This window comes from Pleurodeles waltl, chromosome 6 (assembly GCF_031143425.1).
Source record: "Pleurodeles waltl isolate 20211129_DDA chromosome 6, aPleWal1.hap1.20221129, whole genome shotgun sequence".
Taxonomy (NCBI): domain Eukaryota; kingdom Metazoa; phylum Chordata; class Amphibia; order Caudata; family Salamandridae; genus Pleurodeles; species Pleurodeles waltl.
The window spans coordinates 1,151,158,588-1,151,230,676 of record NC_090445.1 but is presented as its reverse complement, the minus strand read 5'-3'; positions in this window follow the sequence as shown (position 1 = coordinate 1,151,230,676).

The window sequence follows — 72,089 nt, the reverse complement described above, 5'->3', positions numbered from 1 at the left end:
CTTGCCACACTGGCTGCCCTGCTGCCTGGCGCACTCCAGAAGCCGGTTACTACTAGCACCACTGGTCCCGCAGATGTTGAGGCAGAGATGCTGGTTTGGGACCTGGAGAGTCGGGCCCTAGGAGACTGAAGGGGTGGGAGAGGTGATAGAAAGAGGTCAAGGTTGGACAGGAAAAGTTTCTTAGGAACACTGGGACGGGTAGATGGAGGGGGTTTGGGAGTGGAGGAAGAGGTAGTGGTTGTAGGAGGTGTACGTTTGGTGACTTTGGGTGAAGGTGCATGGGCTGGAGGCTGACGTGAGGTGGATGGCTGTTGGGTGGGTGTGTGGTTGCGTTTGTGTACTTTGGGAGGTGGCCTCACAGACACACTGGAAGAGGACACAGGGGACGTGTAAATGGTAGTGGGGGTGGTGACTGCACGTGAGCGGGGTGTGGTGGTGGGTGTGCTGGTGATGGACGTAGTGGCTGAGGATGCAGTGCATGCAGGTGTGAGTGGAGACGAGACAGGGAGGGAGGAGGGAGACGAGGAGGAGGGGGACACAGTGGAGGCAGTGGATGTTGGTGTGTCTGCATGTGTGTGATGCTTGAGTGAGTGCCTGTGTGATGTGTGGTGCTTATGTTTGCCAGAGCTTCCCTTGTGTGTTGACGTGTGTGCATGCTGGTCTGATGGTGTGCTTGGAATAGGCTGAGGTACAGGGGTTTGGGTCTGGGTGGAGGAAGTTGGAGGGGGGATGCTAGAGACAGGGACAATGGCTGCCATCAGTGCTGAGGCCAGAGTTTGAAAACTTGCTGATGGGCTGCCTGACCAGAGTGAATGCCCTCCAGGTATGCATTGGTTTGTTGCAACTGCCTCTCTACACCCTGGATGGCATTCAAAATGGTAGACTGCCCAACAGTGAGGGACCTGAGGAGGTCAATGGCCTCCTCACTGAGGGCAGCAGGGGTGACAGGGGCAGGGGCTGAGGTGCCTGGGGCGAAGGACATGCCCACCCTCCTGGGTGAGCGGGCATGGGGCAAACGCTGAGGGGCTGCTGGGAGGGCAGTGCTGGTAGGGAGGGTGGCGGCTGTACCTGTAGATGCGGTGGGCACAGAGGGGCCCACCACCGCAAGGGAGCTCCCATCAGAGGAGGAGTCTGTATCGCTGGTGTGAGCTCCTGTCCCCGCCGTGGAGCTCCCCTCGCCCTCCATCCCACTGGTAAATTCAGACTCTGTAGTGTCACCCTCCAGGGACATGTGGGATGCAGCTCCCTCCTGCTCCGGTGCCACTGCTCCTTCGCCTGATGATGCTAATGCACACAAGAACAGGGAGACCACAAAAAGGGGGGGAAGACAGAAGAAAGACATGTTGAGTGCATGCAATACCGCTACCGTTGGCGGACACTACAGACACAGAAGCCCCCTGCACTATGCTGCGCACTTGGAGTTCCCTATTCAAACCCAGGGACATGGGTTACAAGGCTATGCCCGATTGCTGCACACATGGATGTCACAGGAGCCTGACTAGGTGTAGTTGGCACTGTACACAGGTGGGGTGGTGTGCCACAGGGCCTGCCTTAAGAAGGGTCCTTGCCTACTAAACTCGCCCTGGCCTAGGGGAACCCACAGCCCACCTCCCCCACCCAGACACCTCCAATGCACGCTGAATCAGCAGAATGAGAGTGTACTCACCCCCTTGTGGCTGCTGTGATGCCCTCAGGCGCCCATCCAACTCCAGATACGCCACCGCAGGATCCTGAACATCAGGGGGGGTCATGGTGCGACGGGCACCCCTCCCACGTTGGGAGGCCATCCCCAGCTGGGCCTCCGCCGTCTTCTTGCTCCAGCGGCGAATGTCCTCCCATCTTTTCCGGCAGTGGGTTCTCCGTCTGTGGTAGACCCCCAGGGTCCGGACTTCCTTGGCGATGGCACACCAAATGTCCTTCTTCTGGTGGGCGCTGACCTACATGAATAGTACATGGGAAAAAGATAAGCTATTACCGTCCGCACCGTCACAGTCATTGGCCCGCATCCTTACCCTTGCCATGACGCACATGCACTCACCGTCGTTTCATGCATGCCTCATTCTCACCCGCCCCTATCTTTCATCCACACCACTCCACACAGGCATTGCCCATACAGCATGCTCACAGTGTACTTACCTGTTTGTCTGGAGGACCGTAGAGCAGCGTGTACTGGGGGAGGACCCAATCCACGAGTTTCTCCAACTCCTCCATGCTGAAGGCAGGGGCCCTTTTCCCAGACACATGAGCCATTGTCTCTTCCAGACTGAGGTCACAGCAGCACTTGCAGTGTAGGTCCTCTCCTGTCGAAGATCAGGTATCAAGTGATTGAACAGAGAGAAAATAGCGGTCACGTCCGCGGCGTACATCGTCATTGGCTCCTGGGACCCATAGGGTCCAATCTTAACCAATGCAGGATTGCGCCGCGGTCTTCGACCACCCACCACGACGGTGTACAATGCCAGCGCAGTTACCTCATATCCCATTGTCCCACTTTACAGGTCAGGCAGCCGCCATTTCATGGGCCCACATGGCATTTTTTTGGACTGCGTCACACATATCTAGGCCTTGCCTAAACACTAATACAGGCATATGTCGATTTGCTAATATTTCTGAGTATGCTGTGTTTACGTACCTCAGAGTTGGTTGACTCTCTGCTCGCTGTTCTCCTCCATAGGCACTGTCTGCTGGGGCATGTGAGGAGATGGCTACATCCTCTGGTGTACAGACCGCTGGTGGACCTGTCGACAATGGAGGAGTGACATGTGATCATCACCTACAGACTTGATTGTGCCACAATCCAGGAACTGTGTGCCCAGTTGGAGCCAGACCTGATGTCAGCCATCCGCCATCCCACAGGGATCGCCCCTCAAGTGCAAGTGCTGTCAGTACTCCATTTCCTAGCAAGTGGGTCATTTCAAACTACAGTGGCCATTGCATCAGGGATGTACCAGCCTATGTTTTCCAACGTGTTGTCCAGAGTGTTGTCTGCCCTGCTGAAACACACGCGGAGATACATTGTTTTTCTTCAGGTGGAGGATTTGCCTACAGTGAAAGGTGATTTCTATGCCCTGGGACATATCCCCAACATCATAGGTGCCATTGATGGGACACATGTGGCCTTGGTCCCCCCCACAGGAGTGAACAGGTGTACAGAAACCGGAAGAGTTACCATTCGATGAATGTGCAGATGGTGTGTTTGGCGGACCATTACATCTCCCATGTGAATGCCAAATTCCCAGGCTCAGTGCATGACGCTTACATTTTGAGATATAGCAGCATCCCTTATGAGATGGGGCAACTCCAGAGACACCTTGTGTGGCTATTAGGTGAGGACATGGACCCTATACAGTGTGACTAGGTGTCTGGGGTTGTCCCAAAGGGTTAGTGTGTGTCTAACAGTTGTCCCTCGACATTTGCAGGTGACTCTGGCTACCCCAACCTGTCATGGCTACTGACCCCAGTGAGGAATCCCAGGACAAGGGCAGAGGAACGCTACAATGAGGCCCATGGACGAACTAGGAGGGTTATAGAGAGGACCTTCGGCCTCCTGAATGCCAGGTTCAGGTGCCTCCATATGACAGGTGGTTCCCTATTCTACTCACCAAAGAAGGTGTGCCAGATCATCGTGGCCTGCTGTATGCTTCACAACTTGGCTTTGCGACGACAGGTGCCTTTTCTGCAGGAGGATGGTCCAGATGGAGGTGCTGTGACAGCTGTGGAGCCTGTGGACAGTGAAGACGAGGAAGCTGAAGAAGAGGACATAGACAACAGGAACACGTGATCCTGCAATACTTCCAGTGAGACACAGGTAAGAAGACAACACAGCCTGCTACATCTGATTTAATTCTACTACCTCTCATCTGTCTATCATTTTCACCCAGTGTATGGTCACTGAGTTGTCACTTTCCCTTATGATTTCACAGATGTGGGTCCCACTGTGTGACATCTGCTTTGTTTCCGTATGGACTAGTGCTGTGTGAAATAGGTATGTTGACATTACATTTGATATAGCATTTTGCCACTGTTATTGCAAATACACATTTTCGAAAGCACAGACTGACTCCAGAATGTATTTGGTCAGGGGTGATGGTGGAGGAATGTCCATGGCAGAGTCCAGTCTATTAGTCTCACAGGTGCATTGTCCAAATGGGCATAGGAAGTGGAGCTGGGGCAGTTTAAGTATGAACAGGGTGACAAAGTGGGACAGAAGGATGACAATCAGGGTGGTCTCATTTCTTGGCGGGAGTCTTGGCATTGTTCTCTGTCTTTGTCCTGGATCTCAGGGACCGTTTGCGGGGTGGTTCTCTATCTGCAGGGGGTGGGGTGCAGGTGTGGTGGTCCTGTGGCAGTGCCTCCTGTCCACTAGCGCCGGCAGGGGTGGTGGGCAGTTCATCGTCCAGGCTAGTGTCAGGGGCCCCATTGTTGTGCCACAGTGTCCCTCCTGGCGTTGACGAGTTCCTTCAGCACCACTACAATGGTGCCCAGGGTTGAATTGATGGATTTGAGTTCCTCCCTGAAGCCCAAATACTGTTCCTCCTGCAGCCGCTGGGTCTCCTGAAACTTGCCCAGTACCGTTGCCATCGTCTCCTGGGAATGGTGGTAGGCTCCCATGATGTTGGAGAGGGCCTCGTGGAGAGTGGGTTCCCTGGGCCTGTCCTCGCCCTGTCGCACAGCAGCCCTCCCAGTTCCCCTGTGTTCCTGTGCCTCTGTCCCCTGAACCGTGTGCCCACTACCACTGCCCCCAGGGCCCTGGTGTTGTTGGGGTGGTGGGTTAGCCTGGGTTCACTGTAGTGGTGGACACACTGCTGATTGACCTGTCCTGGGGACAGAGGTATGGGCCCGCTGGGTGGGTGCTGCGCTGGTGTTCCAGAGGGGGCAAGCTCTGTAGTGGCCTGTGCCAGTGTGAGGGGAACCGACTGTCCCGAGGTCCCAGATGGGCCGGGCTGGTCATCTAGATCCAGTTGGACAGAGCTGCTGTCATCACTGTGGGCCTCTTCTGTGGGTGGAGTGGACATATCTGGACCCTCCTGCCTGGTGACATTGGGTAGGGGTCCTGCAGGGGTGTAAAGGCATGATTATTGCATCTGTGTGTGCCATGGTGTGCAATGGGTGGGTGAACGTGTACCCCAGTGCTTGCATTCCTGTGTAGGACCTTGTGTGGGAATGGTTTAGGGGGGTGTATGGGTATGTGTAGTGGCCATACATTGGTGATGGGTGTCCATGCTTTGGTGTTACATGCATGGCTTGAGTTTGGGATGTGTGGTTTGTGATATTGGGACATACGTGAGGAGTTGGAGTAATGGGGGTGCGGGCGAGGGTGGGGGTATGTGATAGCATGCAGGTGGTGGGGAATGTAATGGTTAAGATTTGACTTACCAGAGTCCATGCCTCCAGCTACTCCTGCAAGGCCCTCAGGATGCAGTATAGCCAAGACCTGCTCCTCCCATGTTGTTAGTTTTGGGGGAGGAGGTGGGGTTCCGCCTCCAGTCCTCTGTACCGCGATGTGGTGTCTTGAGACCACGGAACGCACCTTCCCCCGTAGGTCGTTCCACCTCTTCCTGATGTCATCCTGTGTTCTTGGGTGCTGTCCTACTGCGTTGACCCTGTGCACAATTCTTCGCCATAGCTCCATCTTCCTAGCTATGGTGGTGTGCTGCACCTGTGATCCGAATAGCTGTGGTTCTACCCAGATGATTTCCTCCACCATGACCCTGAGCTCCTCCTCAGAGATCCTGCGGTGTCATTGCGGTGCCATGGGGTGATGTGGGTGATGTGTGGGGTGGTGTGTGTTGTGATGTGTGGGGTGATATTTAGAGGTGTGTTGTGTGAGGTGCGAGGATGTTGTGTGAGTGATGGTGTTGAGTGCCTGTGGATGCTAGTTTGTAGATAGTGGTGTCTCTCTCTGGCCCTCAGTTGCAATTGTGGTCATAAGGGTTTGTGGGTGATGTGGGTGTGTGTTTTATATTGTATTGGATGTGTGGGAGTAGTGTGTGTATGTGTATCAGGTGTGTGTATTTGGAATTGTCCAATGTGGTAGTGTTTTGTATATGTGTGTGTATTTTGAGCGCGGCGGTGTGTACTGCCAATGGAATACCGCGGCTGAAAGACAGCCGCGTGGATTCGTGGGTCGTGATAGTGTGGGTGTATTCCTGTTGGCGTGACAGTGGAGGTTTTGTTATCGCCAGTTTATCACTGACCGTTGGTGCGGCGGACTTGTGTGGGTGTCTGGCTTTTGGCAGATTCCGAGCTGTAGGTCATAATGACTGTGGCAGAATTCCGCGGCGGTGTGTTGGCGGGCTTCTGCACGGCGGTAAGCGGCTTTTACCGCCAATGTTGTAATGACCCCCCTAAGTTACTTGCAGACAAACAATGGAGGTCTTCTGTTCCTTCAAATAATTTATTTTTAAATTGCCAAGTCCAACCAAATTCCAGGAGACCAAATATAATGTATTGCCAAATATGATGCTGTGGTTGTGCAAGGCCCTTACTATTTAAAGGCCCCAGAAACATACAACCATAAATAGTCTGCTTTTAAATGTTCAGGGGCCCAGATTTGAATCATGAGTTTTCCTTGATCCACCAAGCTCTGAAACTTCCACACTAACTGTGCAGGCTAAATTCTGTAATACATGCAATTTCTCAGTGGGGTTTTTGGATTCCAAAGCCAGTATTTCTAAACCATCAGCTACACCTTCACTTGCCTCCTCCTCTACATAGTGATCTTTTACTAAAAATATATTTTTCCTAAAAAAAGTCTTTGAGCTAGCTGTACGAAATGTTTGGGAATCACAAATTGGTTGCAAATGGCTTTGCAACTTCAAAAGAAGCTATTTGTGATGTACGAAAGTCATTCGTAATTGGCTTGACACGTTTGCGAATCGCTATTTTTAGTAACCCAATTTTGAGATTCTCCTTTATAGAATCTATAATTGTGACTCACTGCCCATTTGTCACAATTAGCGAATAGTCGTAAAAATACCATCAATCGATTTCAGGTGGTAACTATGTGCAAACTATGGAAGCTGACCCAGAATGCATCAGGGTTTTCCACAATGGCTGCATTATATGTGATTGAGAGGAGAATGTGAATATTGGCTGCTCTGCAGAGAAGGAGGCTGAGACTGGAGAGGATTTTTAGAGTCAGGATGATTATTTTCCAGCATACTGAGAATGAGACTTTTGACAAATACAGGCTTAATAGCGTTGTAATATTAGAGATTATTGCACTTTTGAAGTTACACCTAGAAAGCAGTACTCTGCGCAGCTATTCTATCCCCACCCTCCTTCAGGCTTTGTGCTCTTTACACCGTTTGGCCTCTGGCAGTTAACAGGGTGTAATTGCTGTTGCTGGTGGGGTTTCTTAAAGTGCACTTTTGCTTTTTTGTGGTGATTTCTAGATGCCATGCTGCTCTTTATCTACCGCTACATATACTTACCCAGAAAATGCACAGCAAATTAAATCCACAAAATTAAGTTTTTACAAGCGTGTTACAGTTTCCCATGTCATTGGGTGCATAGATGGAACCATTTGTCCTCCATCTCATCTAGCATCATTTTTTTAGAAACAGGGAAAACACACATTATTTCAACATTCAAGTCGTGTGTGATGCAAACAGTTTAATAACTGATAATGTGTCACAATAACAGGAAGCACCCATGACTCCTTCATGTTTAGGCACAGTGGAATATACAGACAGCTGAAAAGAGGGGAGTTTGAAGATGACTATTTGCTAGGTTATAATATTGAATATAATGACATATATGTTTTCGCTTATCAAATGTTAAATGAAAGAAAGCTCACAATTATTATTTTGTTCTAGGTTATAGTGCATATACCCAACATCCACCGATTCTGACACCATACCTTTCCCCCACAACCCAAAATGAAAGGCGATATAACACTACACATCTTCGCACCGGGAGTGTGATTGAGAGGACATTTGGTTCGCTAAAAACATGTTTCCGGTGCAATCATAAAAGTGGTGGTGCCTTACAATATGCTCCAGAAACTGCATGCAAAATAGTGGCAACATGTGATATTCAACATATCATTGCAACAGGAGAGCCCTACATATGATAGTGTCAGACTTGGATTCGGAAGATGAAGATCCTGAACCACCTCTTCCGCAGCCAGCAGAGGAGAGTAGAACAGTACAGGGGAAACAGTGATGGGACCACATTGCCAACAATTGCGTTTCAAGGTAAGTCATATGTGAAAGCACAAATAAAATAAGATTTACAAAGCTTGTTTGATGCTACAAAGTAAAGCACCCTAAATTGTCAGGTTTTCTAAAATGTTTTATCAAATTGTTAATTTTAACAGGTAAATGAGAAATAATGCCCACATCCAATGTTGAATAAGTCACCGAAAACACAAATATAAATCATTATTGGTACTTCCCGTACCATGACATTTGCTGCTTTTTGTGGCTGCCTCCTGAATGCGTTTGGCCACATGTTGTGCAGAAGGAGTATGGCTGCTGCTGTGTCACAGTGAGCATACATCTGTAGCAGAAATGTTGCTGACACTGGTGAGTTCTTCACTCTTTTGAGGTTAAGCAAATATCCCACTAGCTATTAAGGCAGCTTGTGGTACCTGAACTGCAGAGGTAATCGGCCCTAAGCTCCTTGAGATATCCCCACCAAAGTGTTCATTTCCATTTGGAAAATGACTGCCTCAAAAAGGTTGAAGTGGCATACACCAATCTCTCAATGGAACAAGGTAACCCATCCATCCCTGCTGCAGTAATTCTCTCTCTATGCTTTTGATTGGTGTTCCCCTCTGCCAGTTGTAGATATAGGAGCAGATTTATAATTATTTCATGCAGTGCAGCAAGACACCTTGCTGCGCTGTGCAGTGAGAAAGGGAAAGGGTAGGAATATGCTGTATTTAACATGATACAGTGCATTCTTGTCCTTTCCTTTGCACTATGCATAATGTGCTGCTGTGGCCGACGCAGGCACCGTTGCACCATGGTGCAAGGGTGCCTGCGTTGCAGGCAACATTATTTTTTCTCAGGAAGGGAGACCTTCATGTACAAAAACAATCCTTAGAGGCATTTCTTCTTTCTAAGTGTGCTGCAGAATACAGCACACTTAGAAAGAGGAAACAATGAAGAGACATAAAGATATTTCTCATTATTGCACCTCCCATAGGAAGGCATAGAATTTTGACACATTCCCAGGTTTACCAGTGTTGGTAAATCTGGGAATATGCCAAAATCCATAGGTGGATAAGTGGGAACACACATGCTCCACCAATGGAACACCTCCCTTGGACAGAGTAACGCAAGACAGCGATTTGTTAAGTTACTGCAGATTTATTAAGTCACTCAGCATCAGTCAAGGTGGCCTTGTTTGGTTTGATAAATCTGACTTAGATTTTGTATTGCCCTTGCACTCCCTTGCATAGTGAAGGGCGATGCAAAACCATGATAAATATATCCCATAATGTCTCAAGTGCATTGGTGAGGCTGTCCATTTCAGAGCCCAATTGTTTCTTTATTTTGCACCAGTTGTCTGGCCACAGTATTGAAACCTAATGAAATGCACTGGTGCATGTTTTGCATTTTCTTGTTCACTATTTTTAACTGCTGATGTTGCAGATGCTAAATTTGCAGCATGGAACACTCAAGCCCACTAAACAACTGGGTAAATGCAGCTGTATTGTTTGCCAGCAATGCATGGCTGCCATGAGACGTCTTGCTGCGTTGAGTGTGAGTAAGCACTGTAACACTCTGGTGTAGTGACCTTACAACTGGCTGCAAGATTGTACTACGAGGCTGTTGTACATCATCCTCATGCAATGATGCTTGCTGTGGGGAGTAAGAAGCACACCTACAGTGGGCATGAGGTGGGGTTTCCTTACTGTCTATTTCAATGGGATGTTCCTCCACCTTTTGTGTGACATCCTGTCCCTCCACAGTTGAGTCTTCATTGTCTTCCTTAGGTTGATCTGTTTAAAGAATGAATTAAAATTAAAATTAATTTCTCTGTGAGATGAAAAGCACTTCTTACTATTTGTTATCATTTGCTACATAAATTTCTATGACTGAATTTTTTGTCTACATGTCCCATGATGCAATATAATGGTTGTGTAAAGATGCCTTACTAAAAAACTCAGTATTATGATAAATGATAAATGCACGTAGAAGACAGTTTTAGGGAAACAGATGTATAAATAAAAAACTACATTTACTTTGAGGTGTTGCAGGTGCAGATCTATCAATCATAGCTAAACCCACAACTGCTCGTGCTCCAAGGTAGTCTCGACCCTCAAGTCCAGTGTAGTGATTGGGGAAAGAGTAGAGGGTCCACCTCCTGTTGCCCAGGATTCACCTAGCCGAGTCACAACCTTTTCCTTTGTGCTCAGCCTGAGGTTGTACTACCTCTTCCTAATTTCCTCAATGGATTGCTGCATTACTCAAATAGCATTTTTATTTGCTGCTTCTCCTATCATAATTCTTTTCTGCACCTCCAGAACTGTATGGCAGATCTTACAAACAGGAGATCATGGTTGTTGCAGCACTCCTCTGTTAATATCTCAAGTTCTTTTTCAGAGAACTTGAAGTTTTATTTCTCGTCCTGACTCCTTCTTTAATTCTTGCTTACCATCCTTGATGTAGAAAGCTAGGCTTGCTGCTCCAATTTACAAAGTGCACTGGAAGGGCACCACCTCCTAGCTGACTGCTTTCCAGGATTGAAATGAGAAGCACTTCCTGATTTTGAAGTCATTACCCAGAAACAGGAAGTGTTTACTGTATTTGCGTTCATAATTTGCGACAGAGATCACAATTTTGGTAATCGCAAAATGCGATTAATAAAATAAAGAAGTGACTACAACTTGTAATTACATTGTTTTGTGATTACTTAGTTCGGGTTCACAAAAATTTGCAATTAGGAAATCGCAAATCAGAATTTTCGTATATCTAGCCCTTGATTCTCTATTAGGATGGCTGTGATTAATCATGATCAGAAATGCACTCTGCTGACAGAACAATTTTGTTTGTCTAGAAAAGAGACTCTCAGTATTCCCGCTGAGGCTAATGATTCTAATTGTGGTAACAGGTGAGGCAAATTCAGTATGATTGTTCTGTTTAGAGGGCCAATTTTTCTAGAAACAGGGAACAAAAATCAATAATATTACAAGTATTGAGGCCCCCAAAATCAATAATATTACAAGTATTGCGGCCCCCTTCTACAGCAGAAAGCATAGATGTGCTCTAACAGTAATGCCTGCTTGAAGAAAATAAACAGTTTTAAAGGTCCTGAGAATTTGCCCCTTCCTCAACAAGGATTGATGATATAAAGGTATCTGCTAAAGGGTTTAATGTTGATTCAGTTGGGGAATGGTGTGGGAACATTGTTTGTAGACGCTTTTCTTTCAAGAGGGACTTCTTTCTATTGAACATTATCTGCTTTCTCTATTCATGCGGCATCTGAATTAGATGTCTCATTAAAATCTTCATTGTTTCTTTGCTAAAATCTGATCTCCCTTACTCCTTTTTTACAAACCTCCTTCTTTTTCACCTTCTCTTTTTCTTTTGTTGATTTTTATCCAATGTCTGAAGAGTACTTGTTCACAGGACAGGCTCCAACTTCACAAAGCCTTCTGTTTTTGCAAACAGCCATGTTTTGAGACCATTTCGTTTTTTAATTAAGTATCAGGAATAGTGGGATAGGTGATGTTGTTGTTGGCCCAGGCTCAAGGAGATCTTGTGGTTCTCACATGAGATATTTGAGTCAAGTGAAAAAAGCTTCCACAATGAGAAAGTGCCTTTATATTTTCATTGTTTCTTCCTTTTGAAGTTCTTGATCTTGTGCAGGTTATCCATTTGTGTAGCAATATTATTCCTTTTTTCCCCCATCTCCATATCTGAGAGATTACATTCTGTTGTAAAAGAGAAACTGGAGGGAAAGAGGGACTTGTTATGATTACCAGCTATTACACTGCCTTTTGTTAATGGAAGAAAATTGCAGCTAAGGCTTCGAGCATATTACAAGAATTAAAAGTAATTATTTTTTCCAGTAATTTTAAAATGGAATCTTTAATCCATTGCAAAACATGCAAAGCTTCTGATACTTGAACATAGTCCCCTAGTGGGTGTGCACTATAATTTCAGCTCATATCCAATGTCTTTGAGAGGTCCTCCTCAGGAAGAGGGCTACTTTATGACCCATAAGTGAATGTACTTACCACAGAATTTGGAATAGCATCTATGGGCACTAGACTAGATAGAAAGAAAATGGGACCTGATTTGTAAGGTCCTGATGAAAGCTAACAGACATAAGAAGGCACCCATGGCTGAAGCGTGAAGACTGCATCATTAGATGTTAAGGACTAATAGTGCGTCCAACAAGTATCTCTCTGCTGCTAACCTTACCCCTATCCTAATTCACATTAAAGTCACTGGTATCGGAGGTAACTTTAACTCAGTTCATAGGTCTCACCATCAAGCTTTATCCAGACACTCACCCTCCTGGTGGAGGAGCCCATACGTGCATTTCCTCATGCCCAGGTAGGAGACCCAAATATGAAACTGTCACTCTACTACCCAGTGGAGATTATATACACTACTAGCTGGAACTAGTGATTGAGAGTTTCCAAACCACTCCTTGTGAGACTCAGGTATTAAGCATGATGAGGTTCACACTCTTTTGATTTACTCTACTCATGAAAGGGGACAATGTTTCTCTTGATGCCAGGGAATTTTCCTTGGAACATTTCATACCTACATTTACCCTATTTTGATGTAATTGGAAATCTGGATCAATATCTGCCAATGTATAGTCAAACTGGGATTCCACTTGGCATGTCTTAGATACCATCTCTTCAAGTTCCCCTTCAGAATTATTCATGGCATCATTACGAGAGTGGCTGTCTGAGGACCTCCATAATCGCGCTGACAGTCAGACAGCTGCACTCCAGGCGTTCTGACCGCCCAATTACAACATTGGTGGGTGGACCAACCAGGGGATTGCTGTCCCTGCCAGGAGCATGGTTCCTGATGGCATGGCGGGGTCAGAGTTGTACTCAGCCAGGGCAGCGCTGAACTCAGTTCTGCCTGGCTGATTACAACTCCCCTCTCTGCCAGTCTTTACATGGTGGTCTGACCAGCATGGAAACACTGGCGGTGAGGGTGTGCTGGTGGCCACAGGGGGGGGGGCCTGCTCAGCCCATGCTCACAGCATGGGCAGTGCAGGAGCCACCTTGCCCAGCAACATTGGAATGCGTACTGCCTGAGTTGCAGACAGTGCGCATTCTGAGGGTGCTGATCGGCCCCCTCTGTGCTATGAGATAGCACTTTTTCTGCCGATCTGACCAATGGGAACACACTATTGCAATGTTCCCACTGGCCAGACTGGTGTTGAACATTGGAATAGGGTGGCGGGGATGCTACCACCATGACAGTGGCATCCTTCCCACAAGTTTGGAAGTCCCTTGGTGGGACTGTAAAACTCCTAATGAGGCACTCAGACTCTTGGTTGCTACTGATTTTAACATAGACATTGGGTCAGTAACCGCAAGTTCCTGGATGCCTTGAAGTTGTAGGGCAGTCCCTGGGACTGCTAGCTCTAATAAAATTGATACTTGTTTCTCTTTGCTTATTGGTGGAAAAAACGGAGGAATCTGAGATACATCTTCAGTGCCTCAATGTGCCTTTTTTGGATAGTTTTGGGCATTTAGGGCCAATTACTGACCCACTAGGCTTCATAACTTTATTACCGCTTCTCAATTTTTTAATGGTCATGAGTAAATATTTGAATGTAATAAAAATCCCAAGGGGCCACCTTCTCATTGAATCCAGTCCCTTACAATTACCCTCAAAGCTCCCCATCATTTCAAGGCCTCCCTGCTTACCACCAAGACACCACACTGGAACTAACCACTGAGTCTCCACCTGCGAGAAAGCAGCCGGATACGGGTCCATTTGGCAGGATGGAATGGGTCACTGAGGTACAGATCTGGAGGCACAAGGAACCTCTAGGAGTGTGTTTGTGCTAACTGCTTTGACTTTATCTAAGGTGCCTTTCCAAATGACAGCAAACTTCAGATATGGGAGCTTAGATGGCATAAAAAGGCAATTCTCTTTTTTCTAAAAAAAAATATTATTGCTTTTTATTCATTGTGACAAACATTGCCCCAACTGGTGCTCAACATAACATCTGACAATCAGCGGATGAGTATTCGTATTACCAAATGATTTACACTTCCTTATGCATACTAACGATATATGTTCTCTCCACATAATCAAGGGGGGATAATGAGGGTGTGAGATCCCATCTAGTTAGTCAGACATTTCAATCATTGTCATCTACCTCTGCCGATTCTTGTGTGCCTAAGCCGTAATAATCTATCCAAGCCCCCCATATTTTTCTAAATTTACATGAGCAGCCCCTACACTTGTAGGTAGCCTTCTCTGTCGCCTTGTAGAAATCCATACCTGACTCCCATTCACGCATTGTAGGTGTCTCAGGAGAGCCTCAATATTTCGCTATATCCCTTTTTGCCAGCACCAGACCCAGATTGCAAAAGACCAGCTTATGCCAAGGGAGATCTATGTTGTGGGTATTCACAACAGAATATACTTGGGGTCTTCTGGTATCTTCCCCTACTACGGCACTCAATTAAAAAATAATCTCTTCCCAATACACATGCAGTTCTGGGCACCCCCAGAGTGTATGGAAGAAATCACCTCTCTGCATCTCAAACATTCCTTCGAGGGTGCTCTACCCATTTTATGCAGTCATGCTCTATCAAAGCATGTTCGGTGTAAAATGTGTACGCAGAATAAGTCTCAAACGTGATTTGACTGCTACCTCTTGTGGGACCATCAGGGTTGACTCCTAGTCTAAGGCTGTCATTATGAACACGGCGGTAAACACCGCACCGCGGTAAAAACTGCCAACAGAGGAGTGGTCCGGACCGCCAAATAATGAAGCAACTGAAACACGGACATCCTGAAAACCACCCACCGCCAGCAGAGGAGTGCCGACAACGAAGGCAGAGGCCGCCCACAGGCCGATGGAAAGGCCCAACCTGCCCTTCAAATAATGAACCACTAGACCGCCATCAGTTCCGGGGCGGGAACCACAGCCACGCAAAGCCAGGCAGAAACGAACCAAATATAAGGAAACACTCACAGGAGGCTCACACAACACGCCGAAGCAGACATGGATAGAGAGCTGCAGATCATGCCAGCCCTGCTCCTTGCCATATACCTCCACGACTGAGACCGCCGAAGAAGACGACAATGGTAAGTACCGCAACCTACGAAACAGAGGAAGAAAGGGCACAGTTGCATACCCACCCACTCCACCCATCACGCAACGCTCCCCCAACTCTTCACAGCAGCACAAGCCATACACCACACAGCAAGAGGTACTTACCCGGCACCAGGCAAATCCAACCTGACCATAGTATATACAAATGCCCCACGCCCACAAACAATGAAACGAGAGACCAGGGATCCAGAGTGTGCCACCAAAACACAGGCCACACACAAACGTTTAATGCAGCTCTCTGAGCAAACGATTCTCAAGTAAGGCCAATGGCCAGTCCATAGTGTCATGAGTCCCATGGGCTAGAATGGCCCCAACCTGACTCCCACAAGTGCTACGGTACTCCACCTTATAGGGGCAACAATGGGGCATCCAGGCACCTCAGGGGACAGGGGTGGTGGGGGTTGGGATTTACGACAGGGGTGGGCCTTGGATTTGCATTTAGAAGGTGGAGGAGGTTTGGGTTTGGCCTTGGTAGGTGGGGGAGTGTGATTGGACGGGGTGGAGCCAGATGGAATTGGCTCAGCACGGGACTTCTTCCTCTCTGGGGAAGGGGCATGGGAATGTGAAGGGCAGACAGGGGCGGGCTGTAAAGTGGAAGGAGTGGAAAGGGCAAGGAGGTGTGCATGTTTAGGGACGAGACGGGGTGGGCCAGTGGGTTGGAAGAGGTCAGCATGGGAGAGGAAAAGTTTTTGGGGAGCAATTGGGTTGGACCTGGAGGAGGGTGTGGGAGTGGAGGCAGAGGGTGTGGACGTAAGTGATGTAGGGGTGCGTATTGTGGGTGCAGGTGACTGGACAGCATGCTGAGGTGTGGTGGATGTGTGATGGGTGGGTATTTTGGTGCGTTTGTGTGTTTTTGGAGGAGGGGGTGGACACAGTGGGAGAAGACAGGCTGCCAATGTGAATGTATGTTGTGTGGGTGTCTGCAAGTCTGGTGAGTGTGCTGTATGTGTCAACTAAAGTAGTTGTGGTGAGTGCAAGTGTGGTGTCTGAGGGGCATGTACAGATGTGTGTTATTGTGGTGAGTGCAGGAACAGGCTCAGCAACAGTGAATCAAGGTGCAGTGCCTGGAGGCGTGCATGTAGAGGATACAGCCTGGGAGGCGTAAGAGGTGGGCACACTGAGGGAAGTGGATGTTGCTGTGTGTGCATGTGTATGTTGGCTGTGTGAATGCTTGTGGTGGGAGGTGCGGTGCTTGTGCTTAGAAGTGTGCTTCTTGTGTGTTGAGGTGTGTGCCTGCATGTCAGAATGTGTGCTTTGGACAGGTGAAGGGAGTGGGGTGTTGGAAGAGGTAGAGGAGGTTGGAGGGGGGAACGGAATGACCAGGGACACTGGCTGCCGTCAAAGATGAGGCCAGAGCCTGATTAGATCTCTGTAGGCCAGACACAGCACCGTGAATGCCATCCAGATAGGCATTGGTCTGCTGCATCTCTGATGCTAGCCCCTGGATGGCATTGACAATGGTTGTCTGCCCTACAAGGATGGTCCTCAGGAGGTCAATAGCCTCCTCTGTGAGGGCAGCAGGGCTGACTGGGGCAGGGGAAGAGGTGCCTGGGGCGAAGAAGACGACCACCCTTCTGGGTGAGCGGGCAAGGGCAACTCGTGGGGAGCAAATGAGAGGGCGGTGATGGCATGGGGGTGGCGGAAGATGATACAGTAGGTGTGGGTCTAGGGTCAGCCACTGCCAGGGAGCCCCCATCGAAGGAGGTATCGGAGTCACTACCTCCAGTGGTACTTGCCTCACCGTGGTACTTCCCTCGCCCTCCAACCCAATGGTCCCCTTGGCGTCGGATGACTCTGCCACAGAGGATCCGTGGGCCGCTGCATCCCCACTCACTGGTGCCTCAGCTCCCTCGCCAGATGATGCTGATGTACACAGACAACACAAGAGAACAGGGATGAGGAAACAAAACAGGAGAGACACTTGTAAATTGCTGAAAGGAGTGAACATAGTGGTTCAAATATACACCCACCCAGAAGACCCTCCAACAGGCAGCAACTTCCACTATACCCATGGCCATGCCCCTGACTAGAGTCCAGAACCCTGCTCTATACCCATTCCCTAAACAACTGAAGGACCCGACGTGTAGGATACTCCCTATGGGGGCCATCATGTAGATGGGCATCAGTCAGAGTCCCTGCAACTAAGCAGCACAAACCTGAATGGACACACAGACATCCATCAAGGGTCAGAAATATGGTATGTGTACTCATCCCCTTGTGACTGCTATGCAGCCTTCAAGCGACCAGCCAGGTCTGGGTACGCCACTGCCAGGATGCATAGCATAAGCGGGCTCAGTGCCCGACGAGCACCCCTTCCCCGTTGGGAGGACTTCCCCAGCTGGGCCTCGCAGATTTTTCGCGCCCAGCGCCACAGGTCCTCCCACCTCTTCCTGCAGTGGATGCACCGCCGGTTGTAGACCCCCAAGGTCCGCACCTCCTTGGTAATGGCTGACCTAAAAGGGACACACAGAAATATAACACAGAGGTCAGGCACTTGGCAAGCATATACAGCTGGCTATACGTCCACTATGGGACGGATAGTACAAACAGACTAACAGCACATACACACGCAGCATGTCAGGAACCATGACCTTGGCGTACAGGGGCAGGACCCCGTCCACGAGCCTCTCCAATTCCTCTTGGTTAAAGGCCGAGGCCCTTTCCCCGTAACACGAGCCACTTCCATGACCAGAGGAAGGACACAGCAGTACACTCAGTGAAGTACCTGCTTGCACGAGATCAGGGAGTCAAGTGAAGTTGGGGTGACGACTTCGCGTACGCACCGCGGTGGTGTGCACCATCAATGCCGGCGGAGATCATGATACCCTAGGATTCCCCATTGACATCCATGTTAACCAATGACTTTGCGCACAGCGGTAAACGCTACCTTACACTGTTACGTCAACCCCTAGCGGTATGAGGTCACTTCCACCACAACAGTTCTGGATCACAGGGGGCAGACATTTTGCCAATACTGCTATGTGCACAATGCAGGCCCTAATGTTCACCAAACACACATATGCATGTGACCATTTACATTACCACACCTGACAAGCCCTGATCAATAATTGTGGTCTAGTTGATGTTATATCAAACACATTATGCATTTGTGTCCCTACAATCAAGTCAGCAGTGCTCAATGACTGACAATGTTTGCCAATGTATGTGTTTTCCTCACAAGTGTTTCCAACTCCTCCTACGTACCGACCCTTGTGGCGAGGAAGGGCCCCATCGGTGTACAGACCACTTGTGGATTTGCGGACCATGGTGGTGCATCACATCATTATCAATTACAGACTCACCTGTGCAACAATTCTTGAACTATGTGCATTACTGGATCCTGCCCTGACTCCGGCAAATCGTAATCAGCATGCCATCCCTACTGAAGTGCAGGTGCTCTCTGCACTCCGTTTCTTGGCCACGGGGTTATTACAAGTGACAGTGGGCATGGGTGCTGGATTTTCACAGCCAATGTTTAGCATAATACTGACAAGATTCCTGAATGCATTTGTACGACACCTGCAGTCCTATGTGAGGTTTCCCCAAAGTAAAGCAGGAAGAACTTTCACTCCATGAACATTCAATTGGTATGTACTGCAGACCAGTACATCTCACATGTGAATGCCATGTTCCCTGGTTCAGTCCATGATTCCTTTGTGCTGAGGAACAGTAGTGTGCCACACAAGATGGAACAACTACAAGAGGAAAGAGGGTGGATCATAGGTAGGTGTTTCTGTCACTAACTGCCACCTAGCAGACAGCCAGGCTGTCTGCCTCTGAGGCTTGTCAATGACAGTTCTGTGTTTGCACTTTTTTCTAGGTGATTCTGGCTATCCCAACTTGTATTGGCTCCTGACTCCTGGGACAGATGCAGAGATGAATTACAATGAGGCACATGGATGTACTAGGAGGGTGATGAAGTGCACAATAGGTCTCCTGAAGGCTACATTGTGTTGCCTACATATCTCTGGCGGATCCCTGGCCTATGGGCCTGAAAAGGTGTGTGGAATAGTGGTGGCCTGCTGCATGCTGCACAACGTGGCTGTGAGAAATTCTATCCCCCTCTTGGAGGTGGAGGGTGCTGTATATCCAGACCAGCTTTCTCAGAGAGGGGACGAGAGTGATGGTGATGATGAGGAAGGGGAAGATGTAAATTCCAGGACCCAACTGATACAACTCTACTTCCAGTAAATATGTGGGACTGGTGTCTGTGAATAATACTGTCAGTGTGCCTTATCATCTAGGGGGGTTGGAATGTACTAATTGCCACTGTGTCCAGGTCTGCATAGGACAGAATACAATTCAGTGTTTCTTTTTCTAAACATATTTAGGCACAACAACATGGAAGGCGAGTGCATCATTTCATGCTACGCAGGTACAAATAAAATAGTTATCACCCAGCTGCATCCATACTTCACTTTGTTCACACATTATGACAGGGGACAATGTTACAGGTGTGATATGTGTTTTATTTTGTGCAGGGATTGAATCGTGCAAATTACAGTGATGGCAGTGGGTCAAGGGTGGTTATCCTAAATGCCAACATGATGGCAGCATTGTTGTAAGTATTGGTGGGTCCATCAACGCTTACATGAGTTCTTAATTATTGTTAGCACTGTTTGGTGGTTGTTTGTGTGGGATAGTTGGTGGACAGATTATTGCAGAGCCACTTCTTTGGGGGGGCCTTGTTCTTGGCAGGTGTTCCAGTCCCATATCTTGGCTTGTGGGTCCATTTGGGCATCTGTTGTTGGCTTGTAGGGGATGAGATGGATGTCCCCTGTGTTTCCTCAGAGGGTGGTTCGTGTGAGGTTGCTGCTGATGCTTTCATTGTCCGTCTGTCTCTTGTGCTGTAGTGGGGGCTTCCTGTAGTGTGTGTGGGCCTCAGGCTGGGTTTGTACAAGCTGCAGTAGCGCACCTGCTATGCTGGCCATTGTGGCGTTGTGCATTTTCCACTGCTCCATGGCCTCTTGGTGCTGTGCTTGCTGCATCCTCTGACTGCTCCAGGGTGGATATTATCTGGGCAAATCTGTCATGGGTATGCTGATAGGCCCCCAGGACCTCAGAGATCACATCATGGGCTGCAGCATCCATCCTGTGGCCTCCCCCCTGGACCAGTGATGCCCTCCCACTGGGCCTAGCCTCCTGTGCCTGTGTCCCCTGCACAGGTCTGGCGCTGCCACTTGTACTGGGGCCATCATCTTCCTGCCTTTTGGTTGGTGGTGACTGTGTCCTCTGTACCTGTGTTCCACCAGTCTGTGGCCTGGATACACAGGTGTGTGGGCGGTTGCCCTTGGCTGAAGTTCTTGCCTGGGTGGTAGGGGTGTCAGTGGTATCCTGGGTGGGGCTGCTGGATGGTGACTGTCCAGGACTGTGTGACCCTGCTCATCAGTGTCCAGGGTTCCATCCCCAGTGTCCTGTGAGGTGCTTCTGTCTCCCTGATGAGCACTGGCACTCCTTGTCCTGTCCGTCAGGGTGGCATGGGTGGTGCCTGTTGGGGGAAATGGACATGTCTGTTACATTCGCATGGTCGGATGGGGTGCAGAGGCCTGGGTGGGTTTGTGCAGCTTACACACTTTGGGACCATGCAGGATGCTTTAGTGGGGTTAGCATTGCTTTTGGCTTTGTATGTGGAGCTGCATTGTGGGTGTTATAGGCCATTGTGTTTCCTTGCAGGGGTGGGTGGCTGTGCACAGGGGGAGGGATGTGGGACTGTTAGTGGGTTTGTGAACATGCAGGGGTGGTGTTCCTGGTGGGAGTTGGAGTGGTGGAGCATGCATTCCAGGTTTAATAGATATGGGGTAAATGTAGACGACTTACCCGAGTCCATTCCTCCAGTGAGTCCAGTGAGTCCCTCAGGATGCAGGATGGCCAGTACCTTTTCCTTCCAGTCAGTGTAGTTGGGTGGTGTTGGTGGAGGTCCTCCCCCAGTCTTCTGGACTGCAATGTGGTACCTGGATGCCATAGCCTGACCTTCCCCCGCAGGTCGTTCCATCTCTTGCAGATTTTGTCCCTGGTGCGTGGGTGGTGTCCCACTGCATTGACCCTGTTGACAATGGTCTGCCATAGGTCCATCTTCCTGGCGACGGGCTCCGAATAGCTGTGGCTCCACCTTCAGGATTTCATCCACCATGGTCCTTAGCTCCCTTTCTGTGAAGCGTGGATGTTTGGGGTGTGACATGGTGAGTGTGGTGAATGGTGTCTGGGCTGGAATCTCAGTGAGGGTGCTCTTCTGTGGTTAGGTGTGAGTCTTGTGGATTGTGGCGTTCTGTGTCTGCTTCTGGTGGTCTCTGTCTTTCTTGGCCTACTTTCGTCGCAAAGGATTGTGGGGTGTGTCTGTGGGTGTTTTTATGGTGTTGTGGATGTGTGCCAGGTGTGTGGGTTTCTAACTTATCCAATGTGTGCACTTCTTACTGTTGGGTCCACTTGCCGCCCGTGGCGGTCTGCACCGCCAATGGTCGTTCGGCTTCCACTGACCACCAAGGTGATTTGTGCATCATTATTTGGTGGGTGGGATGTGGGTGTGCTCGGCGGTGGCGGGGTGGGAGGTCCAGCATTTCTGCCGACAGGGTCCTGGCGGGGACTGGTGATTTTTGTCGGAATCTGATTTTTGGTGGATTATATGGTGGGTTTCTGTTGACCGCCAATAGCGGTCTTCTGTTCACCGTCACCACAGCGGTCAGTGATGTTTACTGTTGTGTTCATAACGAGGGCCTAAATCTTCTAGCTCCCCTACTTCATTCTCCCACTTATTTCTGAGTTTCTGGAGGGTGTCAGGCATATTAATATTGATAGTTTTGTAGACAGTGGACACTGCCTTGCTTGGTATTGTTTCCTGTAGCAGGCTGTCCTCTAAAGGAGTATATTCGGGAAGATCTAAAGGTATGTTCTCTACTTTCCATGCATGGCTGAGCTGAAAATACTTATAAGACTGTGTGTTACTAAGCTGGAATTCTGCTAGGAGAGTGGGGAAGGGCATCAAGGTTTCATCCCTCCGGAGGTCCCCTAGCTGTGAAATGCCTATGCGATCCCAGGCTGCAAAATCTTTCAATTTAATAATTTCTCTAAAACTGTTCCAAACCCACAACAGTGTTTCACATGTCAGAATTTATGCCCAGCCCAGGCATTTGGCGCCTTTTTCCATGCCTGTAGTGCAATCGGAGAGATAGTGGTGATAGGAGTGTGGGTGGAACTGCCACCTTTCTAGGGCATAAATTGGAATATTTCCCTTGACATGTCCCAATTCATTTATAACTAACAGATGGGAGGCTGAGTAGTATGCACGGACATCTGGAAGGGCTAAACCCCCATTGTACTCACCTCTATGATCAGCATCTCTACATTTCTGCACCTTTTCTTGGGTGAGCTTCAGCTGTCCTCAGTAATCGCCTCCTGTTTTCCAGATCCTAGCTTGTACCTTCGTGGCTTGTGCCTTTTGTCTCTCCTGCAGTGCCATATTGGCAGACGCTTTGGTTGTTTTGCACTCCTTTGCGCGACTTTTTAATGTTAGCGGATGCACTTATGCACTTATGTACTTCATGATGCAGAGAATGCACCGCCTTGCATTCATTTTGCTTCTGCGTCATTAAGTATCTTTGCATAGCAAATATAGCCTGGACAGGAATAGTGGCATGCATGATGCAGCACACAGGAATTTTGCCAGAAAGCAAGACTGGGCCTACGATTATACTTTTCATTGAGTCTAACTTTAACCATTTGAACTGTAACACCACAGTTCACTTCACTCTTTCACTATATTATGGTCTTTGTAAGTGTGTTCTGACGAGGAAAGGTTATTTTGACACTTTGTTTTTCCTGTTCCTGATTTCCCCTTTACCACAGTCCATGTGTTTTTCACATGTGTACTGCTTATGGTGGGAACAGTTCAAATAGAGATGACAATGCAATTTGAATAGCATGCCTTTAAGAAATTTAGGGCCAGATGCAGTAAAAATCTGGATTGCGACTCGCAAATTGCGAGTCGCAATGCAGAATGTAGGATGGTGTCCCTGACACCATCTGCGACTCGCAAGGGGGTCGCAAAGGCCCACCTCATTAATATTAATGAGGTGGTCGCAATTTGCGACCCTCTTGCGAGTGGCGGCACTCACAGGGATGGTGGCCTGCTGGAGACAGCAGACCACCAAGTCTGTGACTGCTTTTAAATAAAGCAGTTTTTTTTTTTGTACTGCAGCCCGTTTTTCTTAAAGGAAAATGAGATGCATTACAAAACTAAATAATGAAACATTTTCGTTTCATTTTTTCAGAGCAGGCAGTGGTCCGTAGGACCACTGCCTGCTCTGAAAAAAAAAATGTCATGCCATTCACAAAGGCGAAGGGGTCCAATCGGGACCCCTTCCCTTTTGAAAATGGGTTACCACCAGTGTGACACGGGTTGTAACTGCGATTGCTTTGAGACTGCGTTCGCGGTCACAAAACAATACAGCATCGCGCTGCGACTCGCAATTAGGAAGGGGAACACCCCTTCCTAATTGCGAATCGCAGTCCCGTTTTGCGAGTCGGTAACCAGGTTACCGACTCGCAAAACGGGGATTGAGCATCGCGATGTGCTATTTGCACGTCGCAAACAGCAAAATTTGCTGTTTGTGACGTGCAAAAAGTTTGGAACATCTGGCCCTTAGAGTATTCAGCTAGCAAAAAAGTGACCTAGAAGAAAGTGAGGGACAAGGAGGGAGTAATCCACATTAGGATGAAAATGGAAATTTCTTTGGTGGTGTGGGCTCCAGGTCTCTCCCTACCATAATTTTCTTCTGCGGTGTGCTCCACCAAAATGCTAAGGGTTATTACTCCTTTACTAACAACCTTTCTGGCACCTGAATAGTACAGGCGGGATCACCGTAGATGCCATTTCAACATCAATGACACTACAGTAGATAAAAAAGATCTGGTAAATGTTGTAGCCGACAAAGGGATTCTCACCTTTCTCCAGATATATTGAATCCTCAATCCAAATTCATCTCCAGCTTTAACTGAATCCTAGATGTCTTTCTGGGGCTAAAACAAAAAAAACATCAATGCTTCTTTCTAGCTTTCATCCCAGTTAGCATATTACCTTGACCCCATGCCAGACAAAGTTCCCGGGCCATGGGTCAAACTGGGGCTACAGGACCTCAAATGTGGGAGTGGAGGTTATTTTACTCTCATGTCTCCAAGACTGACCTATTATCGCCGAGTAAACTGAGCAAAGTACAACTCCTTCCGTGCTTGACTCTTGCTCTTAGGAGCAATGTTGAGCAGTATCAGGCCTCACAGCAAAATATTAATCGGGTGCTCGAGCTCAGCACTCAACAAACACACATTAGTATAATAAATGATTGTCAAACTCAGCGTTTGACTTTCTAGAAGAGACATACTTTAATGCATCTATTAACTAAATACTACACACAAGAAAGTGTACAAAATACATTTTATTGTTCTGCCATTAGAGTAGGTCAGTACTGCTTCCTGCTATTATCCCCAGTCCCCACCCTTATGGTCCATGTGATTACCTCTTTAAGTCTGATTCTAACCGGATTGGGCTCAGGTGCAGATTATCACTGTACTCTTGTGCTAGCACACCATCTTTTAAACTCAGGTCACTGGTTCTCACTCAAATAGTTTTTAGTCTATGAAAGGTATAGCACTTTTCAGGTGGCCACCTGGCTACCCTGATGCTCATTCGCTCACCCTTCTCCAAGCTGAGTGTGAGCCTGTAGTCTCTCTCTGCTGTGGTCAGGAGCAGTTGTTCAGCAAGAGTACTGGATCTTCTCATGGCTAGTCCAGCAGGTGGTTTGTGCAGTCCTGCATGGCCAGGCTCAAGCAGATGGTGAAGCCTTGCACAGGAGTGCCTGATTGGATTGGATGTGGACCACGGCTTCAGGCACAATGATGTTCAGGTTCCAAAGCTGCTCTGAATCATACTGTGATGGGTTGCAGGTGCAGTTACTTCTGGTCATGCCATAGCTTTGCAATTCGGGCACAGAGATTCAGGTCTGTCTGATTTTCACAGATTGGCCTTGGGAAGCTTGTATTCCGGTTCAGGGACGACCTGGCCCGGTGGTTTGGCTGTACTGTTCCTATTAGAGCAGGGTCAAGACAGAGTTGCACTTGGCTGGGTCTAAAGTGAGGTAGCATGGTATGCAAAATAACAATGGACTGGGACAGGGCCCCAAGTACTTAGCAGTGGCTAAGATTAATTCAAGTATTCCATCCATCACTTTTTGGTATAATTCAGTGCAACGTCCTAAGTGGGATGGACATGCCCAGATCTAAGTACTGTGCACACTGTCCCACTGGAACCAACCTATACCTGACTGATGAGCAGTAATAAGTGCAAAACTTCTTTTGAGTTGCTTGTTTTCTGGTTCAGGGAAACAAAGGCCTGTTAGTTCGGGCTGGACTGTTCCTATTGGAGCAGGGTCAAGACTGATTTGCATTAGGCTGTGTCCAAACTTCTGTTCAGCACTTTTTTGAATATTTCAGTGCAACACCCTAAGTGGGTGGGTATGACTTGGTGTAGTTCCCATGCACCATACCACTGGAATCAAGCTATACCCTCATGATGAGCCCTGATAAAACTGGTCTTGGATTGCTTGTATTCTGCTTCTGATAGAACCTAGTCAGGCAATCAGGTGTGGCCACATTGTGCCTATTAGAGCAGATTTGCCTAAGGCTCGGTCCAAACAGAAGTTGCATGGTGGACAAAATAACAATAGACTGTGATGGGGCCCTGAGTAAAAACCAGTTGAGATCACTTTTTTGTATTCTTCAGGGTAATTCCCTAAGTGGGACTGGTGTGCCCAGACATGGTTCTTGTGCACACTGTACCATTGAAACATAACTTTCCCTGACTGATGATCAGTAAAAAGGACAAAACAGGTTTAGAGTTGCTTGTATTGTAGTTAAGGAAGAACCTGGCCTGGCAGTTTCAGCTCTACTGTTCCTATTCGAGCAGGGCCATGACTGATTTGCATTTGGTTGGTTCCAAACTAAGGTGGCATGGTGTTCAAAATAACAATGGACTGGGATGCAGCCCTGCTTAATACCAGTGGCTGAGATTAATTCAAGCATTCCTTCCATCACTTTTTTGTATACTTCAGTGCATCTCCACAGATTGGGCTCAGCAGCTCAGACTACCCCCCAACTTAATAGATCCGACTGAGCTGCTCAGGTTACGCTGCAGCTCTATGATTCTCACCAAGAATCCTATTGTGGATTCTGAGGTCTACCAGCACAGCATAAACAGATTGCTCTCTGCAGCCCTCCACTTCTGCAGATCAATTGCACCGGGGTCATGCTGTGCACCGCTCATTCTGGTCAGTGACTATTCCTGCAGGGGTGGCAGGTCCCTTCCCTCTTGCAGTGGTTGATTTCCACTGGTAAAAATAAAATACTGCATATTGTGAAGTCTAAAGTCCAATTAGCTTTTGATGCAAAATAGTAAGCAGCACAACAAAAAACTGAAGGAAATTGTCATTGCGACGTGCCAGAGCTCTCTCTAGAGAATAGTCAGTTACAGCAAAAGTTAAAAATAAAAAGTAATCTGTCATATATAACTTTATCCTAATACAAGTAAATGAAAAATAATCATATGACAGAAAGTTGTTACTTTCAGAAAACACCTATCTAACGTGTATGTAGAAGGATCTTCAATCAATCAATCAATCAAAAAATGTGTAGAGCGCGCTACTCACCCGTGAGGGTCTCAAGGCGCTGGGGGGGAGAAACAAGGGGGGCAGGGAGGGTTACTGATCGAACAACCATGTCTTGAGCTTCTTTCTGAAGACCAGGAGGTCTTTGGTTTTGCGAAGGTCGGTGGGGAGGGAGTTCCAGGTTTTGGGGGCGAGGTAGGAGAAGGACCTGCCTCCTGTGGTGGTGCTGTGGATGCGGGGGACTGTGGCTAGGGGGTGGTGGGCTGATTGGTGTTTGCGTGTGGGAGTGTGGACTCTTTCGATGAGGTAGGTTGGGCCAGTGTTATGGAGGGATTTGTGTGCGTGGATGAGGATCTTGGATGTGATTCTCCTGTCTATGGGGAGCCACTGAAGGGATTTGAGGTGTGGTGAGATTCGTTCGTGGCGGGGGAGGCCAAGGTCGAGGTGTGCGGCTGTGTTCTGGATTCTCTAGAGTTTGCGTTTGAGTTTGAATGTGGTGCCGGCGTAGAGGGCGTTACCGTAGTCCAGTCTGCTGCTGATGAGTGCGTGGGTGACTGTCTTTCTGGTTCCTGGGGGAATCAATTTGAACGATTTTTTGTCGAGTGCGGAGTGTGTGAAAGCAAGAGGAGGTTAGAGCATTGATTTGCTGTGTTATGGAGAGGGAGGGGTCAAGGATGATGCAGAGGTTGCGTGCCTGGTTTGCAGGGGTGGGTGCAGGGCCTAGGGCGTTGGGCCACCAGGAGTCGTCCAATGTGGTTTTGTTGGGCCCGAAGATGATGATCTCGGTTTTGTTTGAGTTGAGCTTGAGATGGTTAGTGGTCATCCAGTTGGCGGTGTCGAGGAGAGCGGCATGTAGGTTGGTTTTGGCGGTGGTGGGGTTGCGGGTGAGGGAGAGGATGAGTTGGGTGTCATCTGCATAGGAGAGGATAGTGATTCCATGTGCTCGGAGGATGTTGGCTAGGGGGATCATGTAGATGTTGAAGAGTGTGGGGCTGAGGGAGGACCCTAGGGGGACTCCGCAGGTGATCTTGGTAGTGTTGGAGTGGAAGGGTGGAAGGCGGACTCTCTGGGTCCGGTCGGTGAGGAAGGAGGTGAGCCAGTCTAAGGCTTTGTGGCGAATTCCTATGTTGTGGAGGCGTGTGCGGAGTGTGTGGTGGCAGACGGTGTCAAAGGCTGCGGAGAGGTCTAGGAGGATGAGTGTGACGGTCTTGCCTTTGTCTACTTTGGTCTTGATGTCGTCAGTGCATGCGATGAGGGTGGTGTCCGTGCTGTGGTTTTTGCGGAACCTGAATTGTGAGGGGTCAAGAGTGTTGTTTGCTTCGAGGAAGTGGGATAGGCGGGCGTTGACTAATTTCTCTGCAACCTTGGTGGGGAAAGGGAGGAGGGAGATGGGGCGGTAGTTGGAGAGGATCTCCAGGTCGTTTTTTTTTTTTTTTTTTTTTCAGGAGATCAGTGATTTCCGCATGCTTCCAGGGGTCTGGGTAGGTGGCGGAGTCGAAAGAGAAGTTGATTATGTTGTAGAGTATGGGGGCGATGGTTGGGCTAGCTTTGTTGTAGATGCGGTGCGGGCAGGGGTCGGAGGGGGAACCGGAGTGGATGGAGTTCATGGTTTTTTCAGTTTCTTCGTGTGTGGTGTGGGTCCAGGTGGAGAGTGTGGTGGGGGGGTCATGAGTGGGGGTCTGGTTGGGCGAGTGAGGGTTGTGTGTGGTGGGTGTGTGTGGTATGAAGCTGTTGTGGATGTCCAGGATTTTGTGGAGGAAAGTAAAAAATGGCTGTGAGGAGAAGATATCATTCACATACAAAATATTTACTTTATCATTCCTAATGTGAGGATGTGGGTGTATTATATGGTATGGTTGTGCAGCCTAACCATGGAATACACTTGCAAAAACTGTCTTTGGTCTTGTCAGGCTTTTTTGAACAACCTTAAGCTCAACCCTGGGAAGCAATGGCTTTTGAGCAGCAAGGCTTGTACGAAGGAACTTAGGCCAATATTTATGAATGGTTAGTGTCCCATTAGAGCCATTTATTTTGGCGCTAAAACAGCGCTAACCTAATTCCATATTTATATTTTGACGCTAGACCTGTCTGCTGCCTTGTGTCGCACACATACAAATATTTTTTTTTTTACCTGCCATTAAAGACCATGGGGCTGAATCATGAGAAATGGGGCAGCACCTACTCCAGTGCCACCTCACATGCACCCTTAGTGCCCCCTGACAACACCATATCTGTTGCAAATCCCAAAAATGGTCCACCATGGTGCTGAGTCTGTAAAAAAAAACACTAACTAATCATGAATACCATAGTAGGACTCAGTAGGAGTATAGAGGACATACCTGACCTTACATGCACTGTACTAAGGGGCCCATGTGAAAAATAGCTATGCCACCTTCCAAAGCCTGCACTGCGCATGTATAGAAAGTGTCTGTCAGAAATCATGTATTGGAAGCTAGGAGATACTACTGCACCAAATTACATCAGCCTACTAATGCGTGATACACACTCTTGTACACTTGATGGCTGGCACAACCATCAGCTGCCACAAAGGATCACAAAGTGTCACACTGCATGCATAGTGCCACATGGGAACATGGACGGCATAGTCTGGCTTTGTAGGGCAAATATGGTGTTTCAACATCTGACACCATTGTGGTGCTAGGAGGTGGTAGGTTTCTTCTAACAACAGAACACTGCTTCAAATATGGACTGCACAACACATTCACCTAAATCATAGCCATCATTTTGGGATCAACATAAATTTTCCCAGTCCCTTGAGTCACTACCCAAGATTGTCATGTCCATCAACACAGTCCAATGAAACCATTTCACAAGAAAAGGAACATACACTATACCACAAGTCTGTGTCTCCCTGACAGGGGGAAGTCTCTTGTATGATCCACCACTTGTTTTGAAGATAATTCTGGCATGTGCAATCCTGCACAACAATTGTGTCCGGACAAGTATCCCCTGGGATGAACAGGTTGATGTCCCCAACAAGGAGGAGGATGACGATGGAGCAGACTATGTGGAGGGGGAACAACTGAACACTGCTGCAGGAGTTCAAGACTTGTTGAGGCACGTGCTCCTCACAAGTAAGAAGAAACAACTGTTGATCATGGACAATTTTGTCCACTCAGCTCTGGGCCCTGTTGTTTCAAGTGCATTTCTGTCATCCCAGTGACATGTACATGATACTGATGATGGCTGGTATGAATTAGTCATAGATGAGGAGTATGTCATTTTTTAGGAAAATGTGTTCACTGTATGTGTTATTTGTAGTTGCAGTGTACATTATATGTCTGTACAACCCCACCCAATGCTGATACTGATGCTTGCTTCTCCTCATGTTGCAGCTGCCAATATGACTGAGGCACAGAGGCAAGACTTCCATAAGAGGGCCGAACGATGCTGCCACATAATGGAGGTAGATGATGCCTACCGCCGAATGAGGCAGGAGATTCCGTAGGGAAAAAATGGCGGGCCTTTCCCCGCGGGGGACATCCAAGACAGCCACAAAAGGACACTGGAGACAAGCCATCAGGGGTGCAGGGGGCCACAACTGGACCACAGCCCTCAAAATCAGCTGCACCTATGATAACGCAGCAACCACCACAGTCACCTGCAGCAGTAGTCCCTAGTCAATTTGAACAAGACATGAGAAGGGACATTGGCCAGATTTTGGCCAGACTGAGCAAATTAGAGGTGGAAGCATCAGAGGACTGCAAGTTGTTGCGATACATTAAGAAAACGTTTTTAAAAAGCAGGAAGTGAACTGTTGCAGTATCATACAACATCCTAGTTAATTCCCCACCCTTTTACTGTTTTGTTTAATGTTATATGTGGTTTTAGATGTGTATTGTTAGGTTAGTGTAAGGTAGGCATAGGTTAGGTTTAGTATAGAGAGGGGTGTTTATTTTCTACATCTTTTACTTGTTGCGGGGTTGAGTGTTGGGGTTATGTTGGGGTATTTGTATAATAAAACACAAATAAATAAATAAATAAACCAAAAAATATATATTTGTTTAGGCCATAGGTTAGGTTAGTACATGTGTAGTCATACTTTATGTTGTCCTACTTGTATCTCGTCTCTTAAGAGGGGTGGGGGCAATGTTGGCCTGTTGGTTCCATCTTCTGTTGCAGTTGCACTCTCTCCTGCTTTTGTGTTTTATTTGTACGGTAATATGGTGTTAAAATGGCACTACCCCTTTTGTGACATGTTTACATGCCGCAAAAAGGTGTTCCACCATTTTTTAAGTATTAAAGCCGTTTTTTTAACGGCATTGAGCAGCTGATAGCGCCCTTTTTTTGGCACTATCCCTTCCAGTTTTGCAACATTTTTCATAAATATGGGCTTCAGTGTAGAGTATTTAACAGGACCGACCAACAGAATAAGAAAGCCACATAATAGGAAAGAAACATAACACAAATATATAAATATGGCGTATGTTTTTATGAATTTTTAGAGTCCAACCTGGCAAAATCCACCAGAGGATTCCGGAGATATGAATTTTCAAAGATTTTATCCTTTTAATTTTAACCGCAAACAAGCAATGGTCAATAAAAAGTTTGAAAACTTTTTAAAGGCTTGTAAAAGTTAGATCGGCTATTCTGGCCCAGCTTGGGTGACCAAATACAACAGGATGACGATCTAGGGAGGCAATGGGGTAGATTTGGACAGTTACCTGGTTGCTAGAGCGTTTTCCAGCCCAGATCCAAACTTTACAGTACAACTGCCATATATTTATTGGAGTAGTCCTGATACTGAGTATACAGGATGAAAAGATGCTCACAGATGCTCTGGTTGCTGTGTGGTCAACAGGGGTGCCTCTGTAGTGATTCCTTGGTCCACGGGTGATGCGGGCGACTTTGGCCACAGGGGTCGGGGGTCCCACGATATCCTCTTTGAGTCAGAAGAACAGCGGAACTCTGGATACAATTGTAAGGGCAAAATTCTTTAGTGGAGGCTAGTGCTTTTCTTTGGCAATCAATTTGGACTCTGGAGGCACTCCTGAGTCCTGCTGACCCAGGTGAATTTTTTTTCCATTGAGGACTGGTCTTTTGGGGTGCCCAGTGGTTGGCAGAGGCAAGTTTGCAAAGTGGGCTACCAAGATGCCAGTTTGGGCTTCTTCAGCTCTTTTGCCCTGGAAGCTAGTTCCAGCGGATCATGCAACTGACCCTTGGAGTCATCATTTTCATCTGGGGCATGACATTCCCCATGCCAGGATCCATAGGCACAGTCCAAACTTCGCTGGCCCAAAGTTCAGCAGGTGCAGTCCAGCAGATGGTGCAGCGTCTCTTTGCGAGGTCCAGGAGTTAGCAGGGCAGTCCTTATCCGGTCCTTGTTCCAGTTTAACGTGATCTGAGGTTCAGGGTGCCAGGGAAAAGTGCCCTGAAGGGACAACATGGTCACTAGTCGATTGGCTACAAGGGCTTCTCCTTCTTTGTGATGGATTTCTGGCAATATATGGCATCTGGTAATCCCAGGGTGTACTATTCTAGCCACCCCTGAGATTCCTGAACGTTTTCTTGACTGTGTGAAACTTGGTAGCCCACCTTAGAGTTGTGGCTTCCTGAGGGCTACACACCCACAGAAAAAAGTTTATAGGCTGGTCATCCCGCTCTGGCCCTGCCTCCATCCTATCTACCTGAACGGTGGGCAGCCCCTTGGGAGTGTTATCACCATTTGCCCACCAAGGGTGCTTCCTCTTTGAAGCTCACCTTTGGGCCTAACACCTCAAGTGGCTTCCTCAAACGGGAGGAAATACATTTCCCTGCAGCAGGCTGCTGTTGTTCCTGAGCCTGGTAGAACTTCACACAACTCACCAGGCAGGCACAAAGATGTCTGTTGGCCAATGCCATGTGAGGCTGCTGTCCTAGCTGGGTCACAGAGTGGCAACGTTCTAGAAGTTCCATTACTTTAACAGTGACATTAAATTCGACCTGGGAATGAGGTCAGGTTTAGTGCCATGATTTATTTGATACCTTACAGTACAGGCTACTAACATTTTCAAATCATAATAATATATATCCTTACCTCATATTAAACAGCTCCCTGCCAAAAGGCTCTATAGGCCTTCCTTAGGAAAGGCTTACATATATTAATGAAAGTGATGGCTTTGCCATTGGTTTGAATGGCTAAGACTAACTACCAGTGGGAGGACTTCCAGTCTGCCGTGGCAGGTTGGGAGCCATTTTCTTTCTTTGTCACACACAGAGTGGCACAATCAGTGCTGCAGCTCTGGGTGGACACCCTGCATTACATGCCCTTTGAACCCTGGGTACGATATACTAGAGATTTGAAATTAAGTCAGCCAATTCAACACACATTTTGTAAGGAGTTAGAGGGCAGGCTCCGAGGTCTGGTTAGAAGGCCTCACTGCATACTCAGAGTCGCAAAGCCAGCAGTATTAGTCCAAATATGTGGGGGTGAACATGCAAAAAGAGGCATTTCATTACACCCATAAATCCCTCCCACTTTCCAGGTTTGAAAACAAGGTTAAGCCAAGAGAAATTTTGGACGTAAAACTTTCAGCCCTAGGACTTCTAGTCCTCCAAGAGCCATAAATGTTTGTAAGCATATTCAGTATCACAGGAAGCTTCAGGCTCATACAAAACAACATCCATATCTGATTAAATGGTTGATATACTCAGGATTACATATGCTGTTACTAATGTTGTGTTACATAGGAGTGTATGATCATGATATAAAAACATTTTAAGTTAGTTTTCACAACACTCATCTCTGGGAAGCCAGCTGTTAGGCAGACACAAGCACTGCTTGCACAGCTATGTGGATCACTCCTCTCCTTGATAACAGAGAACTTGGAACTGAAACAAGTGGATCAGCCCCACTTTTAAATATTTAGAGTTGACAGGATATGTGGATCTACTGTTGGCACATAGGGTCGTTCTCCTTTCAAATGTCCTCTCCAGGCTTCCTTCCGGGCACTGCCTTTGTATACAGTCTTGCTCCTCACAGCACAGTAGTCTTCAGCCCTGAGCACTCATAAAAATGGAAAAACAAATTGTGAACTTTTAGCACTTGATTTTCAACAGCCACACTGAAAAGTGATCAAGGAAAAAGAGGCAGGCTGACTTAACTGAAGAGATGCCTTCCCGCTTGAAAATAGAAATGCAGTCCCACCCTTCACACTCACGTCTACCAAATGACAATACTTCTGGAATACTCTCAGCAAAAGCCAAACCAAAGTTCTAAAACAGCCTTGTCTCATAGGTCCCCATTTCAGTGTCTAGGTGTCCTCACTCCAGCATCAGGAGCATCACTTTCACTGTTTGGGAGAATCTTGTCTCTATCTTGTGCACAAGGCCAGGCTTGAGGTATCCAAAAATGACCCCATGTGCCTTTTTTTACTATAGTTTACTTACACACATCATGGATGTACCAAGCAGGCCACAGACATAAACAGAGACAAGATGTTTGCACCCCATGTTAGCTCATAGAAGCAGAACTATATGCGAGTCGCCAGTGGGCCTTCACTCCAGTGGCACAGATAAAATTATCTGATCACAACCACTCTATGTACTAAACCCATGACAGGGACAGTAGTCCACTGCCTGTACAACGAGGGCACAAACTTGGTGCACTCTTCCATGTCAAAGGACAAGACCAGTACCCCACTCATGTCATGGGACAGACCTAAGCCTCTGAGCATACCCTAGATTAGTGTGAGGCTACTAGTTATATGCTAGTGACATTAAATTGGGCACTCAGAGCAGAGGAACAGGATTATACACCACAAAGGGGACATTCCCATCACAAGACCCTACAAAATCAGTCTGTAAATACATTTCATGTGCCCATAAACCTAAATACCCACAAACCTCATAGCCAAATGTTACACTGCACGCCAGTTTATGTTTATAAATACACCCAATGACAAACATGCCTCGTAGCTCTGTGATGTTCTTGTATACCACAACTTTGAAACCCTCTTTGTTAATGAAGCCTGGTTCACACCTTTCTACATTCTCACCTTTAATTAGCTCAACCGTGCTTGCTCTATTATCATGTACCATGCATGTTTGCATACTGGGAATGACCTCAAAATCATTAATATGGCTCTTTTTTTGCCGGAATTGAAAGGAGACACTTTTCAGAGAAGCATTTTGGACAGCACTTCCTTTTCCTGTTTCTGGATCGCAGCATATGGTGGCGTCATTACAGCAAAGCAGAAGATTACCTTTGCCATTCCATGGAAAGGTTTTTTCAACTACTTGTGGAACCTGAGTTGGTGTGCACTTAGATAGTGTTGCGAGGAGCAGGTTTGCCATCGTATAGCTTCCCTCTGGACTTGGCCTTGGAAGGTTTCATGCAACGCAAGGTTCATGTTGATTACTGTATTGTTGCCTATTTACGTATCCCTTGTCCATTGATGTGTTCCCCTTCTTGCTTCGCCATCTTCACCCTGTGCTGTGACCGACCCCACCCTATTTTGTCCATCCACATCAGCGCTTTTGGGAGGAGGCGGAGGCGGAGTCGGAGGCGGCAGCATTTCCAAGGGCAAGAGCCCTTTCAAATCTTCACAGCGCTCCCGCCTCGCGGGACGCGCTCTGACAGCGCTTTTGGGAGGAGGCGGAGGTGGCAGCATTTCTAAGGGCAGGAGCCCTTTAAAATCTTAACAGCGCTCCCGCCTAGCGGGACGCGCTTTACAGCGCTTTTGGGAGAAGGCGAAGGCGGCAGCATTTCCAAGGGCAGGAGCCCTTTAAAATCTTCACAGTGCTCCCGACATGCGGGACGCGCACGGGCGGCGCACGGGCAAAGCCCGGGCCAAGGGCAGGCCCATCCTTCACCCATCATCGACCGGAAGAGGCTGGGCTGGGCCCCCCCTCTAACGTCTCTTCCTCCAGCTTTGCGGTAACTTCTTTTGGAAGTTGTTAGAGGTGCTGTGGGAGACCGTCATCTATAATGGGGAAGAGAAAGATTAACTTGCAAAAGAGGGAAGGTGGGCCCAGCTCTCTCCAGTCCTCCATTACTAGCTATTTATCTTCTGTGATGGGGGCCATTGAATCCGAACTAGAGCAAGTAGAAGAAAGGATTGGGGCTGTCCAAAGCACTGTTCAGCATCTCCCCCCGGAACCTATTGTTCATATAAACACTAACTCCAGAACCGGGCCCATACTACCGGCCCCGCCTTCTAGTATTATACAGTCGGGCCATGATATACTTCCTCCCACATTTTTAAACAATTCTTCTACCCCATTTGTTAATCCACCTCTGGAAAGCTCTTGTTCTCAGGTTGACTCTTCTCCTCTGAAGAAGAGGAGAGCCGGGAAAAAGTCTAAAAATACAAAAAAGGCCTTGAGCCCTAAAAAGAGAACATCTACCCTTTCGGTTTTAAGTGCTAAAGATCCAGCTTCCCTGGTTTACACCCCTGAATGTTTTCTGAGAAAGGATGCCCCTGAAGATTTTACGAGTGTTATAGATTCTATACTCAAATCCTTTTGAGCAACCTTAGAGGCGAAACTCATCACAATGATTGCTAGGAAACTTGATTGCTTTTGTAATGATGTGACTAGTACTTTATCTCATTTACTTAAGCCAGGATTAGTAAGTACAGGAAAATCTCACAGCCAAGACCCGGTTCATCAAACCAACCCTCTATCTTCTTTGTTACCCCAAGGAGCAAGTAATCCCTCGCCCGATCTACAGGCCGTTTCTGGCCAAGGTAACTTAGTTGACGATTCTGCACAGGGGCTGACCAGGGAAGTCTGTCCCTCTAGGCTGCATGTCACGGGTCATAATAATTCTATAAACTATGCAGATTCTTTACATCTACCCCCAGATTGCAATCCGTATGTATTGGTTCTATCAAATGTACCCCTCTGGCGAGTTCTAAAATAGAAGATACCCAATCCCTAATCAGGAAAGCTGGCCACTGGTTGAAATCTAATATTAAACCTAACTTTCATCATAATGATAAGATTCTTATGGCCCACAGAGTAAGGAGGGTTGGATATTCAAAGAAAATGGAGGAGGGAGACTATGTTATTTTAAATTTTGCAAATTCCTGTTCAGTGGACTATCTTTTGACCAACTCCGAACAATGCAATAGGTCATGTAATAGGATCCAAATACATCCCCTGTGTCAATTTTATGACCCCGCGCTCCTACCACATCGCTCCGCTACTAACCTAAGAACCCACACACCTGACCCAGTAAGGTCCCAATCGCAGGTAAATGTACCCACTAGTAATCGTTTTTTGGCTCTCAATTATCTTGACGAGAACGATTGACTGACGGCCATGGTTTACCCCTGCCCCATTAACATGGCGAGATCAATAGCTGGGAATGTTCACAATGAATGTACTCGGGATGTAGGAAAGTCTGTATTGGATTTGTCAACTCCTATAAATACTAGAGTTTTAACACCATGTCCTGGGTTTAGACCACTAACTCTGCTTAGCTGGAATATAGCGGGTTGCGGTCTAAAACTGACAACTCGGATTGGAGGAGCTTTATTTCTTCTTATGACATAATTTGTCTACAGGAGACTTGGTCTAAAGATACGCTCCTTCTGAATGGATTTACTTCTCTGTGTCAGCCGGCTATAACCTCCCCAACAGGGAGAGCACGTGGCGGCCTTTTAGTTCTTGTATCCTTACATCTCCCTCTATTGAACGTGTCCTGAATCTGGTCTTCCCCTCATTTTATGGTTGTTTTAGTATCTATTAGCGGACAAAAAGATATTCTGATTTTAAATTTTTATAACAACATTCCCCGGGGTCTCCTTATGGGATGCCTGGAGGAGGTTGCAGACTTCATTGATTCATCATATGTTTTACAGGATAGCGATCTAATCACACTATGGGTGGGCGATTTCAACACTCCTTCGTAGAGCAAGGAACTCACGGAACTATGTGCCTTCCCTGATGAGGGCAGAGAGTCATCAATCCATTTTACTCACACTACTGAAGGAGATGCCCTAAACTATTTTATATGTAAGTTTGATTTGGCACACGTTATGGAGAAATTGGCTGCTGACACCTGTAATATACCAACCTTCACAGGGAAACCGAAGGGGAGCATCATTGACTATATACTTATTGGCTCCTCTGATTATCATCTAATTCAAGAATTTAAGGTCACGCCTCACTGCGCCAGTGACCATAATCCCCTCAGCATAAATTTGGATCTTAAAATCAACCAGCTTCCTAAGAATAAAAGTTTGAGAGCTAGTGCTGTCTACAATCCAAATTGCGGTTTACGTTTAAAATGGGACAAAATAAATCCTAAATTATTTAATCAGGAAATTGTAAGAAGTAGGTCTGACTCTATTAATATGTGTCTGTCTAAGCAGTTAGACCCTGAATGTATAGTCCATGAATTTGAATCTTTAAGTACTGATATCTCGCGAGCCTTGGTGGTGGACAGGCCCTTGAAGGGGCCAATGGCCCATAGATGGTTTGATTCTGCGTGCTCTTCTCATAAAAAAACTTAAAGATGCTTTTAAAGCAGTTCCCCCCCTCCCGCCAACTAGTTAAACTAGCTAGAGCCGATTAGAAGGCTGCTCTTGAAAAAAGGAAATCGAAATCAGGTCTAAGGCCTGGGATGAGCTACTGGCTGCCTCTGAGCTGAAGGACACTTCTAAATTCTGGAAGGTGATAAATCACCCTTACTTTTCAGATAACAACACTAAGGCCGTTGAGTGTCTCATTGCAGAGGACGTATGGGTGACCCATTTTAGGAAAGTATTTTGCCCAGGTAACGATGATAATGAGAACCTGTATATAGAAGATTACCTTACTGCATATTCTATTTCAGACTCTAATAGCAAGGCCCTAGATATTACCTTTGATCTCTATGAGGTCTTAAGGCCCATTCATCGGCTAAGGCAGGGAAAGTCTCCTGGCCCTGACGGGGTCCCGCTGATCTTTTTAAATCTGAAACTGACCTTTGGGGTCCTTTAGTTACAAATGTGTTGAATAGCGCGGTAAACAGTAACATACCTTTTTCATGGAAATCGGCTATTATTGTTCCCATCTTCAAAAAAGGAAACAGACAAGATCCTTCCTGTTATAGACCAATTTCTCTTATTGATTCGACGGTAAAGATTTTAGGAAGTGTGATCTTATCCCGTTTAGAAGATTGGGTGACCGAGGCCCAGATTTTATCCCCAATTCAGGTTGGTTTTAGACCTGGTGTAGGCACAGTTGAGCAAGTTTTATATCTGCATCTGATACTTAGTAAATACGTGACAGCTAAAAAAGAGACTATTCATTTGGCATTTATTGATTTAACTAGTGCTTTTGATATGGTTAATAGGTCGAAGTTATGGAAAATTCTGGGAGCTTTAGGTTGTGATACGTCCCTTTTGGAGCTTATTAAACGCCTACACACAGACTTAACAGTTTCAGTTCAGACCGGTCCATATAGTAAGAGAACTTCTCCTATCCCGTCATCAAGGGGCGTAAGACAGGGATGTATCTTAGCGCCTTTTCTTTTCTTGATATATATAAATGGGCTTTACAATTCGCAGGTAAAACATGGAAAGGATGTACCAAAGATGGTCCAGAAACCGCTTCCAGTTTTATTATATGCTGATGATGCAGTTTTAATTGCTCGTACCGCAAATGGTTTACAGGGACTCTTGGACCTATTTTACAATTTTATGTTGAACCTTGATCTGAAAGTAAACTACCTTAAGACTTTTGTTATGAATTGTGGCCCACGTAATACAAAGTCTAAAGAATTTATTATGGGAGGACATATTTTAACCAAGGTAAAAAAAAATTGTTATTTAGGTATGTATATGAGTTCTTCTTTGTCCTGGAAGACTCACATTAATTTCAAGTTCCAACAGCTGACAAGGGATAATGAAGCGATTTTTTGCTTTACTAGTAAATTAGGTCACAGACCCCTTGCACAGATGAAAACACTTTATAACTACAAGTGTGCTGCAGCAGTCCTATACAGGGCAGGAGTTTGGGGCTATAATAAAATACCCTCTCTCCAAAGTGCTGAAAGTAAATTTCTGCGTAGACTACTGACGGTTCCAAAATGTTTAGCAAACATCATCAGTCATGAGGAAATTGGTCAACGTTTTTGGAGGACAGGGTCTCTATCGCTCCTTTACTGCTCTGGATAAGATGCTGGTTGAACACTGCGGCAAAACTTGTTCAAGACTGCATTTCTGATTGCTTACAATTGGACAACTCAAATAGGATTCCCTGGCTTGTGTTCCTGTGAAACTCCTTTGAGAAGCTAGGGCTTAGGTACATGTTTGAAGAACCCCAATTGTTAACTACAAACTCTAGGTCTGTCCTGAAGTCTATTTATTTTGAGCACATATCAGAGTTGAGATTTTATAGCTCCCTGAAACTGAAATCTTTCGATCCCTATATCCCGATTGTAACTGTCCCATGTCTTGAACCTTATTTGATCTGGTTTTCAAGTTCTAAAAAAACTTCTCTTTTAACATTTTTAAGATTTAATTTGATTCATTTTAAGGTAGCCTTTCCCAAACCATGTTTTTGGAATAAGGATTTACCATTCTGCCCCTGTGATTTCAAATCAAAGCAGAGCACCTCACATTTTTTTCTCTTTTGTCCTCTATACGCTGCTCCTAGAAAGGCTTTTATTTTACCCATTTTATGTCATCTTAGACCTATCCATTATAAGGAAGCTCTATTATATTTTCAGAGACTGCCAGATATTCAAACTTGTTATCACGTACTAAATTTTGTTATCGCTTCTTTAAGCATTAGGAAAAGGTCTACTCTATTTTAATCTCTATATGTTTGTGAGAGATTTCTATTCTGAGATAACATTTGTAATTTCTGTGTTTTTGCGATTCTTAATCATGTTTTAGTATATTTATCTGTTACATGTCAAGGGGCTTTAGATCGGATGTTTACATGGTGTTTTTAGAAATTGTTTTTATAGTTTTTAATTGTGTTTTATACTATTTACAGAGTCGTAACATTTGTCTTTGTATGCACTTTTATGGCAATTGCCGAATAAAGTTCTTTGACTGACTGACTGACATTAATATGTCATACTCTATTTTCACTGTCACCCCACCGCACATCCACATTTGAATGCCAAAGCATGTCTCTCAGTCTCCCACACTGACTTTACAAATATCACAATTAGGCTACAAGAAAAATGTAAATTTCAATGTAACAAATTATTGCCTGAGAAAAGGATGGGGGACATAGTTAATAAGTAGTTAATAATCAGAGTAATAACCGTTTTTACAGATTGAAGTCTGCCCCATCAGGTCAAAAATTTTGGTGACAACCATTGATTTTTTTTAAATTTTGTGTAGAATTAGGGACTTAGGGCCAGATGTACGAAAGGATTTTACCCATTCTGTGTCTATGGGAAAAAGCTTTCGTACATATGGCCCTTACTGTGCTGCATAGATTCGGTAAGGTTGTCTTTAAACTCAAGAACCACATATTTAAGGAATTTGGGTTGCCAGCTCATCCCGAGTTTCCCAAGACTTCTTTCGAGCAGAGAATATTCAATGGGCAAACCTCTGACTTATCTCTGTTAAAGGTGTAACCTGAAATCGCAGCATACTCATCAATTTTGGCCAGAATCTCAGGAATGGTGGTGTCTGCAGGTTCCATATTGATTAATATATCATCATATGCTGCTGTTTTAAAGGATCAACCTTTAATATGCATTACCAATGGAGTTGGTTTGTTCACTGATTGATACCAAAAGTAGTTCGCTGGCCAGAAGGAATAGGTATGGGGATAGAGGGCAGCTTTGCCTTGTACCTTATTTAAGCGGGAACGAGAGTATAACAACACACCATTAGATCTAATTTTGGTGTTAGGGTTGGAGTATAATGTCATAACCATTTTTATGAATGTTTCACCAAGGTTAAAACAAGACATCGTGGTTTTTAAGAAGGACCATGCAGCTTTACTGAATGCTTTTTCAGAATCAAGTGCTATTGCACCAACTGGGGAGTTTTTGGATTTAAAGATTTGAAGGACATAACCTAATAATCTAATATTATCATTGGAGAGCCTGCCTTTGTGGAAGCCAGTTTGATATGGGTTAATCAAAAGTGGTAGTATAGTTTCAATTCAAATGCTAGGATCTTAGCGTAGAGTTCACAAACTAAGTTGATGAGCGAGATTGGTCTAAAGCTTTTAGGTTGCGTGTGCCCCTTCCCTTCTTTCTGGAGTGGGGCTATGATGGCTTCTGCGGTAGTCCCTCTGATGGCCTCAGAGTCGGTGTAGTTGTAAAAAAGAACTAAACAAAAGAGGTTTGCGCAGCTCTTCAGAGAATGATTTATAGAATTAAGCAATAAGGCCATCAGGCCCAGGGTCTTTCCCCACTTTGAGGGATTTGATAGCAGCTCCCAGTTCTGGATCAGTAATGCATTTATTTAGTAAGGACTGGAGCTGCTCATCAAGTTTGGGTAGATTAAGCTGATTGAGGTATGTTAGACTATCTGCAGAGTTAACAATAATATTTTCATCATAAAGTGCACTGTAAAAATCTAGAAAGATTTTAGAGATTCCCTGTGGATCTAAATGGAGGCGACCTTCTTTGTCTCGAACAGGAGTCAATTTTGGATTCTTTTGCTTGTTTTTTTAAAATAAGATTTTCCCTGCAATGTTATCTACACACAGTTTTATTAAGTTGAATTTAGTCACCCATTGGCCCGCGCTGATGCTGAGGATTCTATATTTTTCCGTATTTTGTTCAGTTTAGGGTGTCTAATAGAAGTACTCCTTTTTAATAATGGTATCTGGACTCTAGTTGTTTTATCTTGGTTTCCAAATTTTTTAACTGAGGATTGGCCATTTTGTTTATAAGAGTGCTGATACCTGTGATTTAAACCTCTAAAAGTGGGGCATCCCATCACACTTAGGGTGGACATTCATCAGGATGGTTTTGGAGAAATACATTTCTGATGGCTTGGTGGATCGTTTCTAAATGATTATTGTCCTTTAGAATATCAGCATTAAGTCTCCAGGATTTATCTATTGGTGTTGTGTGCCCCAGTCTAATATATGGTCAGTTCTAGAGAGTGATCGAAGAGATGGACAGTAGAACTTATAGTTCATTGTATCCAGATAATGGATATGCAATGTATCAACCAAGGAATAGTTAGAACTACGTACAGTGGTGGGATCAAGTAGGAGGTTGAAGTCACCCGGCTATCACTCAGGAGGCATTGGGGAGACCTGCCAACAATCTATCTATGTGTGTCCAGAAGTCAGTGTTGTTAGTGTTTAGTGCAGTAAGTTTCAACAAATAGAATTCTATACCTGATTTAGATAATTAGTGTCCATTTTTCTTTGTGGTCAGAAAGAGTGCCCAAGACCGTAATCTTTGCTTGTTTGGTGATGATGGTAAGAGCTAAAATTTTCTTGTTTTTAGCAGGAGTGCCAATGACTTCTGCGAACCAGGGAGCATTGTAGGAGGGTATGTTGGAAGGAAGAGTTTGGACACCTGCAGGAGTATTAAATCACTGCTGAACTTGCATGTGTATTCAATAATTTTCCTCCTCTTGACTGGATGATTTAACCCCTTGTTACTGAGGGAGGTCATTTGTAGAGAATCGCATTTGGACATTGGTAATACGATGTTGGATCTGAGGTATGTAGGTGAGCATCATCATCTCAAAATGTTGAGATGGCTTACTACTGTTCTCATGATGACGTTTGATGAGCTACCACCAGATCTTAGAGATAAGGTGAAGCGTGAAGTATGAGGCTTTTCAGGAAAGGACATAGGTCTCATCAAAGGTGTTGAACCTGTCCACATTAAAGTGAAACCAAGGGTTGATTACCCAAGAACACCACAGTGTAATCTGACAGCGAAACAATTGCTGGATTCACGCCAGTGTTTGACTCTATGATCCATGCAAGGCATTTTGAAGGAGATAACGGGAAGTCTGTGTAATTCACCCACTAAAGGTTCACAGAAGCCTAGTGGTAAATACCACATTGTCCAAGATCTGAGGAAAATAAACACGATCTTTGTTCCCTGTTGTTCCGTGGTGCTGAATCCAGCTGTGATTTCATTCCAAATTCCATGTGAGGAGGAGTGGTTCTCTGTCATTGATTTGTGTCAGGCCTTCTTTTCCATACCTTCCATACCATTGCATGAAGACAGTAAGTTCCTCTTTCAGTTTCAGACGGTGTTTTTGCAAGGTACTGAGTCCCACAGGGGTATATTGAGAGACCCTCTATTTTTAATCAGATCTTCTAAAAAAATCTTGAGTCCTTATTCATGCACTGCAACTGATTTCTAAGACCCGCTGTTGGGGTCTGATATGCAGGATGAGTGCAAGCAATGCACCATTGCCCTGTTGAACCTCTTCGCTGAGAATGGACAAAAAAGTGTCCATGAGTATGTTGCAATACTGTCAAAAAGAGGTCCAGTATCTTGGACATCACATAGAGAAGAAAGTGAGGAAGATGTCACAAGAAATTAAATCTTGCAACTACTCAGAGAGTTTTTGGAATGGTGGGCTACTGTCACCAGTGGATACTAATTTTTGGCTAGTGGCCAAGCCTTTACAGAGGCTGACACACAAGGATGAGTCTTGTCTGGTACCTTGGGACAATGATTGCTTGATTGCCTTCCTAGAGCTGAGAGAAACTCTCTGTTGTGTCTGGCACTGAGAATGCCTGATTATAACAAAGGGTTTGCTCTGTTTTGCAGTGAGAGGGAGGGCGGAACTCTCTAAATGCATGGGAACTCCTGGAGGCCTGTGGCCTATTTTTCTGCTACTCTTGACCCTGCATTAACAGCGCTGCCTGGATGTCAAACCAGTGGCAGCTGTAGGTGTCAGCATCAGGAAATGTGAGAATATTGTGATGGGTCATACCGTTACTGTGTTTGTGTCCCATTTAGTTGAGTTATAATTGACACATACCCAACATTTGACAAATAGCCATTCAACCCGCTACAAACAAGTTATTCTGGTGTCAGAGAACGTGAGCATGAAACGATGTTCCACCTTCGCACTGTTACCCCTTCCTGAAGTTGAGGGAGAGGAGGGAGAAGTATAGGATGACTGTCTAGATGTCACTGAACTATGCACAAAGTCAATACCAGACATTTGAGATGTGCCACTACCTGAGTCTGATTACATACTGTTTGTGGATGTGTCTTGTTTGAGAGACAATGAAGGAAAACTAACAGCTGCCTACACGGTTAACACAGTATCAAGTGTAGTTGAAACCTCCTGACTTTGTGGAATACTGCCCGCACAAGTGGCTGAATGGGTTGCCCTTACTAGAGCATGCTGTAATTCTGAACAGATAAGTGACGATTTTCACTGACAGTCAGTATGGCTTTGGTGTGGTCCATGACTTTGGACAGGTATGGTCACAGTGAGGTTTCATGACCCTTTGATCTCCCAAATAAGGAATGGGGAGATTGCTTGAGGCTTTGCCGTTGTCTACCCAGATGGCGGTTGTGAAATGTTCTGCACACCGCAGTGGAGATGACTATGTGACAGTGGATAACAAGTATGCTGATGAAGTTGCAAGATATTGTGCTCAGACAGCTTGAACATTCAATTGTGAATATATAAGTGAGACTACAGAGGAGACCAATTACAACCTTTGGTTAACCACAGCTGAAACATGAGAAGAAGTAAAGAGGAAGTGTCAGAGGCTGAACCGCAAGGTTGGATCAGGTTGTGTCAAGAAGGATGTTGACATTTAGGTTTCAGCAGACAGAAGACCTGTATTGCCAGATAGTCTTTTGCCCCTTATGGCTAGACATTTCCATGGTCCTGCCCATGTAGGGAAGGATGCCATGGCTCATTTGTTTCTGCACACCTGGTTTAAATCCAGATTTAGATTGATGGCTGAAGAACTGTGTCACCAGTGTGTTGTGTGCCAACAGATGAATGTAGGGAAAATAACTGCAGTAACACTAAGCAACATAAGAAGATCAGGTGGTACCTTCCACAGGATGTAGTTGGACTTTATTGGAATGCTTGTGTGCAATGGGCTGAGATATGTCCCGGTGGTTGTGTGCATCTTCTTGTGTAGGGTTGAAGCTTACACGACCGGAAGGAATGAGATTCTCTCATTAGCTAAATTGTTGGTGGGGGGAACTGATCCCCAGGTTCAGTTTTCCAACTTTCTGGAGACAGCCGAGGGACTAATTTCAACAATGAGGTCCTGAAACTGTTGTGTGCAGCATTACAAGTGGAGTAGATATTACAGTTCAGCTATCGACCTGAGGCTTCAGGAATAGTGGAATAGGGAAATGACACTCTGAAGTTCAGACTAGCTAAAGTGTGTGCTTCAACATCTTTAAAGTGGCCTGATGCGTTGCCTCTTGTGTTAATGAGTTTTGGCAGTATTCCTGTTCAGAGGACAGGATGGTCCCCTCACAAGATAATCATGGGCAGAGCAATGAGACTGCCAACTGTACCTGCAAATGCATGGTCACATCAGGAGCAGTGCCACGATTGCAGTCCTGGCATCTGGGTCCTGGCGAATAAACATGTGAGGAAAACATGTTTAGAACCTCATTGGCATGAGCCTTACCAAGTCATTCTTGCAACATCTACTGTTGTCAAATGCCGAGGTCTCCCAAATGGATTTATGCTTAACACGCTCACAGAGTTGAGTGTCCCCTTGATGATGTGACAGCACCTCTCTCAAATGTGCCAGCTGCGACAGAGGACAGCTGGGGAACATGACAAGCTGTCAGAGACTGAGAGGAGCCTGAACAGCACATGTTCAGTCTGAGGAGGGTCTGGAAGAGTCAAAAGCTGAATCTGAAACAAGAGAGTCTCGTCCTGTGGTGGTGAATGAGTGCTGTGAGAATGCGAGTGGGAGCTGGAGACTGTTGGCCAAGAAGGCAGGAGAGAGAAAGACTGAAGTGGTCATTACGAGTCTGGCAGTCGCATGACAGGATGGTTCATACTGCCATGGAAAGGCTGGAAGAGTGGGGGACCCATGCACAGCCCCATCGCACTTTCCACTGCCCGAATTGCGGCCAGTGGAATGCGCAACGGGTGCTGCTGCACCCGCTGCACCACCACATTGGCGCCAGCTCCATTAGGATGAACCAGAGGCTTAGTTACAAAGGAGGAAATATTACAGCTGCATTCAAAACCTAAGCGTGCCCAATTTCGTCCTCCAATAATGCAATCTCTTGTTAGCATAGACCAAAGAACTTGTGCAAAAGGGCGCCACAACTTCCAAGCACTAATTCATCAAACAAGTAGAAACAAGAGGAAGGACATACTAGAAGGAGACTCAAATGATCTGACACTAGTTCCAGGCCAACGTCTGCAGATAAAAGTGGCCCATCTTCAAGGAGTTACAAATGTAAACAGCAAACATATTAAGAAAATGTCTTCCTGAACATTATCATATGTATTGTGTTATAACAAAGATATTTATTGAGCACACACTCAACAATGTTTTTGGGCACTAGTTTGAATGGTTCATGAAGTGTGAAATACTCTGAGATGTATTTCGGTCCATGGGAACTCCTGAGTCAGAAAAGCAAAACATTCAAAATGCTGAGACTTCATGTCCAGCATTGCGAAGACTAACTATAAAGGGAATAACTGTAAGTAATTGGGGTTATTGGTTGAGAGGGGTGGAAGCCCCACTCAGGCAACAACCAAAACTCTTGTAAGAGTGAACCATAAAAGTCACTAAATTCACCTGTGCTAACCCTTTTAGTAGCTTAGTACTGTCAGGCTTAACTCAGTGGCAAAGCTGTAAAGTATTTTTACAACTAGGGCCGGACTGGGAACCCAAAGCAGCCCTGGCCATTTTGTCAGATCAGCCCATGGGGGAAGGGGGCTGCAATGAGAAGCACGGCTGCTTTTCTTACTGAAGGCCGATTTGGCAACACCACAGCAAAACTGGCCTCCAGTAACAAAACCGGTCCCCACCCTCCAAAACCAGCTCCCATTCTTCCATAAAGAGTAATAAAGTGAAATCACAATGCAAAAAAATCTCAAGTCATTTTAGAAAACTAGAATAAATGTTAATACAATGATACTGGAGTTACATAAATACAATCAGTAGAACAGGAGACATTCAATTTCAAAGTTTTAGGTCAATATGGCGCCTAAAAACACAAAGGGCCACACACAGTCATCTGGTCGTGCTAGACTGGGGAAAGTCAGAAGTTTAGACTAACAGCGATGGACAGTGAGATGGATGAAGGGACCAGATCAGTCCCCCTGAAAAAGTTATCTTTTTAATGTGAAGACTTCCATTCGTGGTCCCAAGGAACAGGGAGAGCATCAGGGATGGTTGTCTCTGTAGCACGAAGAGCAGGTTGGTTGGCATGGGCTGTATTCATGTGAAGAGCTTGCCGGTTGTCAAGCACAATCATTGCTTGAGTTTTGTGCTGGCAGTCAAAGCTGTTGTCAAGGGTGGCAGTCTCTCAGTGAGAATGTTCCTGTTCAAGGCATGAAGAGCCAAAAACTTCAGGATTTCACCTTTTCTTGTATAGGGGTGCACTCGATACCAGCCAAGGCTCCAGGACCTCGGGAGTCACCTCTTATGGATCAAGGACTCACTCTAGCAGAGGCAAGCAGGGCTGTGGCAGATCCAGTTGCAGGTCCAGTGCAGCAGGTCAACTGTGCAGTTGCAGGGAGGCCTTTGGGATTTGTTGTGTCCCTGTATCTCACAACAGGTGGTCAGCAGCTGACCCTTGGAGTCACTCAGGTGGCCTGGGAAGAATGACGCAGAACCAGTCTTTTTTCCAGAGATCAGGGCATGCTTCAAGCAGCAGGAGTGTTCTCTGGGGGAAAGGACAAGCCTCAATTAGCAGAGCTATCCTCTGGGGAATGAGGCAGGCCTTAAGCAGCAGGGCTGGCCTCTGGAAAACAAGACAGGCCTCAAGCAGCAGGGCTATCCTCTGGGAAACAAGACAGGCCTCAAGCAGCAAGACAGTCCTCTGGTGAACAAGGCATTCCTTCCTATTGTAATGCATGCAGGTCTAGGAGGGTACTGAAGAGTGACTCTGGAGGTTTAATATTTATACTTGGTTCCAGCCTTTGAAGTGGGTGGATTACCCATAAATCTGGTCTACAACATTTGTCTCTTTCCTGCTCAAGGCTCAAAGATGTCTCGAGTAACAAAAGGCTGGTGTCAAGTTCCTCTGTGTATTCTGGAGGCAAAGCCCTTTGAAATGTAATTGGGGCTGGGCAAAGCTCTGTCCCAACCTTTCTGGAAGGAAGGCCTATCCTGCTAACAGCTAGTCCCTTTTTGCCTCACTGTGTGGGAGGAACACACAAAGCCCAACAACAGAGGCATTCGCAATCATGGTACCCACGACACTGGCAGAAGACACAAATGGTTAGGACAAGAAGATGTCAACTTTCTAAAAGTGTTGTTTTCTGACTGTACTATTAAAGAGGATTTTACATTACAATTCATTTGAGTCTAAACATTAGGGGCCAGATGTAGGTAGGGAAAAATTAGCGACTCGCAAATTGCGATTCTTTGCGACTCGCAATTGCCGACTCGCTAACTGCAATGCAGGTAGAAAATGCGAGGACACTTTGCGACTGGCACACGGAGTCGCACCGCAGATAGCGAGTCCGCTGTTTGTGGGGTCACTTTTTGCGACCGCGCAAAAAACGGACACGCAATTTGCGAGTGGGTGTCGCAAATTGCGACTGTGCCGAAAATTGAATGCAGGCGCTGCAGAACACTCTGGAAAACACTTCCTGGCACATGATGATGACATCACACCCAGGAAGTTTACAAATACACCTGGGAGGAGGGAGGACCACACCCATTTCTACTTCAGCACAGCAAACAAACAGAGCTCTTGCAACCATGGCTGAAAACCCAAGGAAGCGGAAACTTAAGTTTGCTCAAAAAGAATTGGAGGTGCGGACAGAGGAGTGCTGTCAGCACCATGACCAGTTGTTTGGCAGGTCAGCCCTCACCGTGCCAGAGACAGAGAAGAGAAGACTCTGGCAGGAGATCCAGGACAAAGTCAACTCCCTGGGGGTCAGCCACCGGAGTGTGGAAGAATTTTAAAAAAGGTGGTACGACCTGAACTCCCGGACCAAGGAGAGGGTGGCAGAGCGGCTCCGGGAGATGAGAGGCACAGGAGGTGGACCATCGACAGTACCACCACCCACACCCCTGGAGGAAAGGGTAGAAGAGACCCTAGAGCCTGAGGCTGTAAGCGGGTTGGGAGATCTGGACACCTTTGAGGCAGGACCATCAACCGGTGAGTACCATGTGACATGCATGTACCCTCATTAATGCCATACACCCACCCACCTTGTACAAAGGAGCATGCACAACCAAAATAGCTCCATTTCAGAGTAGCAAACACCAGAATGATGCATTATGGGCAATGTAGTAAAGTAGGCAGTTCATAGGCAATAGTTTATTAGGAAGTTGATAACAAATAGTAGATACTGACAGTGTGTTCCCTATGTCCCACAGGTCTCCCACAAGACACCACCACCAGCCCAAGCAGCCAGGGGCCACTGGTCAGCCAGCAGGCACATGAGGGAACAGGACCAGCCACCACTGCTACCTGCACCACCGACACCATGTCCCCTCAGGAAACACCTGTTGCAGTAGTGGTGTGTGAGCCTGCACCAGGTACAAGCCAGAGTGCCACGGGAGACAACACAGGGCCTCCACCGCTTCGCAGGCGACGTGGAAGATCAACATCAGAGCGGCAGGCAGAATCAGGGCATGCCTCCACATCACCAACCGAGGCCGCACTTCTACGGGGTCAGTGCCTGCAAACACAAGAATTAAGGAGGATTAGTGGGGCATTGTGGTGCTTTGAACACAATCATGGTAACAGTATGCAGCTGGTACATTCGGAGTTGCAGGTGATCAGTACCAACATGGGTGACCTTGCACTCTCCATGCGCCAACTAGTGGCAGGACTGCTAACGCAGACTGAGAGTGCACGGCGCAGGGACCGCCAGATGCTGCACCGCCTGGACAGGATGTCCTCCTCAATAGTAAGGCTGGCTGTGAACACAACAGGTCTGTCTAGGCGCACAGTCAGCCTCCAGGTGGAGATGGGCCACTTTGCTGGTGACATGGCACGGGGACTGTGCCGTCTCAGCCATGCTATAGACCTCATGGAGGCACGGCTGGTGGCCAGGGGCACAGGCGACACACCACAGGACAGTGAGGAGGGCTCCACTGTCAGCAGTGTCTCAGCCGGTGACACCAGGGTGCTTCGTAGTGGAAGCACAAGGCAGGGCACTGCTGACCCCCCTAGTACCAGCCAGGCTGGCCGAGCCCGCCGTAGGGTTTGAGCTCCACACAGTCCTGGGGTTAGGGCACATGAAGTTAATGTGTCCCATGCCAGGTGGACTATTGAAGCCCCTGAACTGTTCCTATTGTACATAGTTTTGTTATTTGCACTTATTAAATCACTTGTTCTTTCCACTTAACACATGGACTCTTTGTGTGTTACATTGGTGGGTATGGTAAAAGTTAGCACGTACCTTCCAAAGTATTGGTTTGCAATGTGTTCCCGTCTCAGTCTGCCTTGATTTGCGATGCTCCTATCCCCATGATGGCGATGTGGTAGCTCTTTCCCTTCATCCTCAGATTCAGGGTCTTCAGGGGTGAGAGGTAGCCCACGTCTGGTGGCAATGTTGTGCAGGATAGCGCATGCAACAACTATTTTGAGAGCTGTTATTGGGGTATACTGGAGGGCACCTCCACTTCGGTGGAGGCATCTGAACCCTGCTTTCAGCAGTCCAAAGGTACGTTTGATTATGTTCCTGGTCCTCTTATGTGCACTGTTGTATCGCCTCTCGGAATCATTGCTGGGTGTTAAGTACGGAGTTAGTATCCATGGACGTAGTGCATATGCACTGTCACCTGTTTGGCACAAAATGTACAATGTTAGCAAGGCATGGGTTGTTTGCACATTGACCTGTGTGCATGTCTTCAAGGTGTATTCAGCTCTACCTAGGAGGTATCTGTCTCCAAACTCCCCACGTTCCAGGCGTTGGTGTATCCCACTGTGCCTAAAAATGTAGGAGTCATGAGTACTCCCTGGAAATTTGGCAACCATGTCAGTGATGACATAATGGGCGTCACATACCACCTGTATGTTGAGTGAGTGGGTACACTTCCTATTGCGGAACAGAAATTCCAGGTTTGCAGGAGGGCATATTTGTATATGTGTCCGGTCTACACACCCTATGACATGGGGGAAGTTGGCAATCCTGTAGAATTCCAACTTGCTGCTGTTGATTTCTGCCTCATTCCTGGGTAGGTATATGTATCGGGAAATGTGTGTGAGTAAGGCGTCTAGGAATGCCCTAAAGAACCATGATAGTGCACTTTGGGATACCCCACCTGCCACAGCAATGACCCCCTGGTAGCTACCCGAGGCCAAGAGGTGCAGTGAGCATAGCACTTGCACATGCGTATGGATGGCGCAGCCGCGCACAGTCTGGCGTTCTAGCTGGGGTTTGAGTAATTCTATTAGATCGAGTATAGCTGCGCTGCTAAGTCTATATTTATCATATATTTCCTCCTCAGTTTGCTGGAAGAGTGTCTGCCTTGTTCTGTATATCTTCTTCTGTCTCTGGCTCCTCCTCCTCCTCTGCTGTGCGGCGTGGGCTCTCCTCCTCACTGTTATCAGGTATATCTCCGCCATCTTGAGTAACCCAGATGCCTTCTGGGTCTCCTTTTATACTTTAGTAATGGTTACCACCTGCTCTGAGTTAGTGGTAAATTGGAAGTGCAAAATGTGCTTTTTGCGACTAGTTGCAATTTGCGAGTTTCTATTGCATATGGTTTGCGACTCGCAAATTGCGACTTGATATTTGCGGGTCGCAAAATGGGGTCGCAAATTTTGCGAGTCGGTAATCGCTTGCGTCGCATTTTGCGAGACGGAAATGGGATTTTTGCATCCCATTTCAGATTTTGCGGGGTCGCAAATTGCGATTCGGGCCATTTGCGACTCGCAAAAGTTTGCTACATCTGGCCCTAGATTCCTACCAGCTCGTAATCAAACCTTAACAATTATTAAAGGTAATAAGGTAACACAATGTTATCCAATGAGACGGTTAGGCCTCATAACAGTGAAAAAAATAATTTAGGATTGTAAGCAGGACATGTAAAATTTAAGAGCACGTCTTGCTTTTTTAAATACAATAGATCCTGTTAGGGTGTACCTTAGGGGTGACTTATACGTATTAAAAAGGAAGATATCGGCCAGGAATAAGGTTTCTTTTGCTAGGTCAAAATTAAAGTTCAAAACTGCATTAGGGGTTGTTCTGGCAGGCCTGAGTCATTTTTTACAGTGCTACTGAAATGGGTGGCACAATGAGTGCTGCAGACCCATTAATGGCTCATGTAGTGCCACTTCACTAGGGACTTACAAGTAAATTAAATGTACCAATCAGGCAGACGCCAATTGTACCACGTTTTAGGGAGAGCGTGCAAGCACTTTACCACTATTAAGCAGTAGTAAAGTGCACTGAGTCCTAAGGCCAACAAAAACAAAATTCAGGAAACAGGAGGAGTGAAGTTGAAATGTTTGGGGTGACCCTGGAGAGAGGGCTAGGTCCAACAATACTCTTTTCATCTGCTGATGACGCATATTTTTCTACGTTTTTCCCAATTTATATTTTGCTGAAGAATACATGGCTTAGTACAGGTTGTGCAACTTTGTCATACACTAGATACCATACAACACAGTAATCATCCAGTTAGGGGGACGTACCTTTATATATATTTGTCTTTCAAATTAAAGGTATGGGCACATTGCATCATCTGCACAACCATTCATTAAATACTGTTTGGACAAAACAGAGCCATGCACTGTACGTCATTTCTAGAGCATTTGCGCTTATTGCATACATGACTATGGCCAGCTCAGCGGTTGCTCTATAACATTGGTAAGGGACTGTGGGAGGATGCAGTTTCAGGACCGAGTGGGCAGAATAGGTCTCGGCTGCCTTTTGAATACTTAGACAATAGCATAACATCGCAAAAAAGGAATGGGGAGGAAAAGGAGTGGATAGCATATTATCACATCCTGGCAAAGAATTAACGCACCTTTAAGAACCACCAAAATGATCATTGGCAGAAAAGTGCTCCCAACTCTCTCAAACATCCAGTCAATGTAATACCCATCAGAGATATACCCTTTGTGACATCATCATGATGTTTATCACCTGAAGACTCTCAATTGTGAACCAGTAGAATCCTAAACTCTAATAGCAAATTCCATAGTGGAATTGATGAGACATACTCATGAGCGATGAGGTTGAGGTATAGGTTGATTTAAAAGGCACAGTGAGCATGGGGCCATAACTTTGCATACTCATTGCATTTACATAGTTATACAAGGGAAAGTAAAATAGTGATTGGGGAATGACTGATTTAATCTTAGGCACTTGTAATTACTCTAGGACCACTGCAGTCTATCATTTATTTGACCACTGTGTCATTTTACACAGACACCAACCATAAGCAAAACAGCCTTAGTCCTGCTCCAAAAGAAACAGTCCAGCACAAACTTCCAGGCCAGGTCCACTTCATATGGGAGCACAAGCAATTTCATACTGGTTTCCGATTATTTGTGCTGGGCTGTGACATGGCTATAATACTAGAGATGATTAAATAAAATCACTTTTATCAGAACTCCAACCGGAAATAACAGCAGACCATATTAATACCAGGCCATAGCATGATGTAGTTCCAGCGCCTCGTATTTCACCTTATTCAGTGTAAGTTCTGGCTTCTATGTCTCCTCAAGAGGACTTAGAGGCTGCAGTGTTGTCTGCACTCCCTAATAGAGCTCAGACTGATATGACCTTCCTTAATATACATACTGAGTCAGAGACATCCCCACTCAACAGTACAACTGCTCTAAGTAATGCTAAACTCTACGCAGACCTCCCCCTTTCTAATCATGCTGCTATAGGTTTATTTTCAATGCTTACTCCCTCTTTTGTTCCAAAACCAACCACTGGAGTCTTCCCTCATGGATCAATCATTTCTAGCCTTAAAGTTTCCTCATTCGGAGAATGCCTTTTCGAGAGCCTTCTGATGCAATCTGCCAACTCAGTTAGTTGTAGACTTAATTTTTTTAGACAACGGTAAAGGGCCTGCTCCTTGACCTATGAAAAAGAAGGCGAAGCTGGGAACACTCCTTCAAAGGTATTATGGGTAATGAAATTTATTAGATTGACGGGTTTCTTCCTCCAGAGACTACTAAAGGATTTCTGTTGTATGCTCTTCACTTAAAGAGAAAAGAAGCGCTATAGCAGGTGCACTTGCGTATGCATAACTAAGTGATTAGAAATAATCTAAAGCTAGGGCCATAAGTGTCTCATCTTCATGCATACACATGTCTGGTTGCACAACTCTGCCCACAGACATCCTGAGATAAGGAGATGGGTTCATTATTTGAATGGAAATCCTTATGTCCCCCATGTAATGTGGAAATTCTAGAGAAGTGAATAGCACGAGCTGTGAAAACTAAGCCACAGATTTATGGTGGCCTTGTGCCATTCTAACCCCACATTAGGTCTTTTTTTTTTAATGCTAATGTGGCATTGGATGGGCAAAAACGCTGCACCCTATTTACAAAGTGGCGCAGTGCCGTAAAAATGGAGCAAAGGAATTGCAGGATTAGAGTCAAAATTTTTACGTTAATCCTGCAAAGCACAGGACTAGCATCGAAAACTATAATGCTAGTCCCCCTGACTACTGCCGTGGTGAGCCATATTTTGAATACGGTGCACGCATGGTGGTGTTAGGGGGTGCTAAGGGGCGCAAGAAAAGTGGTGCTGCACTAGGTGCAGCGCCACTTTTCATAAATTTGCCCCTTAATGTTTTAGATTGAGAGCTGTCTCCCACATTTAACTGCTTTTCTTGAACTTCTGGTCCTTCAAGACCTTAGAAGAGAATCAAGCTGAAAAAATAAAGTGTTCCTCTATACATAAAACTGTCCGATTCTATCCCAGGTTGAAACCTATTGCTGCAAATACAATTTTCTCTCAAGACTCCACTAGGAAATCAATTTTTCCTTCATTGCGGGAATGCAGAATTATCCCATTTCCATCAAGAAGTATTCATCCCCAGTCGGAAAGAGATTTATCCCTTCTAACACATGTGGCTTTCAATCAACAAAGACTGGTGGGTTTTATGACAATAACATGAGGGAGACCATGTGCTCTACTTTCCCGAAATTCCACCCACAAATGTTTCAAGATTTCATAAATCATTGCCAGAACATGTGGAAGTGAGACAAAAATCTCTCACTTGGACTTCACGGAATTGTCTCCAGAGAATAAGAACATTCTGCAGTTTTACTCAACATAATTTATTGGTCCCTTGGGCATCAGAACTATTAGATATATTATTCCCTCAGAGTAATCCAGTTTATATTAGTGATATTTTCCACGTGACTACACTATCCCTGATTCTGTAAGTAATGCAACTGGATGATTTAAAAGTGAAGGCGGATTTACAGAATGTGCAGTACTACAGCCCAACAAGACAATTCATCATATTTGAATTTCTTCATATGCATTATCATTGTAAGTACAGATTCCTTCTTTTTGAACTCAAATTGACCAGCTAGTCTTTGACTACTAGAAGTACATTATTACCCAAATTTACCACTATCCACATGACTTCTTAGTTAAAGCCTGGTTTGAATAATGTGCCTACCAAAGGCTCCTTCTGATCTGCAACACATTGACTTCTCCCTCAACCAGAAGAAAATATAGGTAGTTACTTAACAGAAATTGCAATTTGTTGATGAAATTCTCAGATGGCTTGCTCAGCATGACATTCCATCTGCATCATCAGTGATAGCCTTAATCAATACAGTCCATCATTTCAACTAACAGTCATTTGCTGCTGGCTCCAAAAATTTAAAATACTCATAGAATCTTGGTGTCCTCTTTCTTTTTCTGTAACTAAATGTTATGTTTCCCTACAACTATGTGCTCTGCTTGTTTGTTCGTTTTATGTTTTGGGGGGAGATGTGTTGTATGTGCTTTGTTCTTCTCTGGGGCTCATGTGTTCAGTCCTTGTGATCTGCATTCTGTATTCCATGTTGGAATCTGTTATAACTAGAAGTGAGGCAGAGGGGACTGGAAGCTGTGGATGGAGGTTGGAGTGCATGGCAGCACTTGGAATGACTTTGAAAAGTTCTCAGTGTTTTGAATGAGTATGGAGTCACACCTAAGGCTAAGAAGTGTACATGTGCCCAAGAAGAGATACAGTTGGGGCATGTGATTTATGTGGCAGGTGCTAAACCAAAGAATGGCTTGGTTAGTGCTATACAAAGATTGGCAAGGCCTGAAAGGAAACAGGATGTCCAAACATTTCTAGGAACGGCAGAGTTTTTTTATTTTTTTATTTCCATTTCTATTCTATTTCTATTCAAGTTCTATTTTCGTTTTGTTCCGAATTTTGCTAACACGTGAGCCCCAGAGAAAAGTAGACCAAATACCACACACTTGCATTCACATGGTCTCTTATAACAAAACATCTTCTCCACCATCTGGCTATGCAGTGGAATGAAATCAAAAAGCTCCGTTGAAGAAATTTGTTATATCTATCCATCCTTTCTTCTTTGATAGACTCAGTAGGCCAGTTTACAAAAGGTATCGCCCTTTCTGTCTCATTTTACTCAGATTATTAGGACAGCAGACTTGTTCAAAATTAAATTAGGGAAAAGGGTTTGTGAATACCGGGATATGCAGATTTTGGTGCTTACTTGGTAGCCTTTCTCTCACCTTGTAATTCAGAAACACAGGAAATCGTAATTATCACTGTGGTGTAATTGTAATTGAGGCTTATTTAGCCTCCTTGGACAGCATTCTTTGCTTACACAGCATGGCATTATGCTTATTTATGTGCTCTGTAGAATCCATTTATCTCCCCGGCTTCCAGTACATCTAATGACTCACAAAGAAAACTGCCAATTTAACTTTAACGCCCTTCCTTCAAGATAGCAGATCTTTAGTGCCTTTTTTATAATCAAGTGCATGTGATTCTGTAGCTATATTTATTCCTGTCATGATAAATAATTCTTTATTCCTTTAACAATTGGATATGCGTCTTTTTCCAAAACATTGTACATCTTGGTGGAATTCTCTGAAGTGAATCAATGCCTCCAGGCAGCCATCTTCTTTCCAAAGCATTCTGAAACTATGGTACTTAGGCCCATGTTTATACTTTTTTAGCACCGCATTTGCGCCACTTTGTGACACAAAGCAGTGAAACTTGCAAAATATAATTGTATTTTGTAAGTTTGCGCCACTTTTGCGTAAAAAAATGATGCAAATGCGGCACTAAAAAAGTATAAATATGGGCCTTAGGCCCTCATTATGACGCTGGCGGTGAGTGATAAAGTGGCATTAATACCGCCAACAGGCTGGAGGTAAGTTTCGCCAAATAATGACCCTGGCGGTGATAACTCCCGTAGACAGCCAATGTACCACACCAACCGCCAGGGCGGAAACAACAATCACCATGGTGGTAGCCATCAACAGCCAGGCTCCGCCCACCATATTAAGACACAGCAAACCTCCACCTTTTCCAGAGCGGTACTAATGCCAACAAAAACCTGATGGAAACAGAGCTCAGAAGTGAAAGGACTCACCATCGGAGACACAGGGAAGAAGTGCGCTGCCATGGAATCCGAGCAGCAAGTTTTCCTGATGATCTTCTACGTAATGCTCCACCTGGAACACCAAAGCTGACGAAGACGATGACGGTGAGTACAGCAGCCTAGCACACAAGGGAGGGTGGGAGAAAAACGAGAGTGACACACACACGCACAACACACACCCGACATACACACACCATACACACAACCAGCTGCATACGTAAACCAATGGCATGGGACACACGGCATAATAAAACACGGACCAGATTGCTGAAGTACTGACAATGTATTAGCATAGCAAAACCCACCACACAAACCAAATATATTTATAGATGTACATAAAGGGCCAATGCCCAGTCCAAAGTCGTAAGGGCAAAGAAGGCCACAGGGCAAAGTCCATGGCCCAACCTGTATCCTGACACATCCATAGAGAACACTGCAGAGGTATCATTTTGCAAGTGAGAAGGCACCTCAGGGAGATGGGGGGTCACCTCAGCCGAATACAAGAATTTCCCCACTAGTTCTGAAGGGGGCAACATGTCTGTTGCCCTGTCCTAGGGAGTGCAAGGCCACAGTCTCTGGAGTGGGTGACTTCCCCACTGGTTCTGGAGGGGGAAACATGCTCATTGCTCTGTCCTGGGGAGTGCAAGGCCAGTGTCTCTGGAGTGAGTTACTGTGCAGCTACATAGCTTTCCCCCAGGTGGAAGATTTGGCCACTGTGAATGCTGGATTCCATGCAATGGGACATATCCCCAATATTATTGGGGCGATTGACGGGACACATATTGTGTTTGTCCCCCGCCAGAATGAACAGGTGTACAGGAATCATAAGAGTTTCCACTCCATGAATATGCAGATAGTGTGCCTGGCGGACCAGTACATCTCCCACGTCAATGCTAAGTATCCTGGGTCAGTGCATGATGCCTTTGTCCTGAGGAATAGCAGCATCCCAAATGTGATGGCCCAACTACAGACGCACAGGATGAGGCTTATAGGTGAGCCTTGGTCCCCACCTAGTGTATGTTAGTGTATGCCTCTGGTGTTACCCTCATAGGATAGTGTGTGGCTAAAAGTTGTCCCTCAATACCTGCAGGTGACTCTGGCTACCCAAACCTATTGTCGCTGCTGACCCCTGTGAGGAATGCCAGGACAAGGGCTGAAGAATGTTATAATCACGCACATGGGTGAACCAGAAGGATCATTGAGGGAACCTTCAGCCTCCTGAAAGCCAGGTTCAGGTGCCTCCTTTCTGACAGGTGGATCCCTGTGCTACTCACCCGACAAGGTCTGCCAGATAGTCGTGGCAGACTGCATTTTGCACACCTTGGCCCTCAGATGCCATGTACCTTTTCTATCAGGAGGAGGAGACTGGAGATGCCCCTGTGGCTGCAATAGACCCTGATGACAGTGAGGATGAAGAGGCTGAAGAGGCTGAAGATGAGGATGAGGACAACAGAACCACAGTTATCTGTCAGTCCTTCCAATGACACACAGGTGAGTCAGTGCAACTTCACATTTCAATGACTGTTGGTGTATTCTGTGTGGCTGTGGCATCATGGCGTTACCCACTTTTTACCTCTACTTACTGTCGCCTATGGATTCTCATTTTAAAGATGTTGGTGCAATGACAACTGTATACTGATATGCTGACTACAGCCAGCTACAGGTCATTATTTCCATGCTCTCACACTGTACAGTTCATTTGCAACCGATATAACTGTTTCCATTAATACACTGTTTCAACACATGACATACAAATATTTGAGTTGTGTTCAAGGGTGTTTATTGTAGTGCTGAGAAATTGATGGGAAAGTGCAATGGAATGAAGTGATGATGGAGGAAAGTCCAGGGTATTATTCCAGTCTGTTTGTATCACAGGTGCAGTGTCCAAGTGGCCCTAGGAAGGGGAGCAAAGGCAGTGCAAGATGGACAAGGTGACTGTGTGGGACGCACGGGGGACATTCAGGAGAGTCTAATTTCCTGGCAGTGGTCTTGGCAGTTTTCTCTGGCTTCTGACAGGGTTGCAGGGAACATTTGCGGGGTGGTTCACCTTCTGCAGGGGGAGGGATGCTGGTGGCCTGTGGGTCCTTTGGCGGGGCCTCCTGGCCACTAGCGGCAGCGGAAGTGGAGGGCTGTGCAGTTGACTTGCTAATGGTAGGGGCCCGCTGAGGTGCTGTTGCCTCCCTCATGACGTTGGCCATGTCTGCCAGCGCCCCTGCTATGGAGATCAGGGTGATGTTGATGGCAGCAAGTCCTCCCTGATCCCCTGGTACTGTTCCTCCTGCAGCCGCCTGCTCTCCTGCACGTTGTCAAGGATCTGGACCATCGTATCCTGGGAATGTTGGCAGGCTCCCAGGATCTCGGAGAGTGCCTCCTGGAGAGTTGGTTCCCTGGTCCTGTCCTTCCCCTGGCGCACAGCAGTCCTCCTAGTGTCCCTGTTGGCCTGTGCCCCTGTCCCCTGAACGGTGTGCCCACTGACCCCAGGTCCCTGATTGTCTTGGGGGCGAGGTGTGGCCTGGGGTCCCTGTACAGGTGAGCACACTGCTGATTGATATGTCCTGGGGACAGAGGTGTGGGTATGCTGGGTGGGGGCTGTGGGGTTGGATCCTGATAGGGGAGGCTCTGTGGTGGACTGTAAATGTGCTTGGGTGACCGGCTGTCCAGTGGTCCTTCATGAGCCAGGTAGGTCATCCAGATCCTGAAGTCCAGAGTTACTGTCATCACTGGGAACATTTTCTGTTCGGGGACAGGATAGCCGTGTCACCTCTTCTCCACTGACATTGACTGGGGTACCTGTGGGGATGTAAATGATGTATTATGTTTCATGTGTAGGACATATTGTACATCCCTGACTTCCCCTCTATCGTTGGTGTTGCCCTGCCACCTTTTGCTTATGTATGGTGATGTATTGTGGGAATGTTAGTTTCCCTATGCTGTGCATGCTTTAGTGATGGGTGTGCATGCAGGGCTTCGAGGGGTGTCCATGCATTGGGATAGCATGCAGGGCTTGGCATTGTGGTTAGTTATATGTGTAGGTGCAGTGTGTGGGATGGAGTGGAGTGATGAAAGTGAGGGTGGGGGGTGTGATGGCATGCAGGTATGGGCGGTGATACGTAGTAAATATTGACTTACCAGTGTCCAGTCCTCCGGCTACTCCAGTGAGTCCCTCGGGATGCAGTAATGCCAGTACCTGCTCCTCCCATGCTGTGAGCTGTGGGGGAGGAGGTGGGAGTCCACCGCCAGTCCTCTGCATGGCTAGCTGGTGCCTTGCTGCTATGGAATGTATCTTTCCCCATAGGTCATTCCACCTCTTCCTGATGTCGTCCCTTGTTCTTGGGTGCTGTCCCACGGCGTTCACCCTGACCACCATTCTCTGCTATAGCTCCAACTTCCTGACAATGGAAATCTGCTGTACCTGTGCTCCAAAGAGTTGTGGCTCTACCCTGACAATTTCCTCCACCATGACCCTTAACTCCTCTCAGTGAAACAGGGGTGCCATGGGTGTTGTGTGGTGTGTGTTGGTGAGAGTGTCTTGAGTAATGTGGTGGTGTGTGTGATGTGGAGTGCGTGAGGGATGTATGGGTGTGAGTGGTGTGTGTGTCTAGTTGTCTCTGTGCTGTTCATGCCAATCTCCTGGCAGTAATTGTTGTTCGTAAAGGGTTGCGGGTAATGTGGGGGGGGGTTTATAGTGGTGTGGGTGTGTGTGTGTGGTGTGTGTATGGGTGTCAGGTGTGTTTTTTTGTATTGGCCAATGTAGTGATGTTTTGTATGTGGGTGTCCATTCTTAGCGTGGCAGTGTGTACCACCAATGGTTTACCGCTGTTGAATGTCTGCCTTGGTGATTCGTGGGTCATAATGTGATGGGCGTTGTTTTGTTGGCATAACGGTATGGGTGTTGGGTCCGCCACTTTATCATTGACCTTTGGTCCGGCGGATTTGTGTATGTGGCTGTATTCTGTCGGATTGGTGTGTGTGTGCCATAATATGGAAAACGGATATCTGCCACCGCAGCGGTATGTTGGAGGCCGTCAGTGTGGCGGTAAGCAGGATTTACTGCCAATGTCATTATGAGGGCCTTAACAACCTCCCAAAGGCATACAATATTCAGCAAGGGGAAAACATAGCAGTTGGTCATTTATTTCAGAGCAATAGGCATCAAAGTGCTATTTTACACCATTACATGTGATAAGAGCGTGCCTTTTGGCCCCTTTTCTTTTTACAGCAGTGAGAATCAATATTCCTACTCTTCTACATGGGCAAACAGGTGGGAGAGCCCACAAATCCATGCAGACATCCAAGTCATCAAAAAAGTCACCATGTTCCCCACACCTATCTTCATTTTTAAGTCGAGCATGCAAGCACTTTCCGACCTGTTGTAAGTATTGTTGGCTTTTAACCGTTCCCATGTCACGCCCATCACTTTCACGTGTTCATGGGCTTGCCTTTCAAAAATGCCTTGATGTCATTGGTAAATGCCTAATGTTTGTCCCACCTTGGGGCGGTTTCGTTACCGCCTTGCAGACAGACACTGTTACATGGATTATTGCAGGACTGTCGCTATACTTCAGCGTGCGCAAACCACTTTCTCCTTTTGTCTCTCCCATTCACGCTCATGGTGGCCATGGCGCTCACAGCGCGAACACTGCAGAAAGTGTGCTGGTCACATTTTTCACACTGTTACCTAACAAGAGTAATTTATTTTGGTTCTGCCTTAAGTACGTTCTCTCTCCAGAAAGAACGGAAATCACCAGAGTTATTTTGACATTCTTACATTACATGCACTTTGTCAATTGCCTAATACCCATTCTTTGCAGCAGGCACATTGACCCTTTGCGCCACTTTATGATGACTCCAAACTTCCACTAGACAAAAGTCTGTTTCTCTCCAGAAAGAACATAAATCGCCAGAGTTATTTTGACATTTTTACATTATATGCACTTTGTAATTTCCCTAGCACACAATCGTTGCAGCAGGTACATTAACCCTTTGTGCTACCTTATAAGGAGTCCAATTTTCCACTAGACAAAAGTACGTTCTCTGTCCAAAAAGAACATTAACCTTCTGCACAACCTTATAATGAGTCCAAACCTCCACTAGACAAAAGTATGTTCTCTCTCCCGTTAGAAAATTAATCGCCAGAGTCATTTTTACATTTTTGCATTATATGCACTATAATCGGCTTAGTATACATTCTTTAAAGCAGGCATATTAACCCTGTATGCTACCTTATGGTGACTCAAAGATTCCACTAGACAAAAGTACGTTCTCTCGCCAGAAAGAACATAAATCACCAGTTATTTTGACATTTTTACATTCCATGCACTTTGGGATTTGCCTAGTGCATGTTATTTGCAGCAGGCACATTAACACTATGCGCTTCCTTATAATGAATACAAGCTTCCACTAGATAAAAGTACGTTCTCTCTCCAGAAAAAGCATTAACCCTCTGCGCTACCTTATGATGATTCCCAGCTTCCACTAGACAAAAGTAAGCTCTCTCTTCACAAAGACAATAAATCGTCAGTTATTTTGACATTTTTACATTATATGCACTTTGTGATTTGCCTAGCACACATTCTTTGCAGCAGGCACATTAACCCTCTGCGCTACCTTATAATGAGTCCAAGCTTTCACTAGACAAAAGTGCGTTCTCTCTCCAGAAAGAACATTGGCCCTCATTACAACCCTGGCGGTAAATCCCGCTTTCCGCCGAGCAGAAGACCGCCAACATACCTTTGCGGCAGCGGAATTCCGCTACAGGTATTACGACCCACAGCTCGGAATCCGCCACAATATTGACACCCACACAAGTCCGCCACACCAAAGGTCAGTGATAAACTGGCGATAACAAAACCGACACCGTCCGCCAACAGGAATAAGCCCCCACTATCATGACCCACAAATCAATGCAGCTCTCTTTCAACCACGGTAAACCATTGGCGGTACACACCGCCACGCTCAAAATACACACATATACACAAAACACAACCACATTGGACAATTCGAAATACACACATCTGATACACATACACACACCACACACTCACACCACTATAAAACACACACCCACATCACCCACAAACCCTTACTACCAGATTTGTGAAACCACGCCAGAGAGAGACACTACCAAAAACAACACCAGCATCCACAGAGACACAACACCATCACTTACACAACATCCACGCACCTCAAACAACACACACCAACACATCCCCTCACACATCACAACAGATACCACCTCACACATCACCCATGCCACATCATGGCACCTCAACGACACCCCAGGTTCTCTGAGGAGGAGCTCAGGGTCATGGTGGAGGAAATCATCCGGGTAGAGCCACAGCTATTCGGATCACTGGTGCAGCAGACATCCATTGCAAGGAAGATGGAGCTATGGCGCAGAATCGTCAACAGGGTAAACGCAGTGGGACAGCATCCAAGAACACGGGAGGACATCAGGAAGAGATGGAACGACCTACGGGGAAAGGTGCGTTCCGTGGTCTCCAGACACTAGATTGCTGTACAGAGGACTGGCGGTGGACCCCCACCTCCTCCCCCACAACTAACAACATGGGAAGAGCAATTCTTGGCTATACTGCATCCTGAGGGCCTCGCAGCGGTAGCAGGTGGACTGGACTCTGGTAAGGCAAATCTTTACTACTATATCCCCCCCACCCTACCTGCATGCCATCACATACTCCCACCCTTACCCTCACACCCATCACCCCAACAACCCACAGATACCCCACCAACAAAACCCACACATCCCAAAACCAAGCCCTGCGTGTAACACAAATGCATGGACACCCATCACCCAAGCATGTCCAGTAGAGAGACTCACTCATGCCCCAAAATCACCAATCACACAAGGACCAAGCCAATAATGCAAGCACTGGAGTACAGGGTCACTCACCCATTGCACACGATGGAACACACAGATACAATAACTATGCAATTACACCCCAACAGGACCCCTACCCAATGTCACCGGACAGGAAGTGCCAGACATATCCAGTCCCCCCACAGAAGAGGCCCACAGTGATGACAGCAACTCTGCACAACTGGATCAAGATGACCAGCCCGGCCCATCTGGGACCTCGGGACAGTCGGTTCCCCTGAAACTGGCACAAGCCACCACAGAGCCTCCCCCCTCAGGAAACACCACCACAGCACCCATCCATCGGGCCCATCACTCTGTCCCCAGGACCCATCAATCAGCAGTGTGTCCACCACCACAGGGAACCCAGGAAACCCACCAACCCAAGAAAATCAGGGACCTGGGGGCAGTGGCAGTGGGCACACGGGTCAGGGGACAGAGGCACAGGATAACAGGGAAACTGGGAGGACTGCTGTGCGACAGGGGGAGGACAGGCCCAGGGAACCCACTCTCAACGAGGCACTCTCCAACATCATGGGAGCGTACCATAATTACCAGGAGACGATGGCAACGGTACTGGCCAAGTTTCAGGAGACCCAGCGGCTGCAGGAGGAACACTACCTTGGGATCAAGGAGGACTTGAAGTTCATTAACACCACCCTGGTCACCATTGCAGGGGTGCTGGCAGGCCTCGCCAACACCAGGAGGGACACAGTGGAACAACAAGGGGCCCCTGACACTAGCCTGGACGATGAACAGCCCTCCACCTCCGCCGGTGCTACTGGACAGGAGGCACCGCCACAGGAACAACAGAACACCAGCACCCCACCCCCTGCAGATGGAGAACCACCCCGCAAACGGTCCCTGAGATCCAGGAACAAGTCAGAGAACAATGCCAAGACCTCGCCAGGAAATGAGACCCCCCTGAATGTCACCCTTCTGTCCCACTATGTCACCCTGTCCATCCTTAAACTGCCATTGCTCCACTTCCTATGCCCCTTTGGACACTGCACCTGTGAAACAAATAGACTGGACTCTGCCATGGACATTCTCCACTATCCCCCAGCCCATTTTACAACCCCCTCCACTTATTTGCACAGGAATAAACACACTTCAATCACAAAACAATCTGGAGTTAGTCTGTGCTTTCACAAATGTGTAATTGCAACAACTATGGAATATAGCAATGTCAATTTACTTGTTCACATACCAATGTAACACAGGTGTAGGCCAGCAGTAAACATAGCTGAGGGCACAAAGTGGGACCCAAATCGGTGAAATGGAAAGTCAAAGTGATAAGTCAGGGTCCATACTCTAAATGAAAATGACACACTTATGCTAGTTCCAACAATAGAATGAGATGTAGGAAGCAGTGGCATCTTCTTACCTGTATCTCACTGGAAGTATTGCCTGATGAAGTTGTTTTGGTTGTCGATATCCTGTTCTTCACCCTCCTCTTCTTCACTGTCCACAGGCTCCACAGCTGCCACAAGACTACCATCTGGCCCATCCTCCTGCAGAAAAGGCACCTGGCGTTGCTAAGCCAGGTTGTGCAGCATACAGCCGGCCACAATTATCTGGCACACCTTCTTCTGTGAGTAGTAGAGGGATCCACCTGTCAGATGGAGGCACCGGAATCTGGCCTTCAGGAGGCAGAAGGTGCACTCGATCACCTTCCTAGTTCGCCCATGTACCTCATTGTAGCGTTCCTCTGCACTTGTCCTGGGATTCCTCACAGTAGCCATGACAGGTTGGGGTAACCAGAGTCACCTGCAAATGTCAAGGGACAACTGTTAGACACAAGCTAACCCTTAGGGACACCCATACCCAGAAACCTATGTCAACTGTAGTGGGACCTTGACCTCACCTATTAGCCACACACGGTGCATCTGGAGTTGCCCCATCACATAAGGGATGCTGCTATTCCTCAAAATGTAAGCGTCATGCACAGAGCCAAGATACTTGGCATTGACATGGGAGATGTACTGGTCTGCCAAACACACCATCTGCACATTCATCGAATGGTAGCTCTTCCGGTTTCTGTACACCTGTTCATTCCAGCGGGGGGGACAAATGCCACATGTGTCCCATCAATGGCACCAATGATGTTGGGGACATGTCCCAGGGCATAGAAATCACCTTTCACTGTGGGCAAATCCTCCACCTGACGGAAAACGCATGTGTTTCAGCAGAGCAGATAACACTCTGGACAACACGTTAGAGAACATTGGCTGGGACATCCCTGATGCCATGGCCACTGTTGTTTGAAAAGGCTCACTGGCCAGGAAATCGAGTACAGACAGGACCTGCACTAGAGGGGGGATTCCTGTGGGATGTCGGATAGCTGACATCAGGTCCGGCTCCAACTGGGCACACAGTTCCTGGATTGTTGCACGATCAAGTCTGTATGTGACCAGGATGTGTATCTCTTCCATTGTCGACAGGTCTACCAGGGGTCTGTACACCGGAGGATGCCACCATCTCATCACCTGCCCCAGCGGACGTGCCCTATGGAGGAGAATAGCGAGCAGAGAGCCATCCAACACTGAGGTATCACAAAGTTTAATTTTCATAAACTTAATAAATCCGCAATGTGCCGGAATCTGTCTATATTCCCAGCCTAGATAGGTGTGATGCAGTTAACATCCATCCCATGTGGCTTCCTGAAGTGGCGCCTGACCTGTAACGTGGGACAAAGGGATATGAGGTAATTGCGCTGGCGTTCTACACTGTTGCGGTGGGCGGTCGAAGACCGCAGCGCAATTCAGTATTGGTTAACATTGGGCCCTATGGGTCCCAGGAGCCAATGACGATGTACAACGGCGGTGACGGTACGCACCGATGCGGACCTGACTGACATTTTCTGTCTGTTCACTCACTTGATACCTGACTTTTAACAGGAGAGGACCTACACTGCAAGTGCTGCTGTGACCTCAGTCTAGAAGCGACGATGGCTCATGTGTCTGGGGAAAGGGCCCCTGCCTTCACTTCGGAGGAGTTGGAGAAACTAGTGGATGGGGTCCTCTCCCAGTACACGCAACTGTACGGTCCTCCAGACAAACAGGTGAGTACACTGTGAGCATGCTGCATGGGCAATGCCTGTTTTGAGGGGTGTGGATGGAAGATACATGGGGGGGGTCTGAGGCCTGCATGTGCGGATGGGGAGTGTATGTGCGTCAGGGCAAGGGTAGGAATTGGGGGGCAATGAGTATGACGGTCCGGACGGGTAAGTAATTTCCATTTCCCCCTGTACCATTCCTCTAGGTCAGCGCCCACCAGAAGAAGGGTATTTGGCGTTCCATCGCCAAGGACGTCCGGACCCTGGGGGTCTACCACAGACGGAGCACCCACTGCCGTAAAAGATGGGAGGACCTGCGCCGCTGGAGCAAGAAGACGGCGGAGGCCCAGCTGGGGATGGCCTCCCAACGTGGGAGGGGTGCCCGTCGCACCATGACCCCCCTGATGTTCCGGATCCTGGCGGTGGCGTATATGGAGTTGGCTGGGCGCTTGAGAGCATCACAGCAGCCACAAGGGGGTGAGTACACTCTCATTCAGCTGACTCTGCGCGCATTACAAGGTGTCTGGGTGGGGGAGGTCGGCAGTGGGTTCCCCTAGGCCAGGTAGGTAAGTTTGTAGGCAAGGTCCCTTGTGAGGCCGGCTATGTGGCACCCCAACCCCACTAGTGGTAAGAGCCATCTACATCTAGTCAGGCTCCCGTGACTTCCAGGTGTGCAGCCATTGGTGTTAGGCCTCGTACCCCATGGTCAGGTGAAATTTCTAGGAACTGTTAGTGCATGGCGTAGTGCAGAGGGCTGCTCCATGTGTGTTGTGTCTGCCAACGGTAGTGGTGTTGCATGCACTTACCATGTCTTTCTTCTGTCTTTCCTCCCCCTTTTTGTGGTCTCCCTGTTCTTGTGTGCAACAGCATCATCAGGCAGAGGAGCATTGGCACCGGAGTAGGAGGGAGTTGCAACCCACTTGCTGTGGAGGGCGAAACAACAGAGTCTGAAGCCACCAGTGGGACGGAGGGCGAGGGGAGCTCCACAGCAGGGAGAGGAGCAGACAGCAGTGACAGTGACTCCTCCTCTGATGGGAGCTCCCTTGCGGTGGCGGGCACCTCTGTGCCCACTGCATCAAGAGGTGCAGCCGCCACCACCCCCACCAGTAATGCCCTCCCAGCAGCCCCTCAGCATGTGTCTGTGCCCGCTCACCCAGGAGGGTGGGCATCTCCTTCGCCCCAGGCACCTCCGGCCCTGCCCCAGTCAGCCCTGCTGCCCTCAGTGAGGAGGCTATTGACCTCCTGAGATTCCTCACTGTTGGGCAATCTACCATTGTGAATGCCATCCAGGTTGTCGAGAGGCATTTGCAACAAACAAATGCATACATGGAGGGCATTAATTCTGGGCAGGCAGCCCAAAAGAGAGCATTTCAGGCTCTAGCCTCAGCATTGATGGCAGCCATTGTCCCTGTATCCAGCCTCCCCCCTCCAACTTCCTCCACCCAGACCCAATCCCCTGTACCTCAGCCTATCCCAAGCACACCATCAGACCAGCATGCACACTCATCAACACACAAGAGTGGCTCAGGAAAAAATAAGCACCACACATCCCACAGGCCCTCACACAAGCACCATCCCCATGCAGACTCAGCAACATCCATAGCCTCCACTGTGTCCCCCTCCTCCACGTCCTCCTCCTCCCTCCCTGTCTCGTCTCCACTCACACCTGCATGCACTACATCCTCAGCCACTGCCTCCATCACCAGCACTCCCATCACCACAAACTACTCACGTGCACTCACCACTCCCACTACCATGCACACACCCCCAGTGTCCTCTCCCAGTGTGTCTGTGAGCCCTCCTCCCAAAGTACACAAACGCAGGCACACACCCACCCAAAAGCCATCCACCTCACAACAGCCTCCGGCCCATGCACCTTCACCCAAATTCAACAGACGTACACCTCCTACAACCACTACCTCTTCCTTCACTCCCAACCCTATCTTCCCGTCTCAGTGTGTCTAAGAAACTCTTCCTGGCTAAAATTGACCTCTTCCCTCCACCCCCCGTCCTTCCCCTAGGGCCAAGCTTTTCAGGTCCCAGCCCAGCACCTGAGTCACCAAATCCCCAGCCACAGTGGTGCCAGCAACTGCGGGGTCATGGAGTGCGCCACCCATCAGGGCTGCCAGTGTGCCACGTAGCGAGGGCAAGGACATTCCGCCACCTGCCAAGGTGAATAAGGTGCCCACATCCTGGAGGGAGAAGCCTAAAGTACCAGCCACCAAGGGCTCAGCAAAAACCAAAGGGGATAGTGGCAAGACAACTGCGGCACCATCAAAGCTGGGGAAGGGCCAAAAGCTGAAGAGCAGGTCAGGAGAGGGCATGGTGGCACCGACTGAGGGACCAGTGTCACACTTTCGGTCCACGACCACGCCAACCTGTACGGCGGCAAACTCCGCTAGCTGCCCCGCCACCACAACCGCCACCACAACCGCCACCTACACCGTCACCTGCACCACCCCCGGCATGTCTACAGCCTCAGCGACAGTCCCCAGCCTCTTTCCCAGTGGGTAGCCGTCCGAGGCTGCAGGAAACGTCCTGCTGTGTCCCTCTGCAGGTGCTGACCCAAGCACCGCCGCAAGCACCCCCGCAAGCACCGTAGCAACAGACACTGCCGCAAGCACCGCCACCTGCATTGCCACCGGCACGTCCACAGCCTCAGCAACAGTCCCCAGCCTCTTCCCCAGTGGGCAACCGTCCGAGACTGCAGGAAACGTCCTGCTGTGTCCCTCTGCAGGTGCTGACCCAGGCACCGCCACCAGCACCGCCGCAAGCACCGCCACCTGCACCGCCCCTGGCACGTCCACAGCCTCAGCAACAGTCCCCAGCCTCTTCCCCAGTGCGGCAGCTGTCCGAGGCTGCAGGAAACATTCTGCTGTGTCCCTCTGCAGGTGCTGACCCATGCTCTGCCGCCAGCACTGCCGAAGGCACCGCCGCAAGCGCCGCCGCGACAGATACCGCTGCAAGCACCGTCACTGGCCCTGCGGCGTCCTTGGACACAGGCACCACCACTGACATGGCTACCATCCCCAGTGGTCAGTCGTCTGAGGCTGGAGGAGAGTTCCTGGACCCTGGGCAGCTTCCATGAGGCTTTTCTTCCATCACTGTTTACGCCTGCAGGTGGAAGGCGCAGCCGCAGCAGTGTGGAGTATGTCGCTGCCTCCATGGCGTATCATGCTACCTGAACCTCGCCAATCTTGTGGCACGCACACCCAGGTGAGGGAATTGTACCGGCCACACTGCACGTGGAGCACTCTGGGCACCAAGCCCTCTCCAGAACCAGTGGAGAAAGACATCCACTACTTCTGTCCTTGGCAGGATGAAGCATTCTGGGCACCAGGCCCCCTCCAGAACCAGTGGAGAGATACATCCACTACCAGGATAAGGCAGTGGGCAACCACCCACTGGAGAGACTTGAGAGACTGTGGCTTTGCACTCCCCAGGATAAAGCAGTGGGCAACACACCCACTGGAGAGACTTGAGAGACTGTGGCTTTGCACTCCCCAGGATACATCAATGGGCATGGAGCCCCCTCGTGCAGCAATGGCGTTGTGCGTTCATCCGGCTGAGGTGTCCCCCCTCCTCCTCCCCCTGAGGTGCTGTATATTTTCGATCTGATGCCCCAGCAATGTTCTC